This window comes from Pan troglodytes, chromosome 12 (genome assembly GCF_028858775.2).
Source record: "Pan troglodytes isolate AG18354 chromosome 12, NHGRI_mPanTro3-v2.0_pri, whole genome shotgun sequence".
Taxonomy (NCBI): Eukaryota; Metazoa; Chordata; class Mammalia; order Primates; family Hominidae; genus Pan; species Pan troglodytes.
The window spans coordinates 32,363,919-32,424,866 of NC_072410.2; the positions used below are offsets into that span (position 1 = coordinate 32,363,919).

General features: G+C 50.7%; 1 long non-coding RNA gene and 2 pseudogenes across 1 annotated transcript; 2 read left to right on the top strand and 1 right to left on the bottom strand.

Annotated features, from left to right (window-relative positions):
• The first annotated feature begins 38,629 nt into the window (after positions 1-38,629).
• On the top strand, positions 38,630-43,861 carry LOC134807783 (B-cell receptor-associated protein 31-like; annotated as a pseudogene).
• Positions 43,862-49,248: 5,387 nt separating this feature from the next.
• On the bottom strand, positions 49,249-57,268 carry LOC112206849 (sodium- and chloride-dependent creatine transporter 1-like; annotated as a pseudogene).
• Positions 57,269-58,063: 795 nt separating this feature from the next.
• LOC107972921 (uncharacterized) lies at positions 58,064-60,401 on the top strand. Its single transcript, XR_001715386.3, has 3 exons — positions 58,064-58,450; positions 59,101-59,316; positions 59,575-60,401. It is a non-coding gene; the product is annotated as an uncharacterized LOC107972921 (long non-coding RNA).
• The last annotated feature ends 547 nt before the right edge of the window (positions 60,402-60,948 follow it).

The window sequence follows — 60,948 nt, forward strand, 5'->3', positions numbered from 1 at the left end:
TTTGTACATTGATTTTGTATCCTGAGACTTTGCTGAAGTTGCTTATCAGCTTAAGGAGATTTTGGGCTGAGACGATGGGGTTTTCTAGATAAACAATCATGTCATCTGCAAACAGGGACAATTTGACTTCCTCTTTTCCTAATTGAATACCGTTTATTTCCTTCTCCTGCCTAATTGCCCTGGCCAGAACTTCCAACACTATGTTGAATAGGAGTGGTGAGAGAGGGCATCCCTGTCTTGTGCCAGTTTTCAAAGGGAATGCTTCCAGTTTTTGCCCATTCAGTATGATATTGGCTGTGGGTTTGTCATAGATAGCTCTTATTATTTTGAAATACGTCCCATCAATACCTAATTTATTGAGAGTTTTTAGCATGAAGGGTTGTTGAATTTTGTCAAAGGCTTTTTCTGCATCTATTGAGATAATCATATGGTTTTTGTCTTTGGCTCTGTTTATATGCTGGATTACATTTATTGATTTGCGTATATTGAACCAGCCTTGTATCCCAGGGATGAAGCCCACTTGATCATGGTGGATAAGCTTTTTAATGAGCTTCTGGATTCGGTTTACCAGTATTTTATTGAGGATTTTTGCATCAATGTTCATCAAGGATATTGGTCTAAAATTCTCTTTTTTTGTTGTGTCTGCCTGGCTTTGGTATCAGAATGATGCTGGCCTCATAAAATGAGTTAGGGAGGATTCCCTCTTTTTCTATTGATTGGAATAGTTTCAGAAGGAATGGTACCAGTTCCTCCTTGTACCTCTGGTAGAATTTGGCTGTGAATCCATCTGGTCCTGGACTCTTTTTGGTTGGTAAACTATTGATTATTGCCACAATTTCAGCTCCTGTTATTGGTCTATTCAGAGATTCAACTTCTTCCTGGTTTAGTCTTGGGAGAGTGTATGTGTCGAGGAACGTATCCATTTCCTCTAGATTTTCCAGTTTATTTGCGTAGAGGTGTTTGTAGTATTCTCTGATGCTAGTTTGTATTTCTGTGGGATCGGTGGTGATATCCCCTTTATCATTTTTTATTGCATCTATTTGATTCTTCTCTCTTTTTTTCTTTATTAGTCTTGCTAGCGGTCTATCAATTTTGTTGATCCTTTCAAAAAACCAGCTCTTGGATTCATTGATTTCTTGAAGGGTTTTTTGTGTCCCTATTTCCTTCAGTTCTGCTCTGATTTTAGTTATTTCTTGCCTTCTGCTAGCTTTTGAATGTGTTTGCTCTTGCTTTTCTAGTTATTTTAATTGTGATGTTAGGGTGTCAATTTTGGATCTTTCCTGCTTTCTCTTGTGGGCATTTAGTGCTATAAATTTCCCTCTACACACTGCTTTGAATGCATCCCAGAGATTCTGGTATGTTGTGTCTTTGTTCTCGTTGGTTTCAAAGAATATCTTTATTTCTGCCTTCATTTCATTATGTACCCAGTAGTCATTCAGGAGCAGGTTGTTCATTTTCCATGTAGTTGAGCGGTTTTGAGTGGGATTCTTAATCATGAGCTCTAGTTTGATTGCACTGTGGTCTGAGAGATAGTTTGTTATAATTTCTGTTCTTTTACATTTGCTGAGGAGAGCTTTACTTCCAAGTATGTGGGCAATTTTGGAATAGGTGTGGTGCGGTGCTGAGAAGAATATATGTTCTGTTGATTTGGGGTGGAGAGTTCTGTAGATGTCTATTAGGTCCGCTTGGTGCATAGCTGAGTTCAATTCCTGGGTATCCTTGTTGACTTTCTGTCTCGTTGATCTGTCTAATGTTGACAGTGGGGTGTTAAAGTCTCCCATTATTAATGTGTGGGAGTCTAAGTCTCTTTGTAGGTCACTCAGGACTTGCTTTATGAATCTGGGTGCTCCTGTATTGGGTGCATATATATTTAGGATAGTTAGCTCCTCTTGTGGAATTGATCCCTTTACCATTATGTAATGGCCTTCTTTGTCTCTTTTCATCTTTGTTGGTTTAAAGTCTGTTTTATCAGAGACTAGGATTGCAACCCCTGCCTTTTTTTGTTTTCCATTTGCTTGGTAGATCTTCCTCCATCCTGTTATTTTGAGCCTATATGTGTCTCTGCACGTGAGATGGGTTTCCTGAATACAGCACACTGATAGGTCTTGACTCTTTATCCAACTTGCCAGTCTGTGTCTTTTAATTGGAGAATTTAGTCCATTTACATTTAAAGTTAATATTGTTATATGTGAATTTGATCCTGTCATTATGATGTTAGCTGGTGATTTTGCTCGTTAGTTGATGCAGTTTCTTCCTAGTCTCGATGGTCTTTACATTTTGGCATGATTTTGCAGCAGCTGGTACCGGTTGTTCCTTTCCATGTTTAGTGCTTCCTTCAGGAGCTCTTTTAGGGCAGGCCTGGTGGTGACAAAATCAGTCAGCATTTGCTTGTCTGTAAAGTATTTTATTTCTCCTTCACTTATGAAGCTTAGTTTGGCTGGATATGCAATTCTGGGTTGAAAATTCTTTTCTTTAAGAATGTTGAATATTGGCCCCCACTCTCTTCTGGCTTGTAGGGTTTCTGCCGAGAGATCCGCTGTTAGTCTGATGGGCTTCCCTTTGAGGGTAACCCGACCTTTCTCTCTGGCTGCCCTTAACATTTTTTCCTTCATTTCAACTTTGGTGAATCTGACAATTATGTGTCTTGGAGTTGCTCTTCTCGAGGAGTATCTTTGTGGCGTTCTCTGTATTTCCTGAATCTGAACGTTTGCCTGCCTTGCTAGATTGGGGATGTTCTCCTGGATAATATCCTGCAGAGTGTTTTCCAACTTGGTTCCATTCTCCACATCACTTTCAGGTACACCAATCAGACGTAGATTTGGTCTTTTCACATAGTCCCATATTTCTTGGAGGCTTTGCTCATTTCTTTTTATTCTTTTTTCTCTAAACTTCCCTTCTTGCTTCATTTCATGCATTTCATCTTCCATTGCTGATACCCTTTCTTCCAGTTGATTGCATCGTCCCCTGAGGCTTCTGCATTCTTCACGTAGTTCTCGAGCCTTGGTTTTCAGCTCCATCAGCTCCTTTAAGCACTTCTCTGTATTGTTATTCTAGTTATACATTCTTCTAAATTTTTTTCAAAGTTTTCAACTTCTTTGCCTTTGGTTTGAATGTCCTCCTGTAGCTCAGAGTAATTTGATCGTCTGAAGCCTTCTTCTCTCAGCTCGTCAAAATCATTCTCCATCCAGCTTTGTTCCATTGCTTGTGAGGAACTGCGTTCCTTTGGAGAAGGAGAGGCGCTCTGCGTTTTAGAGTTTCCAGTTTTTCTGTTCTGTTTTTTCCCCATCTTTGTGGTTTTATCTACTTTTGGTCTTTGATGATGGTGATGTACAGATGGGTTTTTGGTGTGGATGTCCTTTCTGTTTGTTAGTTTTCCTTCTAACAGACAGGACCCTCAGCTGCACGTCTGTTGGAATACCCTGCCGTGTGAGGTGTCAGTGTGCCCCTGCTGGGGGGTGCCTCCCAGTTAGGCTGCTTGGGGGTCAGGGGTCAGGGACCCACTTGAGGAGGCAGTCTGCCCATTCTCAGATCTCCAGCTGCATGCTGGGAGAACCACTGCTCTCTTCAAAGCTGTCAGACAGGGACATTTAAGTCTGCAGAGGTTACTGCTGTCTTTTTGTTTGTCTGTGCCCTGCCCCCAGAGGTGGAGCCTACAGAGGCAGGCAGGCCTCCTTGAGCTGTGGTGGGCTCCACCCAGTTCGAGCTTCCAGGCTGCTTTGTTTACCTAAGCAAGCCTGGGCAATGGCGGGCGCCCCTCCCCCAGCCTCGCTGCCGCCTTGCAGTTTGATCTCAGACTGCTGTGCTAGCAATCAGCGAGATTCCGTGGGCGTAGGACCCTCCGAGCCAGGTGTGGGATATAGTCTCATGGTGCGCCGATTTTTAAGCCGGTCTGAAAAGCGCAATATTCGGGTGAGAGTGACCTGATTTTCCAGGTGCGTCCGTCACCCCTTTCTTTGACTCGGAAAGGGAACTCCCTGACCCCTTGCGCTTCCCAGGTGAGGCAATGCCTCGCCCTGCTTCGGCTCGCACACGGTGCGTGCACCCACTGGCCTGTGCCCACTGTCTGGCACTCCCTAGTGAGATGAACCCGGTACCTCAGATGGAAATGCAGAAATCACCCGTCTTCTGCATCGCTCACACTGGGAGCTGTAGACCGGAGCTGTTCCTATTCGGCCATCTTGGCTCCTCCCCACGTTTACATTTCTAAAAACCATTTCCTATCTATACTTCCCAAGAGGAGGGCTGCTCCCTGTGAGGTTTCATCCATGTAACAAGACCACCTCTGCTGCCAGGCTCCTCTTTCTTCCTTGTCGTCACTTGTCTTCCGCAAAGCCTGATTTACCAACCTACAGCTCTGTGTTTTCTGTAACCTCAAGACAGCATAGGCGTGTTGACTACCTTGCCTTTCCTGGAGTTTTTATATATATAGTATATATTTGTATATCTGTTTATAATATACAAATATTTGTATAGATATATTATATATATTATGTAAACTCCAAGTGCATACTTGTGCACATATCTGTAAACCTTTTTTCCTGTTAATTTGTACATTATCAGTTTATTTTACAGACTCAAATAATTAAAGCTTCAAGGGAAAAATTGAAACTTTCCTATAGAGAAAAGACAACTATATAGGTGACAAATAATATTTAGAGTGTAAGACGCTTTTTAAAGGTATATTTGCAATTTGTGTCAAAACATTTAAGTATACATTTGTTACTTTAACTATAAAATTTCAAATAATTTGAGCAAAATACATAGTATATGCAGAAAATTAAGCAATATATCTATGTAGCACCTTACTGTGCATTACTGTAACCAGCCGTCTAACATAAAGAAATAATTAAGGTAGCACCTACTTTTCAAATATCGCATTTTTTTCACAGACCTATTAAATGAGAAAAATAACATTTAAACTTTATTTTTATATTTGCAGAATAGTAGTTTTCAGCAGATGGTTTATTTTAGCAAATTCCATCTTCACATTGTGCTATGCTTTTATGAGTTCCAGCTGTTAACGGATACTATTTTACTGCTGAAACTATCTTGTGTGATATAATTGCTCATTATGTGCCTTAAAACACAAGCAATATAATTATTTTCAACTTGGAGCAAATTAAAATCTTATCAGCAATTTAAAATCTCTAGAGTCATCTTCTTCTGGTTAATTATTTTAAACTTGTATTTTTCTCTTTATGTTTTTAGTGAGTTGTCTTATCAAGGAGAAGAACTCAAGCTGATTATTCTTTTTTTTTTCTCTTCCATCCACCTCGCAGGTGTGTTAATAATTTCATTTCTCAGAAAATGTTCTTTCATATCCATCTTACAAGATGAGAGACCTTTCAACATCTTCCATTTGGATGTCATACGAGTAATGGAACATATTCCAGCTTCATGAATATGGTGATACAAATAGTTTTCCGTCTAATCTCTTTCAGTGCCAAATGTTTACTTTACTCTGTGAATTACTCTGTTGACTGGTAATTTCTTCTGAAATCACTAATGAGAGGATCAGAGGTCTGGCTGTGGTCTGTACCTCATATGACTCCCAGTGCAGACAACTGTTTCTATGGAGCACAGACAGTTGAAAGGATTGACTTCCTGCCTAGAATAGTTTCTGCTGTGCTTCTTATCCTTCTTGTGGAGATTTCAGATTATCTGAATTGCTTTTCTATCTTAAGAAAAAACGTAACAATTCTCCCACCTGAGAGGAATGTAAACTGTAGTAAGTTAGCAGAACCAATCCGTAAAGTTTTTACATTGTTTGTTGCAAAATGCAGCGCTGGTGTCTCCATCACTAACCTTTTCTATCCCTCATTGCTCTTTCTTTGACTGCACTAGGATACCTCTAGGCAAATCTGTATTCCCGAGACAGAGTGCCCTTTTGGTGAGCTATAAGTACACTCAATGGTAGGCTGAAATACTAGCTTTTATCTATGGCGAAATGGAATCATATCAGTGATTTTCTTAAAAAGGAAATTTAACTCTTGCTATGGTTTGAATGCTTGCCCCTTCCAATCTCATGTTAAAATTTGATCCCCAATGTTGCACGTGGGGCTTACTGGGAGGTGTTTGGTCATGGGGTTGGACCTTCATGAATGGATAATACCCTCCCTTAGGAATCTAAAGCTATCCTCCCTCCTCGGTGCCCTCAGGAATGAGTGTACCATTCTTTATTCACCTATAATTCCCCCACCCATCTTTTTTGAGATATTGATTACATGTATGTTACACTGCTGCATATTGTCTGATGTATCAGTGAGTTTCTGGCTTTCTTATTTTAGTTTACCCTTTGTCCTTTAGCTTGTAAAGCTTCTATTTTGTTCTATAAATTTTCTGATGTTAGGGTAAAATCCATTACTTATTCTATCTCATGGAATTTTTATTTCAAATATGTATTTTTCATTTATACATGTCACATTTTTTATTTTATAACTTCTATTTTTCTCCTATGTTCAATTTTCATTTAAGTACCTTGACATATATATGTATTTATTTATATGTATTTATAAAATATATTTACTTTAAGGACCTTGAAATTTCCTTCTTTTCTGTCATTTATAAGTGATTTATTTTTATCCTGTTAATATATATCTTAATTATATATATCTTACGCCTTCTTTGCATGTCAGAATTTTTTTTGGTGGGGTTATTTTGGTGTTATGCTATTGAATATCTAGATATGATTGACTACCTTTGAACAATGTTGTGGCAGGCAGTTCAGTAACTTAAGGATGAGTATTTTTCTGTTGTTGTTTTAAATGTTCTCTTTAAACTTTGTTGAGTTAGTCTAGAGCCATCTGTAATTTGGAGCTAAATGAGCACTATCACTAGGGCATGAACCTCCAGTGGTCTTTACTGAATATCCTGGAGGTACAGAGGGGATTCCCTTCTCTGGCTGGTAAGAGCTAACGTGTCTTCCTGTCATGTGATGCCAGGGAAATGTTCTTCTTCCAACTCCCTGGTAGAGTCCTTTGCTGAGCTCCTTAGAATTGCATCCTATGTACATTTGGCTTAGGGACTTGGGAGAATCCTTAGGCTGATTCTTGGTTCCTTTTTCTGTAAACGTTCTCTTCTACTACACATTCCAGCTGCTTAACCTTTTTTGATTTTTATCTGGTTCCTCAGTGCAATGACAATGTCTGCTCTCTCTGGGATTCCTCTCTACTGCCATCACGGAGAATCTGGGAATAAAGCAGGACTCATTCTGGCTCCTTCTCTCCTCTTGCCGAGCACAGTCCTGTGCTGCCTGATGTTCAGTACTTCAAAAAAATGTTTCATATATTTTGTCCAGTTTACTATTCTTTAACTCTAAAAATGTAACTCCAGTCCCAGTTACAGCATCATGTTCTGTAACTCTACTCCTTGTTGCTTCATTCTGCAATTGTCTGGTATGATCTCCCGTTCCCCTTCTGTAATCAGGCCAAGAGCATAATATAATACTAGTTATAACTGCACAGGTTGCCTTCGTTGTGTAAAAAAATCCCTGAGACTTAACTGTGTCCAACTTTTAAAATGTGAATATAAGTACAACTAAAGTTATATTTTGGTTAATATTTGCATTGTATGCTTTTCCATTATGTACTTTCAACATATGTGAAATATGAATATAAATTATAAAAACTTTAAGAGAGTCCATTTAAAAAATCTCGCCTGGTAATGTTTTACCTGGTTTAATACAATGTGCATTCTTAAATTCAGGGTCTAATATAATTGGTACATCTGTCTATTTGCAAAAAAAAAAAAAACGACAATATTTTAAAATTAATTTATCCAACTCACAACTTATATGCTTCTGCCGTTGTATGGAAGATACATTTTAAACTTTATGAGATAGCATTCTGTTATACAGTCAATATCCAATTAAATTTCTCTCTATGTTTATTTCTTTCATTAAAAAATTGTTCTTCTAACTGCAAACTTTCATCAGAGATCATGGCTCTTCTACCTGAAGAATAATCTTTAGTATTTCTTTTCCTGTGGGTCTGCTTGGGAGAAATTCTTTATTGTATCTTTGCTTTTGATGGATATGTCCACCAAGTAGACAGTACTAGGTCAGCACTTATTTTATTTCAGGACTTGAAAGATATCAATACCTCACTTGTTGGCTTTCGTTGTTTCATTTGAGAAAGTTGTTATCAGTCAACTCTTTCTCTTTGTAGTTAGCCCAATTTTTTTATCAAGTGCTCTTTACATTTTTCTTTTACTTTTCAGAAATTGTCCCATTATGTTTCTAGATGTGTCCTCTGTGTGTGTTTTCCTTTGCTTTGAAAAGCCTCCTGAACCTGTCGTTTAATATTATTGGTCAATTTTGATAAAACCTCAAACATTGCCACTTAAAATGCTGTTCAGACAAGCTGTTTTCTCCTTCTTAGATTTCAACGTGTTAGATTATTACTCTATCCTTCATATTTTTTAAATGACCTTTGTCTACAATTTTTTTTAGTTGTTTAATCTGTATTAGTGTATATTTTGTTATTTTATTCTATTTTATTTTATTATTATACCTTAAGTTTTAGGATACATGTGCACCATGTGCAGGTTTGTAACATAAGTGTTCATGTGCCATGTTGGTGTGCTGCACCCATTAACTCGTCATTTAGCATTAGGTATATCTCCTAATGCTATCCCTCCCCACTCACCCCACCCCACAACAGTCCCCGAAGTGTGATGTTCCCCTTCCTGTGTCCATGTGTTCTCATTGTTCAATACCCACATATGAATGATAACATGTGGTGTTTGGTTTTTTGTCCTTGCAAGAGCTTACTGAGAATGATGATTTCCAGTTTCATCCATGTCCCTACATAGGACACGAACTCATCATTTTTTGTTGCTGCATAGTACTCCATGGTGTATATGTGCCACATTTTCTTAATCCAGTCTATCGTTGTTGGACATTTGGGATGGTTCCAAGTCTTTGCTATTGTGAATACTGCCGCAATAAACATACATGTGCATGTGTCTTTATTGCAGCATGATTTATAGTCCTTTGTGTCTATACCCAGTAATGGAATGGCTGGGTCACATGGTATTTCTAGTTCTAGATACTTGAGGAATCGCCACACTGACTTCCACAATGGTTGAACTAGTTTACCGTCCCACCAACAGTGTAAAAGTGTTCCTATTTCTCCACATCCTCTCCAGCACCTGCCATTTCCTGACTTTTTAATGATCGCCTTTCTAACTGGTGTGAGATGGTATATCATTGTGGTTTTGATTTGCATTTCTCTGATGGCCAGTGATGATGAGCATTTTTTCATGTGTTTTTTGGCTGCATAAATGTCTTCTTTTGAGAAGTGTCTGTTCGTGTCCTTCACCCACTTTTTGATGGGGTTGTTTGTGTTTTATTGGTAAATTTGTTTGAGTTCATTGTGGATTCTGGTTATTAGCCCTTTGTCAGATGAGTAGGTTGCAAAAATTTTCTCCCATTTTGTAGGTTGCCTGTTCACTCTGATGGTAGTTTCTTTTGCTGTGCAGAAGCTCTTTAGTTTAATTAGATCCCCTTTGTCAATTTTGGCTTTTGTTCCCATTGTTTTTGGTGTTTTAGACATGAAGTCCTTGCCCAGGCCTATGTCCTGAATGGTATTGCCTAGGTTTTCTTCTAGGGTTTTTATGATTTTAGGTCTAACATGTAAGTCTTTGATCCAACTTGAATTAATTTTTGTATAAGGTTTAAGGAAGGGATCCAGTTTCAGCTTTCTACATATGGCTAGCTAGTTTTCCCAGCACCATTTATTAAATAGGGAATCCTTTCCCCATTGCTTGTTTTTCTCAGGTTTGTCAAAGATCAGACAGTTGTAGCTATGTGGCATTATTTCTGAGGGCTCTGTCCTGTTCCATTGATCTATGTCTGTGTTTTTGTACCAGTAACATGCTGTTTTGGTTACTGTAGCCTTATAGTAGAGTTTGAAGTCAGGTAGCGTGATGCCTCCAGCTTTGTTCTTTTGGCTTAGGATTGACTTGGCAATGCTGGCTCTTTTTTGGTTCCATATGTACTTTAAAGTCGTTTTTTCCAATTCTGTGAAGAAAGTCATTGGTAGCTTGATGGGGATGGCATTGAATCCATAAATTACCTTGGGCAGCATGGCCATTTTCACGATATTGATTCTTCCTACCCAAGAGTGTGGAATGTTCTTCCATTTGTTTGTATCCTCTTTTATTTCATTGAGCAGTGGTTTGCAGTTCTCCTTGAAGAGGTCCTTCTTGTCCCTTGTAAGTTGGGTTCCTAGGTATTTTATTCTCTTTGAAGCAATTGTGAATGGGAGTTCCCTCATGATTGGGCACTCTGTTTGTCTGTTATTGGTGTACAAGAATGCTTGTGAATTTTGTACATTGATTTTGTATCCTGAGACTTTGCTGAAGTTGCTTATCAGCTTAAGGAGATTTTGGGCTGAGAAAATGGGGTTTTCTAGATATACAACCATGTCATCTGCAAACGGAGACATTTTGACTTCCTCTTTTCCTAATTGAATACCGTTTGTTTCCTTCTCCTGCCTGATTGCCCTGGCCAGAACTTCCAACACTATGTTGAATAGGAGTGGTGAGAGAGGACATCCCTGTCGTGTGCCAGTTTTCAAAAGGAATGCTTCCAGTTTTTGCCCATTCAGTACGATATTGGCTGTGGGTTTGTCATAGATAGCTCTTATTATTTTGAGATACATCCCATCAATAGCTAATTTATTGAGAATTTTTAGCATGAAGGGCTGTTGAATTTTGTCAAAGGCCTTTTCTTCATCTATTGAGATAATCATGTGGTTTTTGTCCTTAGTTAGGTTTATATGCTGGATTACGTTTATTGATTTGCATATGTTGAACCAGCCTTGCATCCCAGGGATGAAGCCCACTTGATCATGGTGGATAAGCTTTTTGATGTGCTGCTGGATTTGGTTTGCCAGTATTTTATTGAGGATTTTTGCATCAATGTTCATCAAGGATATTGGTCTAAAATTCTCTTTTTTTGTTGTGTCTCTGTCCGGCTTTGGTATCAGGATGATACTGGCCTCATAAAATTAGTTAGAGAGGAATCCCTCTTTTTCTATTGATTGGAATAGTTTCAGAAGGAATGGTACCAGTTCCTCCTTGTACCTCTGGTAGAATTTGGCTGTGAATCCATCTGGTCCTGGACTCTTTTTGGTTGGTAAGCTATTGATTATTGCCATATTTCAGCTCCTGTTATTGGTCTATTCAGAGATTCAACTTCTTCCTGTTTTAGTCTTGGGAGACTGTATGTGTTGAGGAATTTATCCATTTCTTCTAGATTTTCTAGTTTATTTGCGTAGAGGTGTTTGTAGTTTTCTGTGATGGTAGATTGTATTTCTGTGGGATCGGTGGTGATTACCCCTTCATCATTTTTTGTTGCGTCTATTTGATTCTTCTCTCTTTTCTTCTTTATTAGTCTTGCTAGTGGTCTATCAATTTTGTGGATCTTTTCAAAAAACCAGCTCCTGGATTCATTAATTTTTTGAAGGGTTTTTTGTGTCCCTATTTCCTTCAGTTCTCCTCTGATTTTAGTTATTTCTTGCCTTCTGCTAGCTTTTGAATGTGTTTGCTCTTACTTTTCAAGTTCTTTTAATTGTGACGTTAGGGTGTCAATTTTGGATCTTTCCTGCTTTCTCTTGTGGGCATTTAGTGCTGTAAATTTCCCTCTACACACTGCTTTGACTGTGTCCCAGAGATTCTGGTATGTTTTGTCTTTGTTCTCGTTGGTTTCAAAGAACATCTTTATTTCTGCCTTCATTTTGTTATTTACCCAGTGGTCATTCCAGAGCAGGTTGTTCATTTTCCATGTAGTTGAGCGGTTTTCAGTGAGTTTCTTAATCCTGAGTTCTAGTTTGATGGCACTGTGGTCTCAGAGACAGTTTGTTATAATTTCTGTTCTTTTACATTTGCTGAGGAGAGCTTTACTTCCAACTATGTGATCAAGTTTGGAATGGGTGTGGTGTGGTGCTGAAAAAAATGTATATTCTGTTGATTTGTGGTGGAGAGTTCTGTAGATGTCTATTAGGTGTACTTGGTGCAGAGCTGAGTTCAATTCCTGGGTGTCCTTGCTAACTTTCTGTCTCATTGATCTGTCTAATGTTGACAGTGGCATGTTAAAATCTCCCATTATGATTGTGGGGGAGTCTAAGTCCCTTTGTAGGTCACTCAGGACTTGCTTTATGAATCTGGGTGCTCCTGTATTGGGTGCATATATATTTAGGATAGTTAGCTCTTCTTGTTGAATTGATCCCTTTACCATTATGTAAAGGACTTCTTTGTCTCTTTTGATCTTTGTTGGTTTAAAGTCTATTTTATCACAGACTAGGATTGCAACCCCTGCCTTTTTTTGTTTTCCATTTGCTTGGTAGACCTTCCTCCATCCCTTTATTTTGAGCCTATGTGTGTCTCTGCACGTGAGATGGGTTTCCTGAATACAGCACACTGATGAGTCTTGTCTCCTTCTCCAATTTGCCTGTCTGTGTCTTTTAATTGGAGCATTTAGCCCATTTACATTTAAAGTTAATATTGCTATGTGTGAATTTGATCCTGTCATTATGATGTTAGCTGGTTATTTTGCTCGTTAGGTGATGCAGTTTCTTCCTAGTCTCAATGGTCTTTACAATTTGGCATGTTTTTGCAGTGGCTGGTACCAGTTGTTCCTTTCCATGTTTACTGCTTCCTTCAGGAGCTCTTTTAGGGCAGGCCTGGTGGTGACAAAATCTCTCAGCATTTGTTTGTCTGTAAAGTATTTTATTTCTCCGTCACTTATGAAGCTTAGTTTGGCTGGATATCAAATTCTGGGTTGAAAATTCTTTTCTCTAAGAATGTTGAATATTGACCCCCACTCTCTCCTGGCTTGTAGAGTTTCTGCTGAGAGATCAGCTGTTAGTCTGATGGGCTTCCCTTTGTGGGTAACCCGACCTTTCTCTCTGGCTGCCCTTAACATTTTTTCCTTCATTTCAACTTTGGTGAATCTGACAATTATGTGTCTTGGAGTTGCTCTTCTTGAGGAGTATCTTTGTGGCGTTCTCTGTATTTCCTGAATCTGAATGTTGGCCTGCGTTGCTAGATTAGGGAAGTTCTCCTGGATAATATCTTGCAGAGTGTTTTCCAACTTGGTTCCATTCTCCCTGTCACTTTCAGGTACGCCAATCAGACGTAGATTTGGTCTTTTCACATAGTCCCATATTTCTTGGAGGCTTCATCCATTTCTTTTTATTCTTTTTTCTCTAAACTTCCCTTCTTGCTTCATTTCATTCATTTCATCTTCCATCACTGGTACTCTTTCTTCCAGTTGATTGCATCCGCTCCTGAGGCTTCTGCATTCTTCATGCAGTTCTTGAGCCTTGGCTTTCAGCTCCATCAGCTCCTTTAAGCACTTCTCTGCATTGATTATTCCAGTTATACATTCATCTAATTGTTTTTCAAAGTTTATAACTTCGCTATTGGTTTGAATTTCCTCCTGTAGCGCGGAGTAGTTTGATCGTCTGAAGCCTTCTTCTCTCAACTCGTCAAAGTCATTCTCCGTCCAGCTTTGTTCCATTGCTGGTGGGGAACTGCATTCCTTTGGAGAAGGAGAGGCACTCTGCTTTTTAGAGTTTCCAGTTTTTCTGCTCTGTTTTCTCCCTATCTTTGTGGTTTTATCAACTTTTGGTCTTTGATGATGGTGATGTACAGATGGGCTTTTGGTGTGGGTGTCCTTCTGTTTGTTAGTTTTCCTTCTAAAAGACAGGACCCTCAGCTGAAGATCTGTTGGAGTTTCCTAGAGGTCCACTCCAGACCCTGTTTGCCTGGGTATCAGCAGCGGTGGCTGCAGAACAGCAGATTTTCTTGAACCACAAATTCAGCTGTCTGATCGTTCCTCTGGAAGTTTGGTCTCAGAGGACTACCCAGCCGAGTGAGGTGTCAGTCCGTCCCTACTGAGGGGTGCCTCCCATTTAGGCTGCTCGGGGGTCAGTGACCCACTTTAGGAGGCAGTCTGCCCGTTCTCAGATCTCCAGCTGTGTGCTGGGAGAACCACTACTCTCTTCAAAGCTGTCAGACAGGGACATTTAAGTCTGCAGAGGTTCCTACTGACTTTTTGTTTGTCTGTGCCCTGCCCCCAGAGGTGGAACCTACAGAGGCAGGCAGGCCTCCTGAAGCTGTGGTGGGCTCCACCCAGTTACAGCTGCCTGGCTGCTTTGTTTACCTAAGCAAGCCTGGGCAATGGTGGGAACCCCTCCCCCAGCCTCACTGCCGCCTTGCAGTTTGATCTCAGACTGCTGTGCTAGCAATCTGTGAGACTCTGTGGGCGTAGGACCCTCCGAGCAAGGTGCGGGACACAATCTCCTGGTGTGCTGTTTTCCAAGCCCATTGGAAAAGCACAGTATTAGGGTGAGAGTGACCTGATTTTCCAGGTGCCGTCTGTCACCCCTTTCTTTGACTAGGAAAGAGAACTCCCTGACCCTTTGCACTTCTCGAGTGAGGCAATGCCTCGCTGTGCTTCAGCTTGCACACGGTGCACTGCACCCACTGTCCTGCACCCACTGCTGGGCACTCCCTAGTGAGATGAACACGGTGCCTCAGATGGAAATGCAGAAATCACCTGTCTTCTGAGTTGCTCATGCTGGGAGCTGTAGACCAGAGCTGTTCCTGTTCGGCCATCTTGGCTCCACCCCTCATTTCATTATTTCATCATTTCATCATTTCACTTCATTTCATCATTTCATTTCATCATTTCATCCCATTTCTTCATTTCATCATTTCATCTTTTCATTTCATCATTTCACTTCATCATTTCATTTCCTCATTTCATTTCATCATTTCATCATTTCATTTCATCATTCCATTTCATCATTGCATCATTTCATTGCATCATTTCATCATTTAATTTCATGTCATCATTTCATTTCAACATTTCACCATTTCATTTCATCATTTCATCATTTTATCATTTCATTTCATCATTTCACTGTTTCATTTCTTCATTTCATCATTTTGTTTCATTTCATTTCATCATTTCATTTCATTTAATCATTTCATAATTTCATTTCATTTCAGTGATACATGCATTTAAGTGCTAATGTGATGCCCAGGAGACACCCTATTTCCCTTTGTAAAACACCTCCTTCAACAAAAGGCAACCTTACATGGCTGGCTAAGTCTACAGGGATACCAGCCTCTCTTCAACCACCCAATTTCATTTAGAACTTCAAACAGCACCTCAGTTTCATAAAAACCTAAAACATAAAGCCAACACTTGGTTGTAAGTGAGCCAACTGTTTCTTGTCTCTTTCTCTGCTCAAGGCTTAAGGCCGTGTCTCCCCAACTATGTTCAGTGGAGAAAAGATCCCCTGGACAAATAAGTTTGAGAACTATTGTTGCAGGAGTTCTCAGAACATTTTAAACGCAAATACTCATCCACAGGTATCTTCAGGAGGGAGATGGCTGATGCAGCACAACTTTCTTTCACAGGAGCATCTTGCAGAATACAGTATGAGATACAGAAAGGCTGCATTGAGTCTTTTTAATGGCCCGGGCCTTGGCGGGGGTGGGGTAGAGCTCTCCAGATAGCATCTAATGAGTAGGAACATTCAGGTTGCTTTATTTTTTCCTTATTGGCAAAACTGTGTGTGCACCATGAATGAAGCTCATCTTCCTTATCCATATCAAAACTAAACCCAAATTAATTGGCTAAATTGGGACTGAACACCTCCAGGAGCCACACAGAAGAAAGCCCCACCACACTTTAAAGTAGCTTACCTCATCATATTTGAGGAAAGCAAAACGCTTATGACCAGTATGCTGCTAATACAAGTCTACAGATAATGCTGTAGGAAAAATTATTTTTCTTAATCATAGCTGGCATAGTCCACATTTTGCATTACACTTCCCCCCGCTTTTTTTAAATTTGAAACACAAGTCTTTTCCTCTTCTTTTTTTAAATTTTAATTTCATTGTACAAAACGGAATCTTAGTATGTTGCCCAGGCTGGTCTTCAACTCCTGAGCTCAAGCGATACATCCGTCTCCCCCTCCCAAAGTGCTAAGACTACAGGCCTGAGACACTGTGCCTGGCCTTAAACACAAATCTTAATTCATTCTTACAATTATCCTGAGGTTAGAAAAATGGAAGGGGAAGAAACACGGCAAGCAGGTAGGCTGACTTTGGCTTCATTATTTGAAGGACAGTTTGCTCGGTTAAAACACACTTCTGCCCACAAATGTCATGACAACAGAAAAATACAGACTTATATAAACCAGTTTTATATGTGACAGCAGTTTGAATGGAGACTTTTTTAATGCAAATGACAAACAGCTGTGCTTGGGAATAAATGACAACGAATTTTTTTTATCTCAACAGCTGTCCTGAGAGCACGTCTCTACATCTCTACCTGCATTCTGGAATCAGGGAGAAAGCCAAAACAGATGACAAGACACTAGATCAGCCGTGTCCAACCCTTTGACTAAAAGGACTTTTCCGCCTATCTGTGGTGGTGGGTATCATGAAAATTATGCACAAACCTTTTTTTTTTTTTTTTATAAGCTCATCAGCTGTCGTTAGCAATAGTGTATTTTATGTGTGGCCCAGGAGAATTCTTCTTCCAATGTGGCCCTGAGAAGCCAAAAGACTGGACACCTGTGCACTAGATCAAAAGGCTACTCCTTCTGGAAGCAATTGTAAAGAATTTCTGACATTATCTTGACCTGAAAACCAATGGATAGTGGGACAGAATGCAAAATATTCAAGAATATTTTTTTTTTTTTTTTTGAGTCAAGGTCTTGCTCAGTGGCCCAGGCTGGAGCACACTGGTGAGATCACAGCTCAGTGCAGGCTCAAGTGCTCCGCCTGCCTCAGCCACAGTAGTAGCTGGGACTACAGATGCGCACACCCACTCCTGGCTAACATTTTATTTTTTGTAGAGACATGGTCTCACTATATTGTCCAGGTTAGTCTGAAACTCCTTGACTCAAGGGATCCAGGAAAGGATAACAGGTGTGAGCCACCACACCTGGCCATGTGCATGAAAAAGGCCCCATGAAAGTTAAGGTTTTCTCACCTAATTTCCAGGGGATCTTTTGGTGCAAGGATGAGAAGCCTTTAAAAGTACACAGAAAACTCCAAAGATTCAAGAGAGTTCATTCGGGCTGAGCCAGCCCACTGGGCAGACTGACCTTCAAAAAAGGCCCACCCATGACATACACTAGATAGCTCTCCAAGAATCTCTCCAGTCCTCAGGGTCCCTAAGGTAGTGGACAGAGCTAGGAAAGCAAACCCATCTGCTTCTTCCTGCAGGAAACCCCTTGAGGTCAAGACCCCACAATCAGACGAGGATGGAGTGGCTCACCCTCAGTCAACAGGCCAGACTCAAGGTGGTATAATGTCTTAACCAAGGGTGTGGGCTTCCAGGTCTGACTCCCAACTCAGTTCTCCTTTAATAACCACACTTTGTTAATTCTCTTTAAGAGAGGTTCCTGGCAAGTCAGTTCTCCCTCAGGCCTTCGGTTTCCTCACCTACAAGACGAGAGGGCTGGACCAGATGGAAATTCGGGTTGTAAGGGGATGTCAGCACGCAGCCCACCCCGCCCACGGGCCCCTCGAGCCTCCATCCAAGTTCCCATCACGCACCCGCCCCACAAATCCTGCCCAAGGTGAGGGCTGGTCTGGGGTCCTCTGGCTGCCGCATCAGCTAGTGCAGGAGGGAGGAGAAGCCTCCAAGGGGGCCACGCGGGCTCAAGGATGCAACTCGGCCAGGAGTGAACTGGGGCCCCAAGGGAGGTGTCCAGGCCGCTCCTCGAGCCCAGCCGGGGTCCCGGACCCCCTTACCTCCATCGTCCGTATTTCCTGCTGGGTGAGGTCGTTGGACACAGCGCACTGGGTGCGCAGCCCGAGTAGGCTGCCGATGGAGATGCCTATGAACTTCTGGAGCTGCCCGCACTGCTGCAGCACCCGGCTAGCGGCGGCCCCTGCGCCTCCCTCTGCGCCACTGCATCACCCCCGCCACCGCCCTCCTTCTTCTCTCCCATCGCAGCCGGGCGCAGCGCCACTCTATGCAGGCTGCAGCGGTCAAGGCGGGGAGCTAGGGGCGCGGGCGTCTAGGCAAGGAACCCCTGAGCCGGGAGAGCTGGACGAGGAGCGCCCCTCGGCACTGCCCGAGCCAGGACGTCGGTAGAGCTGGCAGCCTAGTTGGCGGATCCCGCAGTCAGAGCCGCGGCGGCGGGGGCAAAAAGTGGCATGGGGGAGCGGGTGCAAAAAGCCACAAAGGCAAAAAGCTGCGGCGGCGGGTGTAGAAAGCCGAGGCGGCGGAGGCAAAAAGCCGCGGTGGGAACAACCTGTGGCGGCGGGGGCAAAAAGCTGCGGCGGCGGGGGCCAAAAGCCACAAAAAGCCGCTGTGGCAGGGCAAAAAGTCGTGGCGGCGGGGGCAAAAAGCCGCAAAAAGCTGTGGCTTCGGGGGCAAAAAGCCGCGGCGGCGGAGGCAAAAAGCCGTGCCGGCGGGAGCAAAAAGCAACGGGGGCGGGGGCAGAAGGCCGCGGCGACGAGGCCGAAAGCCGCGGCGGCGGGGGCGAAGAGCCGCGGCGACGGGGTCAAAAAGCCGCGGCAGAGAAAGCCGCGGCGGCGGGGGCAAAAAGCCGCAGCGGCAAAAAGCTGCGTGGCGGGGGGCATAAAGCTGCGGCGGGAGAAACCTGCGGCGGCAGCAAAAACCTGCGGCGGCGGCCAAAAGCCGCAAAAAGCCGCGGCGGCGGGATCAAAAAGCCAGCTGCTCCCCTGGGATTCCTCCAATTACCCTGTTTAAAGCCTCTGCTCACTCATGCGCTGGAAGAGGGATGTCAGAGATGCAGTCTACTCTTCCTAAAGGGCTGACAGGGCATAAAGACAAGATTGATTATCCATGGAACATTCCTACAGGAATGCACCTATGTGCAGACACACTAATAAGCAGTGTGTCTTGCAGTGTGTAAATGGCTGAGATGCTATTTACACTTTTTTACACAATACATTTTTAAATGTTTTGTTGATGTATTCTCTATCATTTAAAAAAATCATCACTTTCCCCCTAAACAAAGAGGATTTTTATCAGAAACTTATGGGAAGCCCCTTGCTCTACCAGATTCCCACCCTCATTTCTCCTGAAGGAAGAAAGAAAACCATCTCTATTGATTTCTCTTCTCATCCTCTAGGACTAAAACCAGAAAGCTGCATGCTGCCTGGGTGAGACTTAGAGAAGACCCTGTCTGTAGGAGCAGGAATCTCAGAGCCTTGGCTGAGAGGCATGGTCCTGAAATGAGATGGAGTCCCCCATGGAGAGCACACGTGGAAGTCCACACCTGAGGGCTCACTGCTCCTCACCACAGATGCACTCCCCTACTGAGTCCTGAGACCTGAGTGCACCCCATAGAGTAGGACTCAGATGAGGGGATGCAAATCTCCACCAGCTCCACCCTCCTCTGGGTTCAAAAGCCGAGAATGGGGCCTCACTCAGTGACTCCTGTGCCCCACTATGGACACGTTTTGCTCCACACTCCTGCTGCTGACCACCCCTTCTTGTGAGTGTTGTGGTCAGGGACTTCCTCAGAAGTGAAACATCAGTTCTCTCCTTTGTGGGTTTCATCTTCTTATGTCTTCTCCACAGGGGTCTTGTCCCAGGTCACCTTGAAGGAGTCTGGTCCTGCGCTGGTGAAACCCACAGAGACCCTCACGCTGACCTGCACTCTCTCTGGGTTCTCACTCAGCACTTCTGGAATGGGTATGAGCTGGATCCGTCAGCCCCCAGGGAAGGCCCTGGAGTGGCTTGCTCACATTTTTTCGAATGACAAAAAATCCTACAGCACGTCTCTGAAGAACAGGCTCATCATCTCCAAGGACACCTCCAAAAGCCAGGTGGTCCTTACCATGACCAACATGGACCCTGTGGACACAGCCACGTATTACTGTGCATGGAGAGCACAGAGACACAGCCCAGGATGCCTCCTGTACAAGAACCCAGGCTGCGTCTCAGTGGTGCTCCCTCCCTACCTCTGCAGAACAGGAAAGTGTGACTGAGATGCCATTTCCTGCCAGGGCTTGTGTTTCCTATACCAACCAGACTCAGAGCCCTGTCTGTTTTCCTATTCTGTGTTATTAAATGGCATGCTCCCTGTTAGTGATCCATGTAAGCAGAGGCTGTATCCTGTTTGACAAAGATTGAGCATCTAAGAGTCCCATTACCTCGGCCACATGCATCACTGATATGTGGCCACTTATTTCTTGAGCTCATATCCTTCCAAGGGGCTGAATACAAATATCTATAATATATGACATTCTTAAACTGCAGGAAATAATGTTGGAGAAGAATGTGGAGATAAAAGAGCAGGATGATTAATTAAAATCCAGATACCATCTTTTCTTGCAGAGACAAATTTACACTAATAAAGTAATTTTATGAAACAACAAGAAAGATGGAATGTGTCCTCATCATGGAGTGCCTCACTTGCAGTGCACAAATAAATTTCTAGAAATTTTATAGGGAAGGTGTGATAGATGAGGCTGATTTCCACACAGGGGTGATTAAATACCCAGGTAAGTATAAAATCCAACACTTAGAAAGTAAAATGCCTCAGCTTGACATCAGAAACCCATCTCAGTAAGTCTGAGGAGCAATGTGGAAAAGAAATGAAAAATTCGACAACACTTTTCTTATGAAATTCCTAGCTCACCTTTGAACAGGACTATAAATCATGCTGCTATAAAGACACATGCACACGTATGTTTATTGCGGCACTATTCACAATACCAAAGACTTGGAACCAACCCAAATGTCCAACAACGATAGACTGGATTAAGAAAATGTGGCACATATACACCATGGAATACTATGCAGCCATAAAAAATGATGAGTTCATGTCCTTTGTAGAGACATGGATGAAACTGGAAACCATCATTCTCAGTAAACTATCACAAGGACAAAAAACCGAACACCACATGTTCTCACTCATAGGTGGGAATTGAACAATGAGAACACATGGACACAGGAAGGGGATCACACTCTGGGGACTGTTGTGGGGTGGGGGGAGGGGGGAGGGACAGCATTAGGAGATATACCTAATGCTAAATGATGAGTTAATGGGTGCAGCACACCAACATGGCACATGGATTCATATGTAACTAACCTGCACATTGTACACATGTACCCTAAAACTTAAAGTATAATAATTAAAAAAAAAGAAAACAGAATTGTCCACAATTTTAAGAAAGCCATCGCATGACAACAAACCACTACAATGATAGGAGCATCACTGAGTCAACGGAGTTCAAGCAGTGAGCAGATCAGTATTGAGGCCCCAGGAAAATCAAGGCTCTTGGGTACATTTTGCAGAACCCAGAATTGAGCCACATAATCTATGGCCAAGTGATCTTTGACAAAGTTAACAAAAATTAACCAACATATACACCAGGGAAAGGACACCCCATTCAATAAAGGGTGCTGGGGAAATTGGATAGCTATATGCACATGAATTAAACTGGACACCCACCCTCAACATGTAAATAATTAACAGAAAATAGATTAAAGGTTTAAATGTAAGACCTCAAACTGTAAACATATTCAAATAAAACACCAGGACAACTCTTCTGGACACTGGCCTAGGTAAATAATTTACGACTAAGAACTCAAAAGCACAAGCCAAAAACCAAAAGACAAAAATCAAATAATAGACAAATGGGACTTAATGAATCTAACAAGTTTCTTCACAGCAACAGAGTGAACAGACAAAGTGCAGAATGATAGAAAATATTTGCACACTGTGCCTCTGACGGAGTACTAATATGCAGAATTAACAAGAAACTCAAACAACTACGAAAGAAAACAAGAACCAAATAAACCCATTAAAATGAGCAAACAACTTGAGTAGACATTTTTGCAAATAACACATAAAAATGGACAATAGATACATAAAAAATGCTCAGCATCACTAATCATCAGGGAAATGCAAATTAAAACTGTAGTGAGATATCATACCATTCACAATGGCTATTATCAAAAAGTCAAAAATAACAGATGTTGGAGAGGATGAAATGTAAAGTGAACTCTTAGACACTGTTGATGAGAATGTGGACGAGTACGACCTCTATAGAAAACAGTATGGATTCAGTATGATATTGACTATGCATTTCTCATAAACAGCTTTTATTATTTTGAGATACATTCCATCAATACCTAGTTAATGAGCGTTTTTAGTATGAATGGGTGTTGAATTTTATTGAAGGTCTTTTCTGCATCTATTGAGATAATCATGTGTTTTTTTTTCCATTGGTTCTGTTTATGTGATGGATTATGTTTATTGATTTGCATATGTTGAACCAGCCTTGCATCCCAGGTATGAAGCCAACTTGATCATGGTGGATTTGGAAACTGGCACAAGACAAGGATGCCCTGTCTCACCACTCCCATTCAACATAGTATTGGAAGTTCTGGCCAGGGAAATCAGGCAAGAGAAATAAATAAAGGGTATTCAAATAGGAAAAGAGGAAGTCAAACTGTCTCTGTTTGTAGATGACATGATTATATATTTAGAAAACCCCATCATCTCAGCCCCAAATCTCCTTAAGCTGATAAGCAACTTCAGCAAAGTCTAAGGATACAAAATCAATGTGGAAAAATCACAAACATTCCTATACACCAATAATAGAAAGACAGAGAGCCAAATCATGAGTGAACTCTCATTTACAATTGCTACAAAGAAAATAAAATACCTAGGAATACAACTTACAAAGGATGTGAAAGACCTCTTCAAGAGAACTACAAACCACTGCCCAAGGAAATAAGAGAGGGCACAAACAAATGGAAAAACATTCCATGTTCATAGATAGGAAGAATTAATATCATGAAAATGGCCATATTGCCCAAAGTAATTTATAGATTCAATGCTATCCCCATCAAGCTACCATTGACTTCCTTCACAGAATTAGAAAAAAACTACCTTAAATTTCATATGGAACCAAAAAAGAGCCCATATAGCCTAGACAATCCTAAGGAAAAAGAACAAAGCTGGAGGCATCATGCTACCTGACTTCAAACTATACTACAAGGCTACAGTAACCAAAACAGCATGGTACTGGTACCAAAACAGATATATAGACCAATGGAACAGAATAGAGGTCCCAGAAATAATGCCACACATCTACACCCATCTGATCTTTGAAAAACCTGACAGAAGCAATGGGGAAAATGATCCCCTATTTAATAAATGGTGTTGGGAAAACTAGCTAACCATATTCAGAAAACTGAAACTAGATCCCTTCCTTACACCTTATACAAAAATTAACTCATGGTGGGTTAAAGACTTAAATGTGAGACCTAAAACCATAAAAGCCCTAGAAGAAAACCTAGGCAATACCATTCAGTACATAGGCATGTGCAAGGACTTCATGACTAAAACACCAAAAGCAATTGCAACAAAAGTCAAAATTGACAAATGAGATCTAAGTAAACTAAAGAGCTTCTGCACAGCAAAAGAAACTATCTTCAGAGTGAATGGATAGCCTACAGAATGGGAGCAATTGTTTGCAATCTATCCATCTGACAAAAGGCCAATATCTAGAATCTACAAGGAACTTAAACAAACTTACAATAAAAAAACAAACAACCCCATCAAAAATTGAGGGAAGGTTATGAACAGACACATCTCAAAAGAAGATGTTTATTCAGCCAACAAACATATAAAATAAAGTTCATCATCATTGGTCATTCGAGAAATGCAAATCAAAACCACAAAGAGATGCCATCCCATGCCAGTTAGAATGGTGATGACTAAAAAGTCAGGAAACAAAAGCTGCTGGAGAGGATGTGGAGAAATAGGAACATTTTTACACTGTGGTTGGTAGTGTAAATTACTTCAACCATTGTGGAAGACAGTGTGGTGATTATTCAAGGATCTAGATAGAACTAGAAATACCATTTGTCCCAGCAATCTCATTATTTGGTATATACCCAAAGGATTATAAATCATTCTGCTATAAAGACACATGCACACATATTTTTATTGTAGCACTGTTGACAATAGCAAAGACTTGGAACCAACCCAAATGCCCATCAATGATAGACTGGATAAAGAAAATGTGGCACATATACACCATGGAATACTATGCAGCCATAAAAAGGATGAGTTCATGCGCTTTGCATGGACATGGATGAAGCTGGAAACCATCATTCTCAGCAAACTATCACAAGAACATAAAACCAAACACCACATGTTCTCACTCACAAGTGGGAGTTGAACACTGAGAACACAAGGACACAGGGAGGGGAACAAACATCACACACTGGAGACTGTTGGGGAGTGGGGGGCTGGAGGAGTTAGCATTAGGAGAAATACCTATTGTAGATGATAGGTTGGTGGGTGCAGCAAACCACTATGGCCTATGTATACCTATGTGACAAACCTGCACATTCTGCACATGTATCCCAGAACTTAAAGTACAGTTAAAAAAGGAAAAAAGAGAGAGAGAGAGAGAGGAAACAGTATGGAGACTTTCCAAAAAATGAGAAACAGTACTGGCCTTTGTTCTACCAATCCCACTACTGGGTAACTACCCAAAGACAAAGAAATCATTATTTCAAAAAGATACCCACACTTCTATGTTTACCACAAATCTATTCTCAATAGCATATATGACAACCTGAGTGTCCACCGACAGATGATTTTATAAAAGAATATAGCATATATGCACAATTTAATACTAGTCAGCCACAATAAGGAATGAAACTGTGTCTTTTGCAGCAAGATGCCTAGAACTGGGGGACATTATACTTAGTGAACTAACTCACAAACAGAAAGCCACATATCACACATTATTACTTATAAGTGGGAGGAAAACAGTGTGTACACAAGGATATGGAGAGAGGGATTATGGACATTGGAGACTTAAAAGAATGGGAGGGTAGGAGTTGGGAGCATGATGAAAAATCACCTAATGGGTACAATGTACGTTACTTGGGTGTTGGGTACACTAAAGCCAATACCACTGTAATATTTCCGTGTAACAAAGTTGCACCCATAGCCCTTAAATTTATACAAATAAAGATAAAAGCAATTACAATTGAAAATATAAAATTATTAAGCATTGGGAGATATACCTAATGCTAGATGACAAGATGGTGCAGCGCACCAGCATGGCACATGTATACATATGTAACTAACCTGCACAATGTGCACATGTACCCTAAAACTTAAAGTATAATAATAAAAATAAATAAATAAATAAATAAATAAATAAAAAATAGTTGACCAAAGATCTTGAAAATTAAAGTTTAAATCATGATCAATAAATGAAATTAATATCAGTTGAACTTCATTTAACTTAAAATCCTTTTGTACTCAAGTGATTTTAAGAGAATGAATGTCAAGTTTTAGATGAGAAGATTTGCAAATCATATCACCACCTGTGTAATTATAGTAAGAAACTTCAAAACTCAACAGTGAATAAAAGAAGAGGCAACCCATGGATAAAATAGGCAAAGTTTTGTGCAGGCATTTCATTAAAGAAGATGTACAGATTACACATAGGCATATAAACAGGATCTCAACAGGATTTTTCGTCAGAAATTCAAATCAAGACCACTATAAGATACCCAAACACTCTTTTTAGAATGGCTGAAATTAAGAAGAAAGATGGATCACACCAATGCTGGTGAGCATACCAGGTTTCTAGAGTCTAAAACATTGCTAATGGGAATGGAAATAGAAACAGCTACACAGGAAAATAATTTTTAGTTTCTTGTAAAATCATATATGCCCTTAACACATTACCTAAAAATCCCCCTCCTGAATATTTGCTTCAGAGAAATATAATTTTATATTCAAACAAAACCTCTATGCAAATATTCAACATAGTGTGTGTGTGTGTGTGTGTGTGTGTGTGTGTGTGTGTGCGTGTGTTAGAAACTAAAAATAACATGAATGTATGAAAATTCGAATGGGCAAAGAAGGTAGGCACCATCTATACATTGAATACCATCAGCATAAAAACTAACAAATGAGCGATACACAAACTATTACAAGTGAACTCCAGGCATTACGCTAATTGAGAGAAGCCAGTCTCAATGACAAAAGGGACATAGTTGTAAGAAACACTGCCATTCTCAGATATCAGTTGTATGGGTTGAGCTTTCTTTGTCTCTTTCCTGACCAGGCCCAGATGTTGAATTCCACCACTTGCAGATTGAAAATTCTGTTCTTTTCAACAAAGCACTAAGGTTTGAATTGCATCACAGACTAATACAGACAAAACTGGGCTTGTTTGAAGAGTGTCTGATATTTGTTCTGACCCCAGAAGAACTCCAGGTCTCTCCCTCCTTGGTTTTCTTCAGCCAGCCAGCCAGCAGGCCTGCAGTTTAGCCATTGTCTCCCATGCATCCACCTGTTTCTTTCCAAGGGCCTTCCTTTCACCACAGCCTCCAATATTTTGGAGAGCACACTCAAGCTTTGAACTTTTCCACATTCTATTGTAAATGAATGTAGGTAGTTTAAGACCAGATTCAAGATTCTATATTGTGGCTAAATTACAGCAGCCCCTCTTTCCTGGGACAGAGCTCCTAAGTAAGTTTCTGCAGATGGAGACAGATGAGCTTTTTCCTCCCTCAGCATAGGCTCTGACTGCTCAGTGGAGGGTTGGGGAGAAGTTTCCCACTTTATCAGCAAGCAGTTCTTGCTGGGGTGGACTCTCTGCCACAGGAGCAGGGCTGTGAACCAGGGACCCAATGTCCTCTGTGGTGCTGCACCCAGGGAAGAGCCTCCAGCCATGAGTGGGGCTGTGTGGAGGAAGTGAGTCTCTTATCAGTAGCTCTTGTCCAGAACTGAGCCTCAGCAGCTCGTTCTGTCAGCAGGGTCAGAGGGCCAATGTCCTGGTTCCTAGGGAGCAGCATCCTAAAATGGGAGCTGGCATATATGAGAATAACAAAACCTACAAATTCAGAAGCCCTTTGGTTTTCTTTCCAGAAAATATAATTTCATTTTTTGTGGGTGTATGAGAACACCCTAGCAAACCATATACACACCCACATTGATGTTTACAGGTCTATGACACTTTTATCTCTGTAAGTAAAAATTATTGGTCACTGTGATCTTTTCTGCAACTTTGCCATTTTACTGAAGGCGAGGACAGGTCCTTCTGCATGGGTTCAAACAAAAGGCTCAGAGACCACCTGGAAAGTGAGGAGCTCACCTGGTTCTGGATGTTTGGTCTGTCTCTTCCCCTCTGTTGCCCCACAGAAGGTCAGCCCACTCTTTCCAGGTACTAAGAAGAGAGCCCAGGTTTGTCCTGATTATATGACTCACCCAGCTTCTGATGACTCTCCTGTTACCAAAATCCATGGATGCATATTTATTATGTAATTCACTAAACTAATATCAAATACCAAAGTTGCAATGCCCCTCACCAGAAGGTATGTTCATGTAATTCAGTGGAGGAGAGGCCTTTCAGAGACAGAAGGATCAAGCTAGATTGGTCAATTTATGAATGAGGACAATAGACTTGATTCTTGTTGTCCTCAAGTACCCGTGTCACAGGTGTGATCTGTCAGGGCAGGAGCAGAGTTCTTTGTGTGCTCAGATGGGAGGGCTCACGGAGGTTCTCCCTGGTTCCCAGGAAAGTAAGTGAAGTAATCTTGGTGATGAGACTATTCTCCAGTTATGACCTATTATAGAGTTTACATATGAAATTGTCACTTCAGTCTGCCATCTACATCTTTTAACATGAAAGTGTACAGAAATTAGGCCACATCCTCAGGATCACACGTTGAGGAGAATGCAGATAGGCCCCACTGCTTTCTCCGAAGATCTTCAATAGATCTCAGGGTTCAAAACTGCTCAGAATGGCAGCTCTCAGGTGTTTCAGTTAAAATCACCCACTTCCTGGGACTGGAAGTTTCCCTCTAACCAGGATGGATAAAAATAAATCACACTCTTGATCTTGTCCACACATTCAAAAATTCCTAAAGGCAGAGCTGATTGATGTCCTCACAGATAGACTACTGCCTTTCAGAGGTGACCTTGGTATTCAAGTTCTAGCAATTTCTGAGAATTCAAGGACACCTCCATCTCTCCAGTGCTTTGTACCTCACATAAAAACAGCTTTCTCATTGGAGTGTCTTGTGTTTCCTGATATAAATATGTCACAAAATTATTTTAAATAGAATGAGAAATAAAACCCAAACTTACTCAAAACACCAATTCCTTGGAAATTATTTTGAGAGCTGGGAGTTCATGAAGAACTCCAAATTATTATTCCAACACCTCATTGCCATTGTCAGTCTATGAGAAAATCAGCACCAATCACACATCACAAGCCAAATCAGTAAACCAAGAGTCTTCTATTGAAGATCTTAGGATCTCAGGCAGATGCTGAAGACACTGTCTCAGTAGCACCCAGCAGATCTCAGAGCTTGTCCATGGGGCCTGCTGGATACTCACATGGGACATCCAGCGGTCACTTCATCAGAGCCCCCAGTGGGCTGTGCTAGTGCCTGATGAAACCAGGATGAGGCAAAGGCATCTGCTCAGTGTCATAGACAGTAATGGTCCCAGAAATGATCCCAATTGTCTCCATGCTAATCAAATATGGGTTCACTGTGAGGAGCATGTCCTGTGGGTGCTTGTTCTTCAGTGAAAGGACCTCTGTCTACAAAGTGTTTGGAAGTGGAGCAGGGCATGCATTTCCTCAAGTGAGATTAGGACTTGGAGCATTAGCATCTCACTCTTGGATGGCTGATGTGCAGCACGACCAGAGTGGCAGGACAGGGGCTATCCAGGGTTGCACCTTAGGTCACAGTGTAGGGTGGGTTGGGGACGCTATCCAGGGTGTCATTGCCTGCATTAGGGGTACTGGTTGGTAGCACTGTAAAGGGCTGCACTGCCCACGGCAGAGAGGGTGGGTTATGGGCGTTTTCTGGGGCTGCAATGCCCGTGGAGGAGGACAGGTTAGGGCACTATTTGGTATATGCTACTGGCGGCATTGGGGGACGGAGGTGGGGGGGTGCTATTGAGGGCAGGACTAGCTGTGGGGGGGTGAGCTTGGTGCTATCAGGGGCTGTACTGCTGGCAGCGGTCAGCAGAGTTGGCATCCAAGGAAGGAGTGGTTCTCCTCTCCCTGACTCCACACTCCAGAGGGCGACCCACTCTTGGTCATACTGGAGTGTGGCAGGCGCACAGCGTTTGCATGGGAATCCTGAGCACAGCAGAGCCCCCACACCCACCGTGGTTCCTGGGCCTGTGCACTCTGGGTCTGTGCCTCAGAGGCTGCCAGGCACCCCTGGGGACACCACGGGAGACAGGGCCCTGTGTGTGGAGGCATCTGGAACAGGAATTGGCACCTGCGTATGGAGGGCTGGCTGGGTCTGAATTTTTCTGCTTCTCCTGCTCCCTGAGGAGTGCAGACCCGGTGGGCCCAATGGTTTCTGTGGAGTGGGGAGCTGGGTGCTGTGGTGTCTCCAGCACCCACCCCAGACCCCCGTTCCCAGCCAGCTTGGGCCAAAAGGAGAGGCTGGACTTTGGAGGGTGGATGTGAGTGCCTTTGCTGAAACTGGCCCCTGCCACCCAGTGGCCAGCATGACAAGTTGAGGCTCTAACCCTTCCACCCCTCACATCTTCCTCTAGGCTTTTCTGGCTTTGCCCGCTCAGCTGCTCCATGCCAGGAGGAGGAGGAGACACCCAGAGCCTGTGACACCACAGCTCGCCTCGCTGCGAGTGGGTGGCAGCGACGGAGACTGCAGCGCACCAGAGCGGTAGGAGAGCGGCCACGCTAGGAGGGCAGGCGGCTGCAGCCAGGGTTGGGGGTCAGGCTTACAGCGATGGATGGGCTGCAGCAGTGGCCAGGCGGTAGGAGCTTTGCAGGGAGGGCTGGTGCATTGGCAATGGGCCTGTCTTTGCCCTGCGCCTGCCGTGGATCTGGCCCTTTACTGCCCTGCCTTGCCCTGTACCTGCCCTACTGTTACCTGGACTCTAGGCCCTGTCCTGCTCTGGTCCCATCCTGATCGTCTTGGCCCTGTGCTACCCTGTCCCTGCCCTGGTCTTGCCCTGGCACTGGCCCTGCCCTGAACCTGCACTGGCCTGACCTTGGCTCTGGCCCTGGCTCTGGCCCTGCCCCTTCTCCTGACCCTGGTCCTGTCATGGCGCTGGCCCTGCCAATGGTCATGGTCCTGCTCCTGTTCTGGCCCTGACCTGGCCTTGGACATGTCCTGGCCCTGCTTTGGCCCGTCCCTGCCCTGGCCCCACCATGGGCCTTCCTGTTCTGCCCTCTCCTGACACTGACCTTGCCCTCTCATGGCCCAGTGGTGCCATTGCCCTGCCTTACCCTGCGCTGGTTGTGCCTTGGCCCTGCTTGGTGCTGGCCGCTCCCTGGACCTGCCCTGACCCTGCCTTGGCTTTTGCCCTGCCCTCACTATGGCCTGGCCCTGGCCCTAGCCCTGGTCCTGCCATATCCCTGGCCCTGCCCTTATCCAGGCCCTGCCCCTGCTGCTGCCCTGGCCCTGGCCTGGAACCTGGTCCTGTCAAGGACCTGCCCTGACGCTGCCATGGCCCTGGCCCTCCTCTGCCTTTTTCCTGGCCCTGACCCAGACCCAGTCACTTTCCTGGCTCTGCACTGGCCTTTCCCTGGCCCTGAGCTGGCAGTGGTCTGCCCCTGGTCTTGCCATCACCCTGCCCTGCTGTGCTCTGGATGTGTCATCACCCTGCCCTGGCCCTACTCTGCCTTTGACCCTGCCGTGGCCTTACCTTGGCCCTCACCTTAGTCTTCGCTAGGCACTGCTCTGGAGCTGGCCCTAGCACAGACCTGGCCCTGACCCTGGCCCTGGTCTTTGTCCTGCCATAGCCCTGGCCCTGAAGTGGACTTGGAGGTGTCCTGGCCCCGGCGTAACATGGCTCTGCATTGGTCTGTCACTGCCCTGCCCCTACCATCACCTTGCCCTGCTCTGCCCTGTCCCAGTACTGACCCGGCCATACTATTTCCCTGCCCTACCCTGCCTTGGCTGTGCCCTGGCTCGGCTCTGGCCCTGGCCCCAGCCCTGCCCTGGACATGCTCTGACACTGCCTCAGCCTTGGCACTAGCCTGGCTCTTTCTTGGCATCAGCCCTGCTCTCTCTGTGGACCGGCTCTTGTCCTGTCCTGCACTGGCCATACCATGCCCTCTCCTGCCCTGCCCTGACTCAGCCCTGACTCAGCCCTGGCCCAGCCTTGGCCTTGGCATTGCCCCTAGTCCTGCCATATTTCTTGCCCTGTCCCTACCCTGGCCTTGGCCCTGACCCTTACCTTGCTCTGGCCCTGCCCTTGCCCTAACACAGCCCCTGGCCCTGTCATGGCCCTGCCCTGGACCTGTCCTGGCCCTGGCCCTTCCCTGCTTGAGACCTTGCCCTGGTTCTCCCCTGGCCCTGACCCTGAAATGCCTGGCCCTACCCTGGCCTTGCACTGCTCTGGCGCTTGCCCTGACTCTGGTCCTGTCACTGGCCTAGCCCCAGCCCTGTTGCTGGTCTTACCATGGCCCAGACCCTGCCTTGGCCCTGCCCTGACACTGTCCTGGACCCTGGCTGTGCCAAGAACCTGCACTGTCCTTGCCCTTGTTTTGCTCCTGCCCTGAACCTGGTCCTGCCCAGGCCATGGCCATGGCCCTGGCCCTGGCCCTGCCCTGGCTGTTCCCTGGCCCTGCCCAGATCCTGGCACTGGCCTGGCCCTGCCCTGCCTTGGCCCTATTCTTTCCTGGCCCTGCCTTGCCAGCCCTGGCCCTGCCTTGGCCCTAGGCTGGCTTTGACCCTGCCCTGGCCCTACCTTGGCCTTCACCTTAGCGTTACCTGGGCACTGTGTTGGACCTGGCCATAACACAAACCTGGTTGTGGCCCTGGCCCTGCCATGACCCTGTCCCAGACCCTAGCCCTGCCAGGTACCTGTCCTGGCCCTGCTCTGGGCCTGGCTTTGTCCCTGGTTCTTAGATGACTCTGGCCCTGCCCCTGCCCTTGCCCTTGCCCTGGCACTGGCCTTGGACATGTCCATGGTCCTAACCCTGGCCCTGCCCTGGAGCTGCCACTGTCTTGGCCCTGCCCCGGCCCTGGCCCTGCCCCGGCCCTGGCCCTGCCCCGGCCCCATCCATAGACCTGCCCTGGTTGGTCATGCCCTACCTTAACCCTGTGCTACCCTGGGCCTGCTCCACCCTGCCCTGGCCCTGCCCTCCCTTTGGCCCTGCCCTGACCCCGCCTTGGCCCTCACACTGGCCCTAGCACAGACCTGGTCCTATCTGTGGCCTTGGCCTGGCATTGACCCCTGCTCCTGACCCTGGTCCTGCCATGGCCTTGGCCCTGCCAATGACCCTGACAGCTCTGGCCCTGGCCCTGTCTTGGCCCTGGCCCTGAACTGGCCCTGCCCTGACCCTGGCCCTGAAGTGGATTTGCAGGTGTGTTGTCCTTGATTTAACCTGGCCCTACCATGGCCCTGTCCCTCCCTTGGCTCTGTCCTGGTCTTGTGCTGACCCTGACCCAGACCTTGGCCCTGCCCTAGCCTTGTCCTAGACCTGGCCATGGCCCTGCCTCTGGCCTGGACTGGCGCTGGCACTGGCATGGACCCTGGCCCTGGCCCTTTGCTACTTAAGGCCATACCCTGGCCCAGCCCTGGTCCTGACCCTTTCCTGGCCCTACTTTGGCCTGGCTCTACCCTGGCATGCTATTCTGGCCCTAGCCCTGACCCTGTCCCTGTCCCTGTCCTGGCCCTAGCCCCGTTGCTGGTCCTGCCATTGCCCTTGTCCTGCCATTGCCCTTTCCTGGTCCTGGCCCTGGCCTTGTCCCAGCCCTGCTCTGGCCCTGGTCTGAATCCTGGCCCTGCAGTGGACCTGCCTTGGTCCTGCCCAGACCCTGGCTCTGGCCCTACCTCTGCCCTGGCCATACCCTTGCCCTGGCCTGGACCCCAATCCTGGTCCTTGTCCTGCCCCAGCTGTGGCCCTGGCCCTGCCCTGCCTGTGCCCTGTTCTATCCTGGGCTGGCCCTGCCATGGCCTGGTCTTGCCATTGCCCTGCCCTAGCCTGCCCTGCTTGTGCCCTAGATCTGCCCCGGCCTTTGCCCCTGTCTAGGTTCTAGCCTTAACTCTTAGACTAGCAAGGAGTATATATTTCTGGCAAAATTCCAGAAATGATTAACTAGATCGCTTATGGGCAACTGGTGAATCCACACTGATCCCTGGGATCACCATTTCCTTTTCTAAGAAGTCACGCAAGACCAACCTCATGGCTTTTTTGGATCAGGCTACTGGATGGGAACACGGGAGGGTGTGGCACCTGAGCCACCATGCCCAGCCTCCACATGCTTTTCAAAAACATTCCCGTGTTTAAAAAAAGTTAACCATGGGGCTTTAAAGCACCACATGCTTTAAATGCCCCTTGGTGACTTGAATGTTCTACTCAGTTTATCATGAATGTTTTTCTGGGACAGCTGACCTGTTTCCAGCATATTTATTTATTTATTTATTTATTTACTTATTTTTGAGACAAGTTCTCGCTCCATCACCCAGGCTGGAGTGCATTGGTGTGATCATGGCTCACTGCAGCCCTGCCCTTTTGCCTCAGCCTCCCGAGTAGCTGGGACTATAGGCACGTGCCACCACGTCCTAATTTTTAAATTTTTTGTAGAGACAGAGTCTTGCTCTGTTACCCAAGCTGATCTCAAACTGCTGGGCTCAAGAAATCCTCCCACCTCATCCTCCCAAAGTGCTAGGATTACAGGCATGAGCCACTGTGCCTGGCCTCTCCAGCGTTCTTGAGTGTTCCTGAGTGTCTACCCAATTCCTCCATGGTGGATGTCGAGACTGCAGCTCTGTTTCTGACGTCATAAACAGCGGCCTCAGCTAGTCTGTTTTCTGTGGGCCTCCTGATCCTCTTGGAGCACCCGTGCCACTACTATTATCTGTCTGTTTCTTTGTCGTTGTTGTTGATTTTTTTTCTTTTTTCTTTTTCTTTTCTTTTTTTTTTTTTGAGACACAGTCTCTCTGTGTCACCGAGGCCAGAGGGCAGTGGCACAATCTCAGCTTACTGCAGCCTCCGCTTCCTGGGTTCAAGCAGTTCTCATGTCTCAGCCTCCCAAGTAGCTGGGACTACAGTCACATTCCACCATGCCTGGCTAATTTTTGTATTTTTAGTAGAGAGAGGGTTTCGCCATGTTGGCCAGGCTGGTCGTCTCCTACTCCTGTCCTCATGTGATCCACCCACCTCGGCCTCCCAAAGTGCTGAGAGTACAGGCATGAGCCACCACACCCACCCCCTTTCTTTCCATGTTCTTTATGTCCCACGGAGAGGCTCAGTTCTTGAACGCGAGCAGGTACTCATGGCGTGAGCAGGTACTCATGGGCTGAGCAGGTTAGATGGTTAGGAGTTAAGGGCTCCAGACTTCGTATGCAACTTTTCTGAGTGGTAGAGAGCCTGCCTAGTGGGTATTCCAGTACTGCTGGGATGCAGTCACCTGTGTGGATTAATATTTTGCAAGGGTGTATGGGATGGAGTGGAGCAGGAGAGCCTGAAGTGGGGAGACCAAGTTGGAGGTTGTCAGTGAGACTTGCTGGGAACCTGAACTGGGGCAGTGGTAGCAGAAGTGGGGTTGAGGGGACAGAGCTGAGAGGCCCACGTGGAGTTGAATCAGCAGGCTTTTCCAGTCTCTGGGAGTCTGAGATGATCTTGGTTCTGCTCTGGACTTTCGGAATGCGAGGACGCAGCCCCCTGCTGGAAAGGGAGCTCTGGCTGCCCATGGAGTAACACTATCGTGCTAGGTGTGAAGGCTGGTTGCAGAGTGGGACTTCTGGCCAGGCCTGGGGACAGCAAGGAAAGGAGGGGACAGGGAGAGCAGGGTTGAGCAGGGGAGGCCTGGCAGATGATCAGGATAGGGTGCTTCCGGGCAGTTGAGCTTGGGTTGCTGGCTTCACAGAGGTATTGAGGCTGGGACAGAGGGAATGTGATGACAGGATGGATTCCAGCCTCCAGCAGAGTGTTAGAAGATCGAGGAGCAGAAGGAAGAGGGAAGCAAGATCAAGAAGGAGGATGTGAGCAGGTTAGTGGCCAAGGAGGGGAGCATGTTCCGGAGAAAGCCTGGTGCTTAGCACTAGTTTTCAGCGGGACTGGGCTTAGGACACATAGGAGGTTATCCTGAGAACCCCTGAGTAGCCCTTGTAATTGGGAAAGGGGGCCTGGCCTGAAAGGAAACATCACACCTAGAAGCAAGCCAGTACCCTTGGCCCCCATAGTCTGCTACTGCTGCCTTGGATAGCAGTGGGAGAGTCCCAGCTTCCCAGCCAAAGCCTCCTGAGCTTTTGTCCTGCCTCTGCCACTACTGTCTCAGTCCTATCACTTGACCCAGAAGCCTGGGGCTGATCTGCCCTTTCTTCTTGTCCCATGTGACTGCCCAACCATCATGGCCATTTCTCAGTGTGTGGCCCAGCAGGGTGAGGCACTTTCACGTTTTCAGGTAGCCAACCTCCAGAAGTCTTCAGCCTGCAGAGCTGGACTCCACCCATGAAAGAGCCTGTAGATGTCACCTCCTAAGCCTCTCTCTCACAACCCTTGGGACCACTGCTGTGGTGGGGCCACCACCATCCCATATAGACCAAGTGGGCTCCCTGCCACCTGCCTTCCCCCCTTTGGCTTGTGCACCCCACTTCCAGTGGCTTGCTATCACATGGATCCTCCAGGACGCGGCTCCCCCACAGTCTCTGCTTCGGCCTCCCCCTGTCACGAAGCAGCCATGTGGGTCTCATGGGAGAGCCTCACGTAATACATGCTCTCCTCCAACTCAATTCTCTGAGCATTTTGGGGGTCTCTGTGCGGAACACCCCCTCCAGCTGCCGGCCCAGCCAGAACCTCCTCTTCATGAATCTCTGAGGCTTCCCTGTGGAGCCTGTTCCGAGGGGCCCACACCATGTCCCTGGCTGACCCATAGTGCTGTCCTCAGGTCCCAGGGCAGCCTGCATATGCAGCTCTGAGGCGTGGCACTTGGCAGGGTTGCCCATCATGGAAAACCTGGGCTCTTCCCCTTTAGACTGTTAAGCTCAGTGCCAAAGGCCTGGCACATATGAAGGGCCGCTGAAACCTTTGGTGACTGAATGGGCTGTCCCGGGCTGACGGCGACAGCTTTAGGTGCGTGTCTGGGTTGAACTTGTCGGGCTTTTTAGACAAGCAGCCCAGCTTTTCAGGTCTTAGGAGCTATGAGAGTTTGTGAAGATGGATGCATCGGGTCCATCTCCAGGGGACCACACTGGATGAGCCACTGGTTTCCACTTGTGGAAAACTCCAGCAGTCGCTCCTGTTCCCTTCCTGCCAACCTTGCACTTCAGGGGCACAGCTAGCGAGAGGCCCTCTTGAGTCTTGGAGTGTGTTGGGGACAGCAGCTCCCTCTGGGCTGGGGTTTGTGTGTTCAGAGGACCTGCACTGCCTTCTCTGCCTTACTCAGCTTAAATGGTGGTCAAGGTTAGGCCCAAAGTGCTGGTTAGCAGCCAGTCACAGGAGGGCCCCTGTTTGTGTGGAAGCCCCCTGAATTTTTGCTGATCTGAACTTGATCCACAGGCATCTTTTCTTTCCTCCTTACCCCTCCAGGGTAGAATCCCATCGCTGTCATTAGCCCAGATGGAGCTGCCTGTGCTTCTCTGCTGAGCTGCTTTTTCTTCTTTTTTAGGTTGAGTCATCTAATCACAGACTACCTTTGCCTAAGTTGTCTTACCTCACTCGGTTGCTCTCTACCCTCCAGCTTACCCCAAACCGCTCAGATAGCTGGTTTTAAAAAAGATACACAGCAAAACCCCAGAAACCCAGCTGGTCTATGTCACTTGTTCTCAAGAAGAAGGGAGGACAGGCGAGACCCACACCTGCCCCTTTGCCCTGTGCTTACTGCACTGTCCTCAGGATGGGCGAGCTCCATCTGGGTCGTGGGCTGGAGCTGCCACAAGGCATGTTCTCATTTGAAACGGCCTCCATTTCCCCCAGCTCTAGCCCTCCTCTTCCCATCTTCTCCAGTGTCTGTGTGCTGGGAGGCTACAAGGAAGGCAACGCAGCTGTACCAAAATGGACTTGGGGCAGTCCCTTGGGGCAGCCTTCTCGGGTCTGCTCTAGGTGACTCTTTCAGTTGTAACCTGTTTTCCTGATTCCAGACTGGTGGGTAAGAGTCGCTCAGGGCAGTGGAAGCCCTGGTGTTAGTCATTCTTCACTGAAGCCTTCCTGGGGCGTCACCTGACTTGCTTCCTTGCCTGGGCGCTGCCTCATTTTTTTCTTCCATAGTTGGGGCACGTTCACGCAGAGTCCACTGGCCACCCTGCAGTAGGCCTGGAAAGTCAGCAGGTGGCGCTGGGACACCAGCTTTCTGCTGGCTGGGGGCAGAGGAGTGAGTTTGTGTGAACGCCATATATATACAGGGGCTGGGGGTTGAATGACTTGACTCACCTGAAACCCGTCAGGTCAGCAGGGTGGGCCGGGGGTGGCCACAGCATGGAATCTTTTGGTTGGGACTTGCTTCTTCCCCATTTCCTATTAAGCCCATGTCCTCTTCCCCTTGCTCATGGGGGAAGACAGGGCTGCCGAAAAGTGCTTATGAGCCGTGGCTCTCCCCACTTGATATGGTTGGCCCTGTTTCTCTAGAGTCTGTGGAGAGGATCTGTTTCTCCTGCCTTCTCTGGTTTACTCAACCCTTTATAAAAGCACGACAGCCCTGCTCAGTGTCCAACAACATTCTATCAAGGAAGCCCAGTCAGATTGAGGCATTTGGGGCTGCCGTGTGTCTGCCAAGGCCACATCTGGATTCTGTTAAGTTTCATTCACTGGCCTTTTTTTGGACCCCAGGCCATTCTATTGGTGACCACCCTGTATCTGTAGGAGATGCCTTTGGCTTTTAGGTTCTTTCCTGTTTTCTGGAAATGAATAGCTAAGAAGAGTGATTCGGGTAAGATTACTTGGGAGATCCAGCAGAGGCAGAAGCTAAAGACCATGTTCCGTGCCCTGTCCTGGGGGCCTGGGAAGCTACAAGGGAACAGACAGAAGCGCAAGTTAATGTGCCTGAGTGACCCAATGTGAGGGAGCAGGAAAATGTTCTAGAAGGCTGGCTCCCAGGCTGAAAAATGCCAGTGATCAGAGAGGACCTTGTCTGCATTGCTTGGGCCCTGGGTGGGGGCTGAGGGTGTGAGGATGCAGAGGCTGGAGCTCTGGGTTGTGCCTTCAGTTCATGGCATTGAATGTTTTTTCTCCCTGCAGCCATGAGCCTGGCTTGCCCATCAGCACGGGTCTGAGATGGTGCCTTCCCACCCCTGTCTTCTGTCTCCTCTGTTGCTAGACTGAGCAGCTCTGTGTCTGTCTCTGCCACTCTTGGTGCCAGGCTCCCAGGTGAACACAGGTGCAATCTAGGCCCAGGGAGATTCTGTCCAGCCTTACGTGCAGCCTCAAATCTGTCCCCTCACCTATCAGGGAGCACTTCCTCTCCTGGGAGTGGGATCCGGTCATCTGGAAGCCCAGTCCCACCCCCCGCCCCCCTCTTTTTAGCTATACTTGCTGGAGTGGGCGCAAGACCCCTTTTCAGTGTGCCAGGTATGGGAGTGCAGAGATGAAGACACAGTGCCCAGCCTAAAGACCTTCATAGCCTGGTAGGGCAGCCATATAAATGGATGGCAGCCACGCAGAGAACCGAGAATGAGGTAGTTACATGCAGGTGCCTAGGGGGCTGCTGCAGGAGCCCCCAGAAGGCATCCCTCTGATGGGGTGGGAGATCCGAAAGGGTTTCTGGGGGGGAGGTGAGGATTGAGCTGGGTCGAGAGGACATTCCGGCCTGGAGGACTGCCACACAGAGCCAGGTGTGTTCCAGGAATGGTGAGGGGTTAGGTGTTACTAGAGAAGGGGGCCACGTGGTTAGTGAGGGAGGAGAGCTCACTGAGGGCGTGCGTGCTGGCAGCAGGTGGCTTAAGCAGAGGGCTGACATGGTCGGATTTGCCTTGCTCTGGGAGGTGGATGGGAAAGCTGTATGGTGGCAGATAGGGAGGAGGCGCCAGCAGTGGGGATGATGGCGGGCATGTTTGCAGTTGACATGGAAAGCGCTGGGTTGTGGCCTGGGCTAGGGGGCCAAGAGGGCCGAGTCTAAGGTGGTTTGCCTGCCCATGACTACAGCAGGGGCTACACGAGGTGGTCAGATCAGGCAGGACAAGGGAAGGCCCATTTTGGACAAGCTGAGTCTAGAATGTCTCTGGGGACATCCAGGAGCCAATGTTTAGCAGGAGGTTAGGTGTGAGTCTGGGCCGCAGAGAAAACCCTTTCAGGGATAAGAGTGGCTGGGAAGAAGGTATAGGGTGTCAGCTGAAGAGTGCAGATCCCAGAGGGAGCAGAATAACAGTGGGAGGAGGGTGTTGCGAGGGGACCTCAGGAGGGTAACTTAGCAGCAGAGCAAGGAGCTCAGGGTGACCGCCTGCCTGGGTGGTTAGGAGGCCACTGGTGGCCCTGCTGCTGGCTTGGAAGGGCAGGCTTTGGCCAGCCTAGATTGAGGAATACATGTGAGGGAAAAGACCAGGGGCTTGGGCAGGGTGACTCCAGGAAGGAAGCAGTTGAAGGTGAGGTTCCTGGGGGGAGAATGATCCCGGGTCATCTAGCAGGAAGAGAGAGGACCTAGAAGGTGTGAAAAAGAACTATCGGGCTGGGGGTGCAGTGGGTGCTGTGGGGGTGGGGAGCGCCTGTGAGGGTTGGCAAGAGGAAGGGGAACCAGGGCCTGGCAGAGGGGAGCCCCAGACTGTCTCAAGGCTGGGAACTAAAGGCCTGGGCTGGGGCTGAGCAGGGTCAGGCTTTCGGACAGACACGGTGTGGATCTTGCGCTGGACTTTGTGTATGCCCTGGCCTATCTTGGAAGCCCTGGTTCTCAATAGCCAGGAAAGGCCTGGAATGGTCTGAAAAGAGCTGGGCCTCTGCTGCACTGCCATGGAAGCATTTGTGTTAGCTATTTCCCTGGGTACTGGGGTGACAGCCATGGGCACTCACCAGCAGCCGCTTGCCTGGCCTGGTGGTGGGGAGTATAGCCTTCAGTCTTGCTTGGTCCTCTCTCTACCACCAGGTGGCATGACCCCCACCCCTCAATTCCAGCTAGGAGTAGCGATCCTCTTCCTCTCTACATCACTGGGATCTGCTCTGGGGCTGGGCAGCTCCTTGCCGGGGGTTGGGTCTTAGTCAGACTTGCCTTTCTTTCTAGGCCTCTCCAGTGACTTCTGGCCATGCCGATGTGAGTCAGATGCGTTGTTTCTCTCTGGCTCCTAGGGCGCTCAGTAGCTTCCTCCACCTTCAGGCTGTAGCCCAGTCAGGGGCAGGCTGGTGGGCAGCTGGGGGCTGAGGCAGGGAAACTTGAGCCCTAGGCCACGAGGTCCTGGGCCGCTAATTTTAGAAAGCACATGTCACTGGAAACTCTCCTTCTCTGCCAGGAATCAATGGCCTGGCTCTCCTGGTGCTGCCAGGGGCCCCTGGGAGCCTCTCCCCAAACCGGGAACCTCAGGGGTGTCTCCTGGCCTGGGTGGGTACTTTCTGTCCTGAGTACATCTCCAAAGGGGCTCTTCCGAGGCCCCGGACAGCCATGGCTTGGGCCAGGGAGGTAGCTCACCTTGTCTGCTCTCTACTTTCTCCAGCCCTTCCGGGCTGCCCCTGGCCATGAGCAGAGGCTATGAAGTGTGAAGGCCTGGCTGGGGCAGGAGGCCACTTCGACTCTTCTGAGTAAGCTGTTGTTGAAGCACCCTGGACTAAGCAGATTTGTCTCTTCCTTCCGCCAGGCCCTGTGTGACCCTTGCCTTCTGAGGTGTGTGAGAAAGGAACCCCTGCCTTGTTTTGACTGCTTGAATGAGTCCTTCCCTCCTCTCTTCCTGCCAGCTAACATCTCGGGGCAAGGGTGAACCAAGGGAAATGAAGTGGCCATTCCAATCTCTGTTTGGGGACTAGCATCTGCCTCCAGCTGCCACGTATTTGCCTGTCTCTCCTGGCTTCTTCAGATAGGCAGCGTGTGCCTGTGTCCTGATTCCTGTACACCCTCCAGCCCAAGAAGACCTCATTTGGGGTGCTGTTACATAACGGATGTGTTCCAGTGCAGCCTGAATGATGAGTTGGGAAGGAGGCTGGCCAGAGAAGAGAGTTCTATCTTACGTTGGGACCTGGGAGCCGTTCCCTGTTAGTTTAGAGAGTAGAGTGGTTCCAAGCTCAGGTTCTGGAGTCAGGCAGACATAATTTGGAATTCCAGCCATGTCCGTTTCTGGTTTTTGGCCTTGGGTACATTGATTTACGCTGCTGAACTTCAGTTTCCTTCTCTATAAGCTGGGGCAGTGATAGTAACTTCCTCATCAGGTAGATGTGAGGATGCGGCCTGGCATGTTGGAAGTGCTCAGATTGATTAGCTTCTCTCGTTACCTTACCAAGGCAAGCCCAGCCTTGAGGGGAGGAAGGTGGTGCTGTGGCTTGTCTGGCACGTCTAGACCCTGACCCGGAAAGTGCCACGTTCCGGGACCTCATGCTGTATCGAGGCTCTTCCCAGCCCCCAGGCTCCTGCTTCCAGCCCCTCCCAGAGCTGAGGGTGGCCGTTGGGCACAGCGGCAGAGGACAGCTCCTGGGCTCCACCTTTTCCCTCACACTGCCAGCACCAGGTTGGCGGCTTCTCGCTCGGCTGCCTTGGCAAGAGGGCAGGTCCAGGCTGCAGCCAGGTGTTGAGTGGGGGCAACCAGGAGGTGCTCCTGCCAGCCCTTCATGCACTTTTTCTCACTTCTCCCTTCTTTTTGTAAATAATCATGCCTGCTTAGATGCCTGGCGACTCTCATCTCACAGCAGGCCACACTGCTGGCCTCCAATGAAGCCTTTAAAAAGCAGATGGAGAGTGCTAGTGAGGCGGCCAAGAAGTACATGGAGAATGACCAGCTCAAGAAGGTGAGTCCAGTTTCTCGACCCACCATGGGGCGTCCTGGTGTTATACTGCAGGAGCCATATTCTTTATGGCCTCAGTGGCCACTGCTAGCCTATCACCCTGGGAAATGTGCCTGAAAAGCCAGAGTTGGGTGGAGGCACAGAGGGGAAGTCCTCAGTGGGGAGAGTATGCCTGCTGGAGGCGTCTGTGTGTGGGGGTCCTGGTGAGGAGGAGGGTGTTGCTGCTCACATTTCCATCCATTGCTTCCAGTCAGACCCTTCCCTGAGAAAAATGGCCCCTCAGTGAGCCAGGCCCTCTGCTGTGAACCGAAAGCCCTCAGCTAGGCCCTTGTTCCCTGCAAGATTGCCGCACCCCCTCTGGAACTCGGGGTCTGTGGCATCCCTCAGTGCTGGAGAGGAGGTGGGGCCAGGGTAGTTGGCCAGTCTTCGAAGTCCTGTCAGGAGGTGAGCTGTAAGGCAAGCTTGGAGGGATGTGGATGCAGAGGTGGGATAGAGCTGGCCAGGCCGACTGGGGGCTCCTGACTGCAGTGAGCGGCACCGTGTAGAGAGCACAAGGCACCGCCATCCGCGGAGGGGTTGGTGAGCACCATGAAGCTGCTGAGCCCTGCTGCTCGGGAAGGAGGCAGGGCCAGGGGCCAGGGCAGGCAAGGCGTGCCCGGCGAACGGCAGCAGGTGGCCCCACTGGCGCTTCTCTTCCCCTCGGCGGGCAGCCACGCCCTGGCCTTTGCCTAGGAGCTGGGAGCAAGTGGTGGCTCTGTTCCGCGTTGACATTTCTGAAGGGGCGAGTGGCCAGGGCAGCTTGAGGAACCGCAGCTCAGTGGGGAGGATGGGGATGGAACCTCTCCCTCCCTCCCTCCTGAGTAACCCTGACCTTTGGCACTTTTCCCAGTGAGCTGCTGTTGATGGAAGCAAGTTGGATGTCGGGAATGCTGAGGTGAAGTTGGAGGAAGAGAACAGGAGCCTGAAGGCTGAGCTGCGGAAGCTAAAGGACGAGCTGGCCAGCACTAAGCAAAGTGAGGCTTGACCTCATGTCCTTCCCCACAGGGAAGTCCAGAGGAGCGTCCTCTGCCCGCTGCTGCCCATTTTGTGCCAAAGTATTAGTAACAAGCCTTGCACGCATGCTCGAGGGCTGCGTGAAAACAAACAAATAGCACCCTGTGCCTCCAACCCCAATGCAGCCATGCTTAGCCGGCAGGCCAGTGAGGCTAAGTGGTTTGAATGGGGCTCAGGAGGAACAAGGCTGCAGTTGGTGGGACTCGATTGCCCTGCGCTAGAGCAGTGCACGCTGGGGCTTTCCCATCCAGAGTGTGGCACGGTAGCCCCAGCGTGCCTGGGGGCTTAGAATGAGGGGAGTGTGGGAGTGGTGTTCAGGAGGGGAGTGGGCAGCTCCCAGGCGGCCTGCCTGTCTTTGGTCTCCCATGCATAGACTTAAGTCTGGGGCGTTTTCCCACAATACCACAGGCCTCGCCTGCTGCTGCTGTCTGCAAGGCATGGTTGTCATTGGGTCTCGCTTTCAGGCTGGGATCTTGTTCCCTGTCTCCCACTCTCAGCCTCCCTGGAGGTTACCCTTGCCGAGAGCCACTAGAGTTCCCCTTCATTAAAGGAACTGGGGGATGTCCTCTGTATTTCTTTTGCTTTATCTTGAGCTTTTTTGTCAGCCTTTCCCTCTACTTTGGGGGCCTGCAAAAGCAGAGGGGCTTTATTTTGAGAAGTAGGCTCCTGTATAACCTCGTTTGAGATAGATTTGGGCCAGTTTCTGGTGTCTGTAGAAGCTGGGTTTTTACCCCTGATTCCTGTCTTTTCATTTCTGTTTTCTTGGTCATTTACATCATTTCAAGAACTAGAGAAAGCTGAAAACCAGGTTCTGGCCATGCGGAAGCAGTCTGAGGGCCTCACCAAGGAGTACGACCGCTTGCTGGAGGAGCACGCAAAGCTGCAGGTCAGCCCTCACGTATCGCTGCACCCAGGGCAGGAAAGCAGAGCAGGATGAGGCAGCCCCTGCGGGTGTGGAGGGAACCTTCCAGGGGCCCAGGGGCTGGCTGCCCTCTCCCCCACTCCCCCTGGCCACCTCTGCCCTACCGAGTGGGACCATTCACCGGGCAGGAGAGGGGTGGCCTGGCAGCAGATGTAGGCACTTGCTGAGGCGGCCCTCGGGAGTGGCACTGGCTCACTAGGCTCTAAGCCTTCCTACCTTGGTGCTCAGGCTCATTCCATGGTTTGGGGCCCAGTCAAGAACAAAGAAGCAGGTGAAACTCTGGGACCCACTGCTGGCTTTCTTTCCTAGAGTGCTGGGGGGTGACATAGGGCAAAGATCCCTGGGCAAGTAAGGGCACAAGGTGTCAAAAAGGCACCTCCCCTAGCAGGCACTAGTTGTGGCCATCACCTGCTGCCCTAGGCCTGATCCGAGTCCTCAGACTAGCTTGGGTGCACCAGGCCGCATTTGGAAGCCAGGCGGTCTTGACGTTGGGAGTGAGGGCCACATAAATACTCCTAACTTTGGACAGCTGGCCTTAGTGCTTGGTGGCCCAAGTTTGGGCACCACAGCAGGTGGGGAGGAAGGGTCCAGCCTCAAAGAGGGCACCCATGCCCTCTGTATAGGGCAGGCTTGGCAGATGGGACTTGGGCTTCGAGGGCACCTGTCAAAGGTGTGCAGAGTTGGGAAGGGCCTGATCAGGTCTTGAAGGGTACTGGATACCTTGCTGTTCCCTGCAGCCAGGACTCAGCCCCCAGTGAGGTCCTGGCAGTCCTCCCTGGCTGGCGTTAGGTCCAGGGCTTTCCTTAGAGCGTGGGCCAGGGCCGATGCTCCCACCCTGGCAGGCCTTTGGGTGTAGCTGGGGAGGGGGCCTCTTGCTCACTTGAATAGCTCTCATTAGGAGAGAGGGGAACCGAGCTGGACCTCTGGGGCATGGGGCTGGAGATGGCAGGGGAGGAGTGGACCTGGCCAACCTACTGCTGTGGGATTTCTGTCCCTTTCCAGGCTACAGTAGTTGGTCCCATGGACAAGAAGAAAGAGTAAGGGCCTCCTTCCTCCCCTGCCTGCAGTTGGCTTCCACCTGGCGCATGCCTGCTGCTTCCTGAGAGCCCAGCCTCTCCCTCCAGTACTTCTGTTTGTGCCCTTCGCTTCCCCCATTCCCTTCCACAGCTCATAGCTCGTCATCTCGGCCCTTGTCCACACTCTCCAAGCACATTACAGGGTACCTGATTGCTACACGTTCAGAATGCATTTGCTGTCATCCTGCTTGGCCTGGCCAGGCCTGGCACAGCCCTGGCTTCCACGCCTGAGTGTGGAGGGCACGAGTTAGTTGTAGTCTGGCTTGTGGTGGGGCTGACTTCCTGTTGGTTTGAGCCCCTTTTTGTTTTGCCCTCTGGGTGTTTTCTTTGTTCCCGCAGGAGGGTGGGTGGAGCAGGTGGACTGGAGTTTCTCTTGAGGGCAATAAAAGTTGTCGTGGTGTGTATGTGGTGCGGTGTGTGACTGTGGCCATGGAGAGGGCTCTGCTTTCTCTCCTGCCTGGAGCCCCCAAGGGGCCACAGGCCTTCAACCTGTTTCCCCCACTGAAGGCCAGGCTCACACCTGTTCTCAAAGGCCCTGCCCTCTCTGTCCTCTTGCTCCCCGGGCTGGGTCAGGCCTCGCTTCAGGGTCACCCACCGAGTGTGTGTCCTGTTTGCCTCCCTGGGTGTGGGCAGCTTGGGAGGCTCAGTAAACCGGCAGGGCTTCTGGGTAGAGGACTCGCTTGCCTTCTCTGGGTTCCTGTTCATCACATTTGGGACAGACAGAACGTGGCAGAATGCCACTAGTCACTCCCTGCCCCACCCCCTCCTGAAGGTTTTCAGGATGACCTCTGACTAATGCCAGCTGGGAGAGGAGACTTGTCCTTGGCAGTGACCTGGAGCTGGCCCAGGGCAGAGCTAGGCAGAAAGGGGCTGGGGCCCTTGGCCCTGAGAACGTGCTGGGTGTGTGCCTGCCACCAGAGCGCTGTGCTGGTGCTGGCTCCAGGGCGTCCCTCCCATGGCTCCCTCAAAGCTGTGTCTTCCAGGCCCACAGCAAGCCAGGCCAGAACCGAGGCTTCCTGCCTGGCGCCAGTGCCCAGGCCCCTGCACTGTGCTGCTTTCCAGTAGCACATGAGGAAGGCAGTCCCCGCCCGCAGCACAGTGCTCCCACCCTGCAGGGCCTCTGCCATGCCTGGTGTCTGCATGAGGACTGGGCGGAAGGGTCAGGGGAGCAGGTTAGAGGTGTGTCTCCTGGAACTGGGGGGACCCCTGAAGGATGTTGATGCTGGCAGGGTAGCTGATGGCCTGCTGTGCATGCTTGCTTCTGCCTGCCCTGCCCAGGCCCAGGCCAGTGGTTCCCTTCTCTAGCATCCTGTCGCCCTTCCCTTGTGCTCAGAGCACAGCCGCCTCATGACAAGTTCTGTCCCTTTCCAGGCGGTCTGAGAGGTGGTGTCTGAGGGAGTAGGGGACACGTGGGCAATACCCTCTGGTTGCTGTGCCAAGGCCGAAGGCTGATACCACTTCTCCAGGAAGTGTTCTCGGCTACCTTGGGCCTCCCTGAGCTCACCCTTCTCTGAGCTTTGAAAGGCTAAAGTCCAAATGGGTGCTTCCCTCACCAGCCCTGATGGCTTCTTCCGCTGTTCTGCCTAGGCTAGCAGCAGACAGAAAGCTGCACGAGGCCAGCTTCTGGAGCGCCCTTTCTAGTGGAGTGATGGAACAACATTGGGGCAGGGGGTGTGGGCACAGGCTCTTAGAGATGAAAATTGAGGCGCTTGCCCAGCCTAGACTGGAGGGTGGCCTGCAGGCTCGCGCTTTCCTGGATCAGCTTCTGTTCCAGGGCATCTGCACCCGTGGGCATCCTGATCTGTTTTCTTACGCATCTTCCACTAGACTGCGAGCTGCTTGAGGGCAAAGCCTGCTGCTTGTTGATCTCTGTGTCCTAACCCCTCATGCAGGAGCTAAGTCCTGAGGTAATGGTGTCTCCATTTCAGAACCCACTTTAAATGACATGCTTCTGTGAAGTTTCCTTTTTTCAATGTCTTTTTTCTGTGTGTTTGGTGTCATTGTGGTGCATGAGGTGGCTTGGAGGACATTTCGCTTGGAGGTGTGGAGAACAATTAGCAGAGGGTGATTGTCATCCAGGCAGAGACCTGGCTGACAGTGTATAAAGCAGTTGGCCTGAGCTCAGGGGTCCTGAGGGTGACCGTGGGCTGCAGGACAGTTGGAGTCGGTTGGGGACAGGGGCTGTGTGAAGGCCTGGGGCACCCTGGGGAGAGGTCTTGCCGACGTTGGGAAGCACCTTTGCAGCTAAGGAGGGCCAGGCTGGAGATCTGGGAGCTGCCAGCCAGGTGGGGTTCTTGAAGGCGCAGGCATGGTGAGAGGACAGGCTTCTCGGGGAGAAAAAGAAAACTAGAAACAGTGGTTGCTGAAGAGATGGGGGCCAGGGACCGCAGGACAGGCTCCAGAGCCCCCAGCTGAGCTAGGGTGGGACTGCGCTGCCACTCCTTTCTCTGCTCCCTGTCTGGTACATGTATTTCTTACCCAGGCTCTTGGTTGGCCGTATTCTAAGCCAGGTCCCTCTCCTGGCTCCAGAAGTTTAGGGGTAAAGCCCCTCCATAGGGGGTGCTGCCTGCTGAGGAGCAGGGCCTCTGGGGGTTCTCCCATAGCACGATAGCAGTCCTGGGCAGGACGCAAAGGGAGCAGCCCAAGCTGTCACTTTGCTCTGAGGGGTCACCTGCTCCGCCTTCACAGGCTCCGATCCCTGATGCTCTCTGTGCTTGCCTGAGCCACCCACTGCATTGCCTGCTGTGCCCTGCCATGGTGCCCAGCCCTTTCAGGGTGGGGTGCCACATGCTCATCTTGTGCACGGGTCCCGCCCCTTGAAGGACCTGTCTGTACTCACTGTCTTCAATTCCTCTCCGCCTCTTCTCATGGTAAAACGCATGTATATCACACATATATATAGTGTCATCAATGTATATGTAATGAGCCATTTTCACCATCGTTAAGTGTGCAATTCAGTGGCATTAAGTGCAGTCACAGTGTTGCGCAGCCACCACTTCCGTCCACCTCTAGAATTTATTTTCTCAAACTGACACTCTGTCCCCACTCAACACTCCCCACCCTGTCCCCAGCCCCTGGCACCCACCCTTGCCCTTTGTCTCTGTGGATCTCCCTCCTCTCATGTAAGGCCCTGTCTCTCTCACAGGAGCAGAACCTTATAGCAAGTGTCTCTTTATGATGGCTCATTTCACAGAAATGCCCACCAGGGGTCAGCCATGTTGTGTCGTGTGTTGGAGTGCCTTCCCTTTCCAGGCCGGCTCATATTTCCTTGTCTGGGTAAACTACGTTGTTGTCTCTCCCTTCGTCTGCAGATGACACTGGGCTGCCGCCACTCCTTTTCTCAATCGCACACCAACCAGCCTTTCACACGCAACCCCTCATGAAAGCCACCCTCACCAGGCCCCTGTGACCCTTGCCAGACTCAGTGAGCATTTGCAGGTCACTGTCCTTCACCAGCAGCAGCAGCAACAGCAGCAGCACTGGACAGATGGAGCCAGCCACTGCTCCTCCCTGACCTGTGAGGGGTCCTCACTGGCTCAGGTTGCAGGACCCCACCAGGAGCTCTCAGGCATCCTCCCCCATTGCTGCCGCATCTTCCCTCCACCCCTCTCATTGTGTCCCAGGACTTGCGGCGTCCCTGTGAGCTCACCCAGGTTCAGGGCTTTCAGTGTCATCTCTATGTGGTAAGAACTTGCAAAGTTCCATCTCCAGTACTTTCTGGAACTCCTGTGTCCACCTGCCAACTAGACATCTCCACTTGGATGACACTTCCTGCATGACACACCCAAGGCTGACTCCGGACCATTCTCTCCTTGCCTCCCCGTTGCAGGACCTGGCAGCTCCATCTTTCCTCTTGCTCAGGCCAAATCTGTTGTCCTTAACTCCTCTTTGAGCCCTGCATCCTGGTCATGCACAACTCCTACTGGCTCCACCTTCAAAATTGATCCCTGATGCAAAGAGTTATCCCCTCTGCTGCTATCAGCCTGGCCCAAGTGACACAAGGCACCTGTTCAGTGACAAATTCTTGGGGTAACATTTTGAAAATTTCAGCACCCATGGCTTTACACCCACCCTTTCCCGTGGGTGTGGCTGCTCTCCAGCTCTCTCATCCTGCTCTCCCCAGGTGCCTCGGCTCCAGGTGGACAAGGTTTTCCCTGGGCTGCTGCCTTCCCTGCTCCCTTCCCAGTCCCCAGAAGGGTGCCGGCTTCAGAGGCCTCCAGAGTAGAGCCTTGCCCACCACAGCAGCTCCAGCTGGAGGAGGTTCCCCCTACTTCCTGCACCTCGACCCCTTAGAGCAGCAGAGGCAGAAGCAGAGGCCTGCTTTGGAAAATGACAGGTTTTTATTGCTATGTTTGCAGTGGCTTTTTAGCACAGTAAGAATGTCCCCGCAGGCCCACCACCCTCACCCAGCCCCAGCCCTCCAGCCTCTGTCCGGGTGTCAGGGAAGCCTTTCTTGGGGTCACTCAGCCGTCTCGGGACTGGACGTGACAGACATACGTGGGTTAAAGCCGCTACACAGAAGACTGGAGGTGCAGGAAATGCATCCACCTTAAGCCTGGACGTGGGAGCCGTGTCCGGGGTCCCTTCCTGGGGGTGTGCCCAGCCCAGGGCACAGGGTGGGAAGCCTGAGCAGGCCAGGTTAGCAGCCCAGACACCCAGGATGGAATATTGCAGCCTCTTGCCCCACAGACCTGTGGGCAAAGGGACAGCGTGGGGACAACCCCGAGGCCCCCACCATGCACTGGGGACCACACACACGCATCCACACAACAGACTCGCACACGCAACAGCTCAAAGCTTTTGTTTTGCCTCTGAAAGTTAGATCTATAAATTCACACTCCTAGGCTAGGGGCAGAGGGGTAAGGTAGGGCTCACAGGGATGGGAGTGGTAAGGAGAGGATGGTTTGGGCTCCTTCCTCTTTTTAGAAATATACAAGCAGAAATCTCATTCTCTCAAGTTTTTATAAAATGTGCAAAATACAAGCCTCCTTTGCCCAGAGGCACCATTTACATCTGGTATTCACCTTGCTAAGAGACAGAGATCTATATATACTCTACGTGCTCACGCACACGTGCACTCGCACCCAAGCTCACACAATTGATATTGGTGGTGATTGGCACAGGAACCAGAAGGTTCCACTGCTGGCTGGCTCTCTAAGCTTCTATAACAGGGATGGGGAGAGGGGTATAGCCCAGCTGAAATATTTGTCTTGGTTCTGCTGCCCCTCCCTTGCCTCCCTTCTCCTCTCTCTCCTCCCTCCCGTCTCTCCCTCCTTCCCTTCCTCACATTTCCCAAGCTGCCACTGCTGCTTCTGGGGTGAGGGGTCACCCAAGGGTGTGCTACAGAGCAGAGCCTGGAGAGGTGGGCAGGGGGTGGGCGTGGCAGGGGCAGGAGGAGTGCAGCACTGTGGGTGGGGGTGGGGCACTAGGCGGGGCCTAGGACCAGCTGGGCTAGGACTGGAGGGGGAGAGGCATCTATTTTTGGTGGGTTGTGATATTTTTGGCGTTTTATTAAAAATGGAAAAAGTTGTTTTAGTGAGCACTCATAGTGCTTTCTCCCCTCCTCTCCCAGGCAGACCCCAAAAGTGTCAGGGAAAGGCAGGCTCCCTGGAGGGGTGGGGTGGGGATGAAGCAGGGGCTCCTATGGCTACCAGAGGTGAGCTGGTGATGTGAGCTGAGCTGTCCCATGACACTCTCCACCACGACGACCTTGCTGCTCTCGGACACTGGGGTCAGGGTGGTCAGGCCCCTGACATCTGCATCCTGAGCTCGGTACTCCAAGTGGTGGAGGCCCCAGATGGGCTGGGTCAGGTGCTGCCAGCACTGCAGGAGAGGACATGTTGAAGCCCCCAGGGTCACCTGCTTATCCCCACGGTGACTTCCTCTGCCTCTCTCCAGCTTCCACTGCCTGCCACCCTAGTCAGGGCCACTCCTTGGCTAGGAAGCAGGCTGGGTTGAATGTTCACAGCAGGGGAGGGGAGGGCAGGCCGGGAGGGAGCCTTACCTCAGCCATGGTGCCCTTGGCCCTGAGGAGGCAGCCCAGGAGGTGCAGTGGCATGCACAGCATGGAGGACAGCACGAAGGCCCAGCCCATGGCCTCACCCCACCACGGGTACACGTTGGTGTTGTTGTAGACCAGCGGCTCGTAGTACACAACGTTGAAGATGAAGATGTCCTACAGACCAGAATGTCGTGGTTAATGGGGCCCCCACCCCGCCCCCCCTACCCCGCCCCACCTCCCCCAGCCCTTACCATGCAGACTAGCGGGGTGAAGAAGGACCAGCACCATTTCATCCAGGGGCAAGGTCGGTACCCGATCATACAGGCAATGTCGTCCGTGAAGCGGTCAGCTCCTGTGGCAAGGCGAGGCAGGAGGGCCAAGCTGGAGACCTGCCTTCCCCACCACCGTGCCCCAGCCCAGCCCTCAGCCATGACCTACCATACACCCAGGCCACCACCACGCACTCCCAAAAGGCCTGCCAGAGCAGGGTGGTGCCGCTGGCTGAGTAGTAGTCAAACAGCTGGAAGACATACATCCCACCCTGGGGGACAGAGCCCAGTCAGGGAGGATGGCGGATGGCCACCAGAGGTCACAGGCAGACCCCCCACCCCACTCACATCAGTCACCATGGAGAGATCAGTGACAAAGCAGAGGGCACAACAGAGGGCCACAGAGATCTCCCTTTGGAAACAGAAGTAGTAGGAGGCTGGGAGGAGGTCGAGGAGGCCGGTGATGAAGCCCTCCACACCTACAAACTGTGGCCAGGCCAGCTCAGGCCGAGCCCTGCACCACCCTCCACCCCTTTCCTTGCTCGCAGCCCTCACTCCGCCCCTCTCCTGGCTCCCTGTCCCAGAGCCCCATGCAAATCTGGCTGTCGAGACCAAGCAGCAACAGCATGAAGAAGAACAGGGCAGCCCAGAGTGGGGCCACTGGCATCAGTATGATAGCCTGTGGGTAGGCGATGAAGGCCAGGCCCGGCCCTGTGGGAAAGGTGCAGGCTCTAGACCTTGCAGCCGATGTCCTGCCCTGCGCGCACCCTGAGCCCTGCCTGCAACACTCGCGCCCATGCCCACGCCTGCCTCTGAGGTGCTGTCAACCCTGGGTCATGCAGCAGGGGCTGGGAGGTCCTGTCTCTGTCAACATTGAAAAATCCCAGGACCTGCCCCCACAGGCCCACAATCTGACAAGTTCTGTTTGAATCCTCATCACTTTTCAGCATTTCTATTGCGTGTTCTTGTACATCATGCATCTGGGTGGCAGTTGCTGCTCTGGAGGCGGGGCTGGGGGTAGGGCCCTACCTTACTCTGCCACCTTGGAGATGTGCATGCCCTGCTCTGCAGCCATGAAGCCCAGGATGGAGAAGACCACGAAGCCAGCAAAGAAGCTGGTCCCACTGTTGATGACAGCCAGGATGATGGCGTCCCGGAGGGGTGGAGGGGCCAGAGTGGATGGGTTAGGCTGCTGGGCAGGGCAGGGTGGGACAGGGCACGGGTGGCAGGGCAGCAGTGCTTACTTGTAGCAGTTGTTGTTGAAGCGGTTGTAGCTGCCCAGGGCTGTGAGGGCCCCCAGGCCAACGGCATAAGAAAAGAAAATCTGGGTCCCCACATCTATCCATACCTAGAGGAGGGCCGGAGAGCGCAGGCATGAGGGGCCTGCAGGGCTCCCCCACAATGCCCTGCTGCAGCCTCCCCACCTCCACCTTACCTGAGGGGACCCCAGCTTTGATCAGTCAGGTTTGAGATAGTAAATGATGCTGTCCAGGGCACCATGCAGCAGCCCTCCAAGCACCAGCAGCACGACCAGGACCACGTAGGGGAATGTAGCAGTGAAGTACACGATCTGGGGGGCCAGGCTGCTCAGCGGGGGCTGCGGCACCACCTCCCTCACAAGCCCACTCCGAGCACCTCTGGTCCCCCTTGCGGGCAGGTATGCTCAGAGGTCCCCATTCTCCTCCGAGCCATGGCTCCCGCCAGAGGAAGCTAGGGGCAAGGCTGGGCCTGGGCAGCCCTAGCAAGTGCAGTGGGGAAGCTCTCTGGGTGCCTTGTTTGTCTGCAGGGACGCATGTCAGTGGGGAGCGGGCGAGCCTCTGGGAGCTCTCCTCAGTGGGGACAGGAGGCGTGGAGCATGTGGGGAGTGAGAGCTGTGTGAGTGTGTGGGCAGTGCACGCGTGGGAGGCCCAGGCAGGGAGCGGGATATTGGATCAGGGCCGGGTCCCCCTCCTCTTCCGGAGAGAGATCGGGGCTGAGCAGGTGGAGAGTGGAACTGGGCCAGGCAGAGGCAGGCAAGACACTGCTGCCACACTGTCTGCCCCCTCTTCCCACATGCTGCTCTGGGGACCCTGTCCCCCAGGGAGCTGGCCATGTCCCACAGCTCTGGACATTGTCTTCTTTGTTCAGGTGACTCCCCAGCCTGACCAGGAGCCCACAAGGGATGTGGCCAGACTCTGCTCTGTGTCCCCAAGGCAAGATAGGCAGGTAACAGATGGCCAGACCAGGTCCAGCAGACTGTCACAAGAGTCAGAGACTGGCAGGAGGGCACCGGTGGGGGTGATGGGCACAGGGAAGGGACAGTGCCTGCTGGGGCCTCTCCCCACAGGAGCAAAGGCTGCTGGGCCCTGGATTTGCAGGGTGGGGAGTGTTGCTTGGCTTTCAGTACCTCCCCCTTCCTTAGGGCTAGACTCTGTCTGGTCACCTCCCATTGCCATGGGTGTGCCTGGCACAGACATCCAGCTCCCAGGGCTGAGCCACCCTCCCCCCTGCATGCCTCTAGTGGTACCTTTCCCATGGATTTGACCCCCTTTCAGACACAGAAGTAGACCAGCACCCAGCAGGCCAGCAGACAAAGGGTCACCTCCCAGTTGAGGGCCCCTGGCACCTCCAGTCCCCCAGACAGCCTCAAGACTTTGTTCCTAGGGGAGGGAGGGAGGTCCTATGAGGCCTGTGCCAGCAGAGGATGGAGCCACAGGGTCCACCCCAAGGAGTCGTGGCTCCCTTCTCTCCCACAGCCCAGGGTTCAGCGGGCCCTCTTGTCCATCTGGGCTGGGCCTGGAGCCCACGAGCCCCTGGCCTTTGGGAGGCCACTCCCATCCCACCCCACATGCAGCCCCAGCTCCCCCATCAGGCGGGAGTGACCAGGACAGTGATAGGCTGCCGAACCCAGGAGCAAGGCTGACCTGGCGCAGCCCCTGGGGCTGGCCCCAGGACTCTCCGAGGGCAGACAAGGGCAGGCAGGGTCCAGGAGGGACTGCCAAGAAACACCCTGGTCCCCTCTCAGGGCCATTCCCCTGGAGCCGGGCAACATGAGGGAGACCTGGGGGATGGGATGGGCTTGGCCCAGAGGTGCTGGACTCACTCCCAGAACTCGATGACAGGGGACCGGCGGTCAGCAAGCTGGTCACAGGTGAGGTTGGCCAGGCTGGCACTGGCACAGTCTTCATGGCAGAAGATCTCCACACAGTCGGGAGTGTTCCAGGTGTGGCCACATGTGGCCCAGGGCAGCGTGGTGGTAAAGGACTTGACCAGGTAATAGAAGCCCCAGGCCAGCACCATGATGTAGTAGGTGTTGCAGTAGAAGACGATCACCATGGAGGCATAGCCCAGGCCTGGGGCCGGGAAGTCCTTGCCATGTAGATTCTTTCCTGGCTACCTCCCCTGCCAACCCTTTATCTCCCCACCCAGGCTGGCAGTGCTCCTACCGTCTGTCCTTCTGGAGCCTTGTTTGTGGTGCTCCTGACTCCCCTGGACTCCCCCTTGTGTGAGCCCCAACACTGGGCTGACTCCCCAGCCTCTCTCCTCTCCTCCAGCCGCCCCCTAGACCCAAGGCAGAGCGAGCCCCTCTCCTCCTGTCCCCGTCTGACCAAGTGCTGTTGAGTCTCCAGCCTTACACACCTGGCCCCTTCTGTGGGTCCCACTGCCACCATGGCAGTTCCAGGAGGTCCAAGCCTCCACCTGGCCACCCAGTAGCTCCAGTCCTCAGCAGCTGGTGGTGGTGGTGGTGGGGAGGGGGGGGAGTTTCTAGTAGCCTGAGGTAGTGTTGGAGACAGTTGCCCCCGTAGTGGGCAACCTCAGTACGTCGCTCCACCTGTCTGTGCCCCAGCGTCCTTGGGGACAGTAATAGTAGGACCTACCTAGAGAGCCAAGTGTGCTGGGCAGGTCCCATCCCCAGCCCGGCTATGCCTGGCCTGTCCTTGCCTTGTGGAGCTGCCTATGCCCCCTCTAGTCCCTGCTTCCCCAAGTTCACTGTGTGGCCTGAACATCTCCTCCAGGCTCCCCCCTCGAGACTGGGATGCCATCACGTGGCCCCAGGCCTGGTGCTCAGGACAGGAAAAGATTTCTCAAGTGGGAGCCAGCTGGGAAAAGGGGGCAGTCCCTGAGGCTGGCCAAGGGCTGCTCACCTTTGAACAGGGGACAGACATTCCAGACATTGATGCTGCCGGCCTTCATGAACTGGCCCAGCGAGATCTCCAAGAAGAAAATCGGGATTCCTCCGACCAGGGCTATCAGGATGCAGGGAATAAGGAACACACCTGGGGGTGGAGGCACAGGGTGGACTCAGGGTGGCCCCCAGCCAGGCTGCCCAGGCCCAGCGGGCCAGCCCAGACTCCAAAGGCCCCATCACAACTTCCCACTGGGTGAGTCAGTGTAGGGGTGGCCACTGACTCGGGCCCCACGTAGGGTCTTGAGGGGCTGGGTTCAGTGTGTTGAAGAGGTGCTACGGTAGCCCCTGGGCCATTGAAGCCCTATTCCCTGGGTGGCAGAGAGGCGCTAGGCCCACAGGGCTTCCACCCCCACGGTCACTTGGGGTGATGGCCATGGAGGACATGCACGCTCAGACATGCAGCCTGTCCCTAGTGCCGCAATTCCCTGTTTCAGGCAGCAGAGTGAGGGCACGTGCGTGTGTGCATGTGCGCCAAGGCTGGGTGATCAGGCCTGAGGGGCTCATCCAAAGGCAGGGAGTGCGACTGTCCTGCACTTGGACGCTTGCCTGCAAGTGTGAGGTCCAAGGCAGAGGGCGGGTGGGTCACAGTCCCCTGCTGGTGGGATGGCCACGTGCAAGGACAGAGGGATACAGGTGCGGGAAGAGGGGCCAGGCCGGCCTTAGCAAGCCCAGGGAGTCAGGCTCTACAGGAGATAGGCAGGGCATGACACAGGCCCTGGCCAGCAGGCTGGGGTGGGGGTGGCAAAAGGGCAGGGAGAGCTGGGTGCCACTACCCCCTTCTCCTCTCTGGGCCTCCTACCCTTGCCCTGGCTGGGCTCGCTCCACTACTCAGAGGCCGAGCTTGGCTGCAACTTGCCTGACTCCAGGTCTCAGCATCCTTCTCCTAAACTTGGGCAAAGGCCTTTGCTCTGGACCTCTGTTTCCCACCCATCACTGGGTCACTTCGGCTTCCAGAAACCCCAGTGCTGTTTTGTAGTCACAGGACACACGCGTGCCCATCGCTCTTGCTAAGCTGGGCCCGGGCAGGCGGGCGGGTATGGGACGCGCATGCAGTGTGTCCAGTTGCGGCACCAGGCGGGCCAGGCCGCAGGATTCCCAAGCCTAGCTCAGGTACCCAGTGTTCCAGGCCCGGGCCAGAGGGGAGGGGTGGGAGGGCCGCGAGGGGAGGGGAGGGCAGGGAGAGGGACAGAGTGGCCCAGAGTGTGTGTGTGTGTGTGTGTGTTCGTGTGTGTGCACACGTGGGGGGCCCACACAATGTGCCGCTTGTGTGCCCGACCCGCAGGGGCAGCCAGGGCTCCTTACCTCGAGGAGACCCCAAGGCGCAGGCCTGCTTTCCCACCTCGGCGGCCAATCGCTCCTTCCAGCCCAGGAGTCTGGGGGGCAGCCTCGCGGGCATCGCCGGCCCCCGCCCCTCACCCTGCCAGGCACATGACTGCGAGAGGGGTGGAGGCGCCCGGCCCAGCCACCGAGCAGCAGCGGTGGACCAGGGGCGGCCTCGACCCCGCATGCCCAGGGGCCAACCGCTGCCCGGACTTCACCCCTCCGCGGCGGCTCCGGGGGTTGGGGGTCGGGCGTCGGGGGCGGCGGCCTGCTGGGGGAGGGGGCCGCGGGGGGCGGGGGAGCTCACCTCCGCCGTTCTTGTAGCACAGGTAGGGGAAGCGCCACACGTTGCCCAGGCCCACGGCGAAGCCCACGCACGACATGATGAAGTCCATCTGGCGCGTCCAGGTCTATCTCGCGCGGCGGCACGGCCAGGCCGCTGCCGGGTGTCCCCAGGCCCGCGGGGCCGTCGCCCTTGGCCGGGGCCCCGTCGGGCCCGGGAGCGATGAGGGGGCCCTTCTTCTGGTCGCTGGACACGCTATAGATGCCATTCTCGGCGCTCTTCTTCGCCATGGCCCCAGCGGGCCTCACGGCCGGGCTGGGGTCGCGGCACCCTGCGGGGGGCTGCGGTCAGGCGCGGGGCACCGGCGGCACCGGGGAGGGCCCCGAGGGCGCGGGCCGGCCGGGGGCCGGGGGGCGGCCGGGCCAGGGGACGGGGCGGCCGGGCCAGGGGACGGGGCGGCGGGCGGGCGGCGGGGTGCGGGTCACAGGCGGCGCAGTCAGAAGCAGTCCACGAAGCACTTGAAAGTGAGCCTGAAGAATCTCCTGTGTGTCAGGGGCCCGGGGGCACGCGGGCGTCGGCGGGGCCCGGCCGGGCGGCAGCGGCAGCCGTTCCGGAGGCTCTTGCCCGCGGCTCGGGCGGTGGCGGCTGCCACGGCTCCTCGCCCGACCCGAGGCTCAGCCTAGCGGGGCGCGGGCGATATCGGCGCCCGTAGTCTGCAAGCGGCGGCTGGAGCAGGGGCCTGTGGCCCGCGTCCCCGGCCCCGGCCGGGGCCGCGGCGGCTGCCCGAGTCACCCGAGACTCCGGTGGCGGCGGCGGCGGCGGCGGCTCAGGCGCGCCTCGCCCTCTCCTTCCGGGCGGCGGCGGCTGCAGCCGCTCTCGGGGCCGCGGCGGGCTCAGCGACTCGCCACCGCGTTCCGACTGTCCCTCTCTTCCCGGTTCCCGGCCGGCAGCTGCTTAAAAACCGACTCCGGGGTGATGTCACTATCTCCCCACCCCCACGGCTGGCCGGCCCCCCTCTCCCTCCCGCCCTCCTCGTCACAGTCCGCCCACCTCGTCCCTGCCCTCCTCCCGGGGAGGAGACGCCGCTCCAGCGGGAGGCAGGATGGTTGCTACCTGGGGCGGCCGCCAGCTCCTCCCGCAGGGCTCCGGGCCGCCCCTCGCCCCAGGGTCGCCCGCTCCTAGTGTGGCCCAGGCTTCCCGGCCTGCCCCTCCCAGCCCTAGGAAGACGTCCCCCGGACCCCCTCAGCCCTCCGCCTCCCCTTCTCTCCCTTTCTCCCCGCTCCTGGCAGGCTGCAGCCGTCTCCTCCCGGTGCTCGCTCCTTCCTTGAGCTCTGTCCCCCGCTGCCCACTGGGGGCTAGAGCTTCCCGGCTACCCTGGAAGCTGGAGGCTGGGACCAGCTCTTCAGGTGACAGGCCTCTGTGTCTCCACAGTGGCCAGATGGGAGCCTGCCTGACTGATGAGCAAGGCTCCAGTTTGTCACCAAGGCAGAGAAGGGGCCCGGGTAAATGACGCCGGTGGCCCCCACCCCTGCCTGGCATGAGAGTGGGTAGGGGCTTCGGACTTGAGGGGACTGGAGCGGGGATAAGGCAAGGCTGCCCCCTGGTGCCTGGCGGGTGCACAGACCCTTCCCCAAAGGCCTCAGGCCTGAGGTCCTGGCTGCCCACCCCCCACCCACCCCGTGTTCCTCTCCCCAGGACCCCCCAGGCCTACCCAGCAAGAGCCAGCTTGTTGGGCTGCCTCTCCGCCACCATCTGAGCAGCTTGGTTAGAATTTTCTAGGGCAACAGTAGCCTGGGGGTGGGGTGGGGAAGGAAGTGGTCATTCTCCTGGCCTGGGAGGTAAAGTGTGCCCCCCTCAACTTCAAGCTCCCTGATCTGATCGTGGACACTGCAGTCCCCAGATGGCTCATCCCGTTAAGCTAAGCCCTCGGCCATCCCTCCAGCTTTAGGAAGAAAAGCAGTTCTGGCCCAAGCCAGACTGAGCTTCCTGGGTGAGGGAGGGGCAGTGTCCCTACCCAGGCTTGGAGGAGGAGCCTCAAGGGGTGTGTGTGGTTGGGGGAGACAGGCGGTGTCACCTGTGCTTAGACCAGGGGCGGTGGGTGGGTACCCTTGAGGTGGCAAGGTCACACTGCTCATCAGAAGTTTCTCACTAGGGTCTTCTCTGGCCCAGCCTTTGACTGAAGCTGGTCTGGAGACAGGAGAGTTAGAGAAGTGACTCATAGATGGCCTAAAGAAGCGGGGCCACTCAAGGACTCAGGACAGAGGGCCAATCCAGCTGGACCGCAGGCAAACCCCATGGCCTTTGAGAGAAGAGAGAAGAGGACCCGGTGAAGTAGGCTCCGAGGGCCTCAGCCCAGCAGGAGTGCAGGGTGGGCGTGTGATGTCATCGAAGGGAGGACAGTGACCTGGGGGAGGGCCGCTTTGAGGGAGAGTGCAGGCCACCGCCAGAGAGCTCTGGGAGCGGAGGGCAGGGAAGACTTTCAGATGTTGCTTGTCCAAGGGGTGGGGGTGGAAGGGAGAGAGAGCAGAGGCTCGAGAGGGATGTAGGAGAGCTGATGGCACTTTGGGGACAGCCTCAGGGCTGCAATTGAGGAGGGCTCCCTCCCTCATGCAGGCTTTTCCTCCAGGAGCTGCACCAGGAACTCACAGAGGATCAGGGAGAATTCTGAGAACATGCTACTGTGGTGCTGCCTAGAGAGGAAGGATAAATGATGACAAGTACATCTCTGAGTAACGTATGGGCACTTGTTCATGAAAACTGTTTTTCTGAAAGCTTGTGAAGGTCTTCAAATACTCGCTATCAGTTGAGGACAAACATTTACACCCTCCTTCCACAGGGAGTTCAAGCAGGCTGGATGGGTCCATCTATGGATGATCTTCCCCAGCCCCTTCCTCTTCCCAGCTCATCCCTGGCTCTCTGTATGAACAGTTCTCATCAGTGGAATGTGGTTGATGAAGTGAGGTCTTCAATTTTCTCATCTACTGTGTGGTCATGTTATTTTCCTCATCTGAGGCTTAAAAACTCACCTGCATGCAGCACATGACAGCTTAAAATCTCTTGTGAACAAAACAGTAACAAAGACACCCACCAGGGTTGAGCATCCCGTGTTGATGACAGCGACCACCAGGGGTCAATGTCCTCTTCACAATCCTGTGTCAGAGCATCACTTGACTGATTTCATTAGCAACTTCCCAGGAGAATCAGCTTACAAAATACTTGTCCCATTTTCCATGCAGATGTAACCCATCTATTTTACTGAAGAAATGGGAAGAGCTGAATGCTGAATACACTGAATGTCTGCAGGTTGTGCAAGTTTGTGACTTTATCACCTTCTAATTTCTGATCTGTGTGAACCACTCTACAGATTTTTCTCACTGGTGTGAGAAAAATCAGCCCTCTGGATGTCAAATATAATAGACTTTCAATAATATAAAAGTCAACACAAGCTCCTCATGGTTTCACTGCTCAGTGATGACTCTAAACTTACACAATGTGTTTCTTTATTAGTTTTGTTTTCTGGTACCTCTACTCGGCATCTTCACCACACCCATTTTATGTTTCTTATACAGGTAATTGATAATTTTAAAATTTATTGGTGCTTACTTTAATTAAATAAGCAGACAATATCTTAGAATTTAAAAAAAATGTGCAGTAAAAGGAAATGCAATAAATTTTAATGTAAGGAAACCAGCAGCTGAAAGCAAGGGAAATCTCTTCTGCTGCATAGGAGGGTATGGAGACCTCATAAAACGATGATTTTCTGCAGTTTAATCATTATTGCCACACAAGTGATAGCATCCTCTCTCTTTATATCAGCACATTCCCTAACGTACAATAAAGACTGAGGAGCACAGATACCGCCAACCAGACTGACCAGCACCTCTCACCGAGTGCCTGAGCTGATAGTGATAGATATCACATTTGTCTAACAAAATCATTACACCCTGTAAGGATACCCACCAGTCATAAGGAGACAATTTAAAAAATTTAGTCAAAGCCC